This window comes from Centroberyx affinis, unplaced genomic scaffold (genome assembly GCF_046629955.1).
Source record: "Centroberyx affinis isolate AG114_WGS23_722 - 3 ecotype Tasmania unplaced genomic scaffold, CSIRO-AGI_Caff_v1 ptg002953l_1, whole genome shotgun sequence".
In the NCBI taxonomy this organism is placed as follows: domain Eukaryota; kingdom Metazoa; phylum Chordata; class Actinopteri; order Beryciformes; family Berycidae; genus Centroberyx; species Centroberyx affinis.
In genome coordinates, this window is record NW_027281068.1 from 1 (window position 1) to 64,924 (window position 64,924).

A 64,924-nucleotide genomic window follows, 5' to 3' on the forward strand; every position below is an offset into this window, starting at 1 on the left:
TTATGAAATGTTAACTTCTACATGTGTTAGCGTGGGTTCAGGGTTTTTACTCGGGGGTGGATTAACATTATTATATTGCTCACACAACAAACTTTAGGAGCAAACAAGGAGGAAATTACTTCATCCACTGACAATACAAGGAAACAGATCTTCCAACTCAGACGCATCAACAACAAATACAAAAGGAGCACATCTCAAGTAACTAATTTCACTTGTCGCCCAAGATTGTATCCTTCAGTGTTCTCATTTCGAGCTAACCTTATCACTGTCCCTCACCTGTGTGTCATTGTAGACATTGACCACGTCTACAGGCCGGTGGGTGTCACAGATGAAGAAGATGGAATCCTCATCTGGCTGCAACATCTCAAGGAGGTCGACATTGGCCCCACAGTTGACAAGAACAAAATAACGGAACTGCGAGAGAGCATGAAGCAAAATTATACATACATTTCACATGGGTAGTGTGGCAAACCTCAACAGCTCTGTCCTCTGTCCAAACTGTTACTAAGTCACGTACAGGCTCAGTTCTAGTCAGGTAAAGTTTCATTACCTGCTCTTTGTGCTCAAGAAAGGCAGTGCCAAGGTCCTGCCAGCCTGTAACTGGCACCAATGTATACTGGACCTGGTCACAGTGGAACAGCGCCTGGTAAAGAGTAAATAGATCATCAGGTGTTGTAGGCATTAATTCATCAGTTCATCACCAACCAATAATTAGAGCTTTTTAGCTTTTCACTGACCAATCATCCAACTACAGGAAGGATATAAGAACACTGGCCGTTAAAACCATTGTCACTTAAAAGGAAGTACATAAGAAAATCCACATACTAACCGGAGCTAAATGCTTTCAGTCTATGCCCACAAGAGCTTGCTGCTATCCAACGCTAACTAGCTTGGAAACGAATGTGAACAGAGGCGAAATGGGCTAACGTTAGCTAGTAGCTAACTGAATACTTTACCTGCAGTATCTTACAAGCGCAGAGAGCATCGATGTCTGATGCGACCAGGAGGGCAACTCTCTGAAATCAGTGTACGAGAGAAACGTATATAAAAAACACATATACATACCATAAAAATCGCGAATAAGCACCGAAAGCAGAACTAACAGTAGCTATTGGTTAAATCACATATACAGCCGTCCACGGTTAGGGTTAGCTAACGTTACAGCTAACAAACAACTTACCTGGTTGACAACAACTTCATAAAATTCCTTTCTTATGTCCGTGACAAACATTTTCCACAGTGTCGACGATATAGAATATATTTAAAAAGCCTTTACAAGACGAGTTAAAAGCCAAAATATCAAGTGACTTAAAGCGCGAGTTATTTCGCTCAACTGTGCCGCTGTCAGAGCCTTTTTGCTGCGGTAGTGTTCCTTGTTAGAAATGTGGCGCCAAATCCACACGTCACATCCAACCAATCCAGTGGAAGGTAGAGGCCCTGCGGAACGCGTCATACTTTGAAAGCCACGCCCATCATGTGCGAACCTGCCAAGAAAGCAATGTTTAACAGATCCCACACACTGTGGGATAGTAAAATAATTCAACATTTACCACTGTTTAATTGATGATGAAAAGATAAAGTTAAAGCTTAGTAACCGTTTACAGCACTGTCCTGTTCTTCCAATCCAGTGAAATGTAGTATGTAAAGGTATTGGTTGTAGCGTTAACAGGGTGTGCAAATAGTGAAATTATTGGTTACTGTCCTATTACTATTTGCTGCTGCAATTTCCCCAAAAGGATCATTTAAGTTTCATCTTATCTAAATGGGTGCCTGTTGTCTAAAGGATCTCAACTTAGTGGTTCATGACTTGAAAACATTTAGGAACCCCTGCTTTAATCAATCCATTTCCATGCACATTGCAGCATAGCCCACATCAGTACAAGGACTGCCGACTCAAAATACAGGCAAAGGATGGCGTGGATTTAAGGAGTTTATTTAGAAACATCATTTAGAGTCACCAAAAGATTCATCGAAAGCATCACAACATATACAATCAGCATACTGTGCCAGCAGGAGCAGCCGCTATCATCCTACAAGCCAAGGCAAATGTTCAGCATGACAAGAACAAAGCAACAGGCAAGTTTTAACATAATCCCTTGCCACTTTAGCAGATCTGAAGGAAAGCAGAGGATTAAGTAAAGACATTAATAACAACCCCATACACTGCCTTCAGATCTGAAAATCACAAAAACAATGGGAGAAATATGGGGGTTTTGCGTCCTGGTAGCTGGCAATGAAAGGGAGGAAGTGATGAGGGAATTAAGCAGTGGAACATGCAAGATGGTTTTATCTACAGTATGTACTCAGACAGCAGTGCAATACGGTGCAATAAGCATTTTATGCATGACAGATCTACCAGAAAACCCAATTTTCCCACAAATGTGATTCCATTCATGATCATGAAATACCATAATCACATTTAGGGTAAACACATGAATATTTAAAATTCAAGTAAACTCCTGCGTGCCCCAAAATTAAATATAAGTTACAGACTTCTACATTATCTTATAAATAAGATTTACAAAGTAAGTCAAGATAAAATACTATTGGTTAACGGCCTGTATAAAGTCAAATGTTTTTTGTTTCATTTTCATAGTTCACTTATCCCTGTTGTCCTATCAGTTGTAGATTCTACCCCTTTCCACCCAGAAAAAAAAAATCATATATTTTGTAACCAACAAACACCTCACCATTTAAATCTATAGAAAAAAATGCAAGTTATTTTTGAGGTAAAAAAGGCAACACATCACATTTGAGCATAAAGTAGTCCTAAACCTACTGAATCACATACACTGCAAAACAACCATGAGTAAAGATTCAGACCCAAGTTGTTTCTACAGCAGAATGTAAATGCTAAATAGCAGGTATACTGTTACACTGTTATATGCAGTATTTACGTCATTGTTTAACAGAGAGCCATAAAGAAATGTAGTAAACAAAGGCACAAATTAGTCTGTTCTTTCTGCCAAACCATTTGGTCCAAAACCACTGTGATTGCCTTTGCTTGATTCACAGCGATGAGCAAAGTGCTTTGACCCATCAGAACTTTGGCTGGTTTCACACAGAGACAAAAACATGACTAGGTTTGATTGTTTTCCAAGTCTACACCTGCAAAAACAATCAGATCTATGTCAAACAGGGTTAAAAATCAGTTTTTTTTGTTCCAGTGTAAAGCCAGCTTTCCAGTCATATCCCAAGGATAAAACAGAGAGAACAAAGACCACAAAAAAAAGTAAAAACCTAAATGTAACTGAACCACAGACTGCAGTGCTCATTGTGTTTCTGAAACTCAACAGCACAACAAAGCACACAAACACCAGCTGTGAGTGACAACTATCAGAAAAAAATAACAAACCACTGTATGTGCCAAGAGAAACGGTCTATTAAGGATAGAAAAGCTGACCAGCAGAAGCGCTGGGACGCTAGCACCAGGTACCTGGAGAGGTTAGGCCTCAAGTCGGTCCCACCCCACACAGGTTCAGCGGAAAGATCTGGTTCCATTGTAGCTCCTTCAACAATCAACCCTCCCCTAACCATTCACTGGTAACAGTTCACACCTCAAAAAGGGGCTGGACGGGCTGGGAGAAGGAGTCAGTTTGTGGTAACAGAACCAGAACTAAGCCTGAGACCACTGATGTAGAAATACACACATCTCATTATTCTGTTATAGTCATATTCATTAGTGTCGCTTGTCTATCACAAAGAACTAAAAATAAGTACAGCAGGCATTGCAAAGAACTGTGACAAGAGTTGAGCGAATCTGCTACATGTAGATGTTATATTGAGGACTGGGTATGACGTGTTTCCAGGTAACAATTTCGACATCTGTGAGTGGAAACACGGTGACATTCAGAATATGCTTTAGGAAGACAGAGAGATTTAAAGCAGTCAACACAGAGGCGGTCAAGGAAAACTGCAGAGACCAAAGATATGACTGAGCCACTTTGATTTCTCTACATTTAACTACAGTAGAAAGGGAAACCAAACGGAGTGTTGCTTCTGGATATGAACAGCTTACATCATTTCATCGTGAAATTCCCCAGTTTTTCTCTGGCTAAGTTAAATCAGATGTACTTTCCTTCACGTTTCTACCCTGGTTTTCGAAATGGTGTCTACAAAACAAAAAAAACACTGAGGTGGTGTATAAGGAACTGATGTACAACAGCTGAGGCAGAGACCTATGGGCAGTGAACTATTAGAGTAGTGCGTCGTTGACCTGGTCAGCTGTTGTGAGTATCTGAAGTTTTGTGTTCTATATGCACTGTACATAAGGTGTGAAAACCAGAATTAGGAGGATTACCAAAAAACCCATTATAAATCACACCAGCAAGGGAGCATTATCCAGTTAGAGCCATTCTACAGGGGCAGTATGTAGTTGGAGTTGGCCAGCTTGCGTTCCTGTGCAGCGGGTACAGTCTCTCTGTGGCGCAGAGGCCTGTGGCAGTCGGGGTCCTGGAGCGGAGGGTAGTGCTGTCTGTAACACAACCAGGCGAACACAAGGCCCAGTAGAGAACCCACCAACACATCTACATAGAGGGGAGGGAAAACAAAAACACACACACATAAATACACACATGAGGAGCTTCATTCCAAAATAAAAATCAGGGTTCCCACTGTGGACCTGATGTAAAATTCCATGACTTTTCCATAACAAAATCGACCTAAAAAAATAATTTCTTCCTGGTTTGTTATTGTTTTTCAGCTCAGAAAAGTTCAAAAAGTGTCTTTTTTGACATCTACTCTTTTTCACATCTACTCTTATATTGTGATACTATGATCGAAACGTCGCAATAAAGTATTATGCAAGTGTAGACAGTGTGCGGATTTACAAAATAGTTCATACTACTGCTTGAAGTTGAGTTGAAATTGAACAATCGTATTACTTTGTGAGGTGCATTGTTCAGTTCTAAGCCCACTTCATAATTCTGATTCAACTACACCATGCAGGCCATGAATTCAGTAGTCAGAAGGGCTTTGGCTCTCACCTTGCCAGTGGTGTTTGTAGTCACAGGTTCTGGAGAGGGCGATCATGGACGCAATGAGTAAAGGAGTGAGGAAGGCACACAGCCGCCACGCTCTGCCTTGGCCGCCTGTGTTGAAGCACCGCAGCTTTCCTCCTACGTACAGCGCTGTGAAACCCAACCCTGCAAACGCAACTGGGGCAAGGAGAACAGAGTGAGGGGACAGTTAGAGACAGAGGAAGGTCTATGTGGAGAGATAGCAGAAAGAGAAGACAACTGTAACAGGAAGAGAAGCATCAGAGACGGTGAGATGCTCTCACAGAGTGAGATGCTTTCTTGCTCATACAAAGAAATTGCCTGGAGGAAAAAATACACTTACATGCACCCATTTTGTATTACATGCCCCCCTTCCTACTCTTGATGTCTTTCCTCTGTGACTACTAATGAGGATGTATCAGCTACAGAGGAATAACTGCTGAAAAGAGGGTCTCTTACAGGATGAATGACCGCTGGGGAAGCTCTTCCTGCCCTCCATGACGACATCTGGGTCACCGCTGCAGTGCAGCTCCAGGTTCATCTGACCGTCTGGGAAACAGCGGTAGAAGAAGTCTGGTCGCGGCCTGAGGCAGGAACACACGCAGAGGACAAACGCTGCCTCATGAAACATCTATCCAGCATAAAACAGAGTATTATTGTCTGCAGCTTATAGAGATGACTTTGTTGTGTTTACCTGCCGACAACTAGCTTGATGGCGTTGGTGAAAACTCCATTCAGCACCAGAGTCAGAGTCACAGCTGTACAACAGAGAGAGACACAACTGAAAGAATCCTTCACTATTATTCTTTCCCTTCCTCGTTCTGTTAATGTCTCTCTCCCTTTCTTTGTCATAATGAATCACGAAAAGGACCGGTCAACTGCTAAATGCTTTGACGCAGCTGTCCGTTCCTTACCCAGCGAGGCTTCCTTTAGATCTCCTCTCTCCGACTTCTTCAGCAGGGTGAAAAGCAGGATTACCATCAGCGGGGTGAAACACGCCACACTCTATTGCAGAGAAGGGAAAACAAGAGAATATAACAAATCTAATCCACTACAATGGATTTAGGGAAAATGAATAATGGAAGTCTTTGTGCTTTCCTTTTTAAATACATTGTCAGGAAAGATACGAGGGGAGGGACTTCAGATCCTCTCCGGTGAGCAGCATTAGGGATGAGGTCAGGAGATGTAGGAGGGATGTTTAACTTTAACTCACAAGTATGCAGAAATACTACTTACAAACATAAGAGAGGTGGGTACGTGGTCCCTTTCCACACGATGGAATTTATACAACCACATCTCCTCCGCCTGGATTTCACGGTAGAATGGGGGAAGCTGTTCCGTCACACTGAGGGCAACAAACACACAAACAGAGCTGTGTAGGTATGTTTACATTTCCACCACAAAAAGATACTGCCTGCCTTGTACCAATATTCAAATCATAACACAGAGGCATTTGATTAAAAGGAAGACATACTCACAGGAACACAACCAAAAGCACCATTCGGACAGACACCTCTGAGAGTAAACCACGCAGGAGCCTCCTCTTCATTTTGTTTCTTGGAGTAGACTTCAGTCAACAGCCAACATGGTCAATCCACTTGCAACCTTGCCTTAACTGGGACAGAAGAGAAATGAGGGGTTGATGGGAAGTTGTTGACGGGCAGGAAAGTGTAAACTGTCATGAAGGAAATGGATGAAAGGTGTGAGAATTTGATGGATGGTAGTTCGTGTGAGGTCACCTGACTTGTAAAACCCGTTATTCTACCTAACTACATCCCACACCAGCTAGGCCAACATTACACCGCACCTGTGTTCACAGTGACATCTTTCTGCTAAGTGCTACAAATATTTAGAAACTGAGTCATTTTATTAGCGACAACTGCGTGCTTGTTAAGTAGTAGCCTGTACAGCCTGCCCCTGTCTGCCAACACACAGGACAAGACAACATGCTAACGTTAGCAGTCTTTGTTGATGAAGCAAACATCAGAGCAAGCTAAGCTAGCGCGAGTAGCATTAGCCAGCTAGCAACATCTGTCAAGCGAGCTAGACATCTGGCCCATTTCCGCATTCTCAAGTGGGAATCCCTCCGCCTCAGGCCCCACCGTTACTAACCTTAAACCAGGTCGTTTGTCCCTTTTTTCACATATTAACATCTGCTCTTAACGTGGATTAGGCCTTGACATCATCTACTTGTACCGTCCGTGGAAGTCGCGCGTTTGAGGACTCGCAAGAATCCGGGATGCCAGGATGCCAGGATGCCACGGAGATGAGCACGTGAAGCTGCCAACAACAGCAGCGCCACATCCGGTTCAGAATTTTCAAAATAAAGGTACGCATTTTAATGCAGTTAACAGTACCACCACGTAAAATGTATGGTCTTTTACAGGAAAAATGTGCTCTAAATGCTCACGAAAGGCACGAGCTTTCTGACTATTGGCCAGAGTACAGACACAAAATGTAAAGACATCAATATAAAATCACATTTGCACTCAGGGGGACACGAATAACAGAGCAAATTAAATTCAAGATGTTGACTTTTCCATGGAAAATATGTTGGACATCAGCCATAATTGCCATCCACCAAATTGAATTTCCTATCTACAAAGTCCATTCAAACCACCGTATAACAAACTAAGAGACAAATTTGGAGGAACACCCTTTTGAAGTGTAGCCTAATCTTCACACTTTTCTGATTTGTTAATAATGGAAATGTAATTATAGATTTTTTTTTACATTTTCTTACTCAATATCTATTAGTTACTCTTTTAATATTATTTTATTTTTTATTTGAAATAGAACATTTTGAGTTTAACTTATTGAGTATTTCCAAGTTTTAATTTGGAAAATCAATTACAGCTTGCAATACAAACCGGAAATATTACTCCGGACTATTTTGTCTGCCTTGACAGACTGGATGCAAGCAGCCACGTCACGCTGTAGAGTGCCATCTAGTGGTTAAAGGGCTACAGAGATACAACAGATTTTTCATTGGTTTGATTTTTAGTTTCAGTTAATATTCAGACAGGGTTTGCTAGCTTTAGTTTTCTAATTGATTGATTTATAGTATTAATAAATGTTTTCGGGTTTTTTTTGTCATTGATAAGGAAAAAATGTCCTGAGTCACTATATTTATATTTGTACTGTTAAAAAGGAATTGCACAAACACACAGCTGGAGAATTACTTCACAGTATGAATCCTATACACCTCCTTCATATAGTCATTTTTTTTCATTAAGTGTGATAGTCCACTTGTGACTACAGTGTATTGACAAACCTGTTTGTGTATCTTTAATTGCTGCTTCCTAACCTAACTGAAGTAAAATAGTAATAGTCAAATATTACTTTCAGTAGTTTTTAGTTTAGTTGCAGTTTTTTCATGCAGTTTCCATTTTATTTCAGTTTACTTAAATGTTTTATCATGCTTAGCTTCAGCTATAATATCTTTGGTTCATAAATAAAGTAAGTTAAAGTTAATAAGTTAAAGATTTGGTGTATAGAAAAGGCAGTGCAGCTATCACAATCATTTTAAGCGAGAACATCAATCTAATTATATCCTGTTCCTTCACCTAATCGTTTTAAATCAAGTGAGGGAGACCGTTTCACTGAGACAGAGTACAGCTTTATTAAAGTCAAACTTCAGGCATGTCTGAACTCTTCAAACTCAACTTTAGAATGAAAAAGGACAGAATCAATAGTCTCAAATAAAAAGACAGTCATGTACAAAAAGAGTGTTGTCCCAACAGTCACACACATTTAGAAGCAGAATTGTACAGGCAATAGCACGCCACACTAACATGATCCTATGCAAGTTCAATGCAAACTATTTACAAGTCTTCAACAATATGCAATAACACAGGTTGAACAGTAATCAACATGGTATTTTGTGTTCATCCACGTTTTAATTGAAGCAACACCAAGAGAGATAGATATGACCCCAGTTAGAATTACTGTAAGCAATTTTACTACATGTAAAAAGAGATGAGTGCTTATGAAACTGAATTTCTTTATTCCAACACTATTTCTCCCCTGACAGCATGTCAATCAAAAACATAATGACAGTCAGCAACATTGCACAAAAACCAAAAGACATCACAGTGAACTGAAACATACCCTTCAGACATAGGGCGATCCATTCTAAATTTATGTGTCAAAAGAAAATTTGCTAAATTCTGGACACGTATAAAAACAAAATCCTTCTCCTCAGGCTTGTAAGGGTCACTTAAAATGAGAACCAACATGCTGTCTTCTCAAAAATGTGGTCACTGCACAAGAATGAACCAACAAAACATAATATACATCAGATACTATATTAAGTAAATGAAATGATGTCACACACTGGGACACATACAGTAAATTAGGCATACATAATACTGCTGCTGTAACAGCTGAGAAGGGCAGAGGACAAAACGTGTGAATGTTACGTCAGACTGGCACAAAATGATTCATGTTCATGCGGTCTGGAGGTGCAAAAATAAAGGCTGTCCGGTAACAACGAATCTCTGTGCAATAGGGGGGAAAAAAGATAAAGATACAGAAATAAAACTAAACGATTGGCGTTAAAATTATAGACCCTCCATCTAATTAAAAAATGGATTAAACCAGTGTCTCCTGCATGAAGAGTCTCATGTTGGGATGGTGGAGTTTGAGTTTATGTGCCTCAGCGGCTGTGGGTTAGGAAATGCTTGGAGACCGGACTGAAGAACTGATTTCTGAAGCATGACAGAGATTGCAGCCATACACACAGACTCAAATCTGTCCCGTACAGTCTAATAATCACAGATGTATGAATGCTGTATAAAAATTACATGAATAAATAAAAAAATAATAAATGAATAATAAATGAATGAATGAATCAAATAATGAATGAACAAAGGAAATTCAAGTTTAGACCGTTAACACGCAGACCGTTTGAATATGTAAAAGTGCCTTAATTATGCACCCACCTGATAATGAGCTGTGTGAACTACAGCAAGTACTGGAATGGCCTAAATCCTACAACTATCTATTGAACGTCTACTGAACAAAATGCTGCTCACCTCGTCTCTGAATGTTAGAGTTTGGCAAATTTGAGAAGCAGTTATCTACTCGCATGAGAAAAATAAATCAGAATAGTCCATTTTAATCAAACAATTTTGTCGTTTTTCACAAATTCAACTACTGTATGCGCTGGGAGAGATCTTAAGTGAACTGAATGGGGGAGATTGGCACCGTTTCACCCTGTTGCAAGACAACTGACTTTTGACACCGATCAGCTTGGGAGTCTTTAAGGACAGAAAACACAAACAGTCATGTACCAGAGAAGAATCACAAGCATAGGCTCGGGCGTGACTGCAAATAAGCTTCCTCCTGTCAGGATTACTTGAGTCCAGGCTAAAACAGCATAAAACCGCCCCGAACAGAAACTTTACACTCCAGTATTGAACTGCTTTACACTGTTTTAACATCAATACAGTGAGTCACGGTACAGGTCGATGAGCAGCGGCTGTTACCAAATGTGGAATCATTACACCAATGTGAAAACAATATGAATGCAATGAATAGATACAGATAAATTATGTAAAGCTCTCCATATTGTTTTTTTTCCCCCATAGTCTATTTCACTTAAACCTTGGTGGAGAGGGAGACAACTTACTGCACTGGTGTTTAAAACGGAAATCGACTGGTATAAAATATGGTGTAATAAATACAAAAAATTGGATTTCACAGATGGGCGATTAAAAACACTGTACATAAGTTTGCAACATTATTTGTACATTATACTGGACTGCTGTATAACATAACGTCTCCTGCTTGATATAAAACCCAGCCTTGGAAGATGCTCTCGAGGTCGTTCACTACGGTGAGGATGAAGAACAACAGCCAAGGCAGACAACGGACTGACTCCATCGTACCTTGGATGACACTGAGGGTGTTTGTCTAGCTATACGGTGGAAGAGGCTGAGCAGCCGGCGGCCCGGCGTTCCCATCTGTGCCAAAAACAGCATTTAGGACGCTTCCCACCAGAACCGGGCCGAGCGCTATGTCGCAATGTTTTGATTTCTGACCGAGAGAAAAAGTTACAACACAGTTTAAAGTTCAACATTACTACAGAAGAAGAGGTATCCATTTTTAAACATGTACACTTGTCATATGTTCTTTTTATATACATTTCTGTATATGTATGACCTACCTAAATTGTGTAGCGATAAGCCGTGTGAAAGTGCTTCAGAAAAGTTTGGCAAAACAAATGGAAAACAAAGCATTAGCGGTCACAGTACACAACGTTACAGAAATGGACTGCGTCTGGGCAGTAGATATTACAGCCAGAGTCAAAGCGAGGTGATCCCTTAAGGCCGATTAACAATACTTTAGACAGCACCAGTGATCACAAGCTGGGCCCCTCCATCTAGAATACTACTCTAGTACACTGTAACAGTAACTGATAGGCGAACATGTGGAACAGAACTTATCGGACCATTGAAAGAAAAACAAAAAAATTTAAAAAATCAAAAAGTATTTGTCCTCTTGTTAAAAAAAGTAAATGCATTTAGCATTTCCTTCTTGCAGGAGAGGCAAGGCTGTGACTGCTGCTGGCGCTGCACCGCTCTGTCCCTCCTGTTCTTTAGTACTTTACAATATTATGAGCCAATTATGTACACAATGGCGAGTGAGACTGGCAATATGAAAATCACAAGTACTTCTGTAATGTCATACCATTACACTATATACCATTATATTTCACCTTAATAGGACTATTTTCACAAGGAGTTCTGCGTAATGCTTAACACCTAAACAAACAAACATAATACACCACTCACCGAGATGAAGTGAGAGAATCTGTCTGTAAACATTAACAAACATAGATACTGTATATAATTATATTCATCATCTATACTCATAAGTATATTAAAACCATGTCTAAGGAAGGTTGGAATGTAGTGTGGTCCTGAAAATTGCACAAAATCGGTCATTTCCCCCTCCTTTCTCAAAGAAGAGATAAATAGAATGATAGATCACATCTGGAGTGATGATCGCTGTGGAAGAGTGTAAAGGTTGGCTCTGCGTGGCCACCGCTCCGTGAAGCCATCTGTGTGTGAGACGCAAACGGGCTCCGAGCAACCACAACTCACAGCAGGTAAACAAGGAGAAGAGCAGCGTGGTGGAGAGCTTCGGCTCTACATCTCTCTCTCTCTCTCTTTCCCCACCTCCCTCATTGAGTTCTTCAAAGTGCCGGTAACTGACATACGTGACAACACTTAAAATTCCACAGCTGTAAAAATGAAAAAAAAAAAAAACACAATGAGGTGGCGGTCTGGGTCCTCCGCTGGGCTCAGACCAAGTGTTAGTGGTGGTGTTTTTTCATGGCAAGAGAGGAGGAAAATAGCGCACCGCGATGCCTGGTCGCCTCCACCTGCCGACACTCCAGACCAACGTCCAATCCCTCTGCTCACACCACGGCGGCGACGAGGCGTTCACCTGCGTGTCTCAGCTCTGAATGAGTGGCTGTAGCGCTGGTCAAAAAGCGCCGTGTTCCCTTTCATAGTGCACTGCTCGGATCAGAGGTGGGTCGGGTGGGGAGCTCGGTGAGGCCGCGGCCGACAGGAGCGCACTGTACAGGGAGCGAGGTATCGAGGGAGCTGCAGCGTCACTCCGCGGCCGGCTGGCCAGGCTCCGCCTCGGGCTCCTCCTTCACCCTGACGGGGCTCAGACCGGGGCTGCGCGGCTGGGTGGGGTCGGAGTTGGAGCCCAGGGGACTGAGGGGGTTGTGGTTGGAGCAGCAGGGGCGGCCCTCCAGGGACGAGGGGGTGAGAGCGCCCGCCTCGTGATCCCGGCAGAAGGAGCGAGGGCAGAAGTCGCAGAGAGACGAGGCCGGGCCGCCGCACACGCTGCAGTCATGCCACGGACACTCCCAACGACCTGCGGACACACAGAGAGAGGTTGTTATGGAGATACAGTGACCAGCAGTGGGTAGAGGATGTGCTATCGACTCAAAGTTTCACACAACCGAGCTCGTTTTGCCATTACCGTATGGGGGCTTGGTGAGGTTGAGACACAGCAAGTGGTACGCTTTGGGACAGTCCTTCCTGTCACACATCACCAGCTCCCCTCCCTCTCCGCAGCAGAAACAGAAGTACTCATGTGTGTGTTTGCCCTCCGGCCGCAGCTTCCGCTTTTTAGGCTTCAGCTTAGCGTTCCTGGCCTTCTCCTCTTTTTCCATCACCACCGCACTCTGGAAGAAACAATCAGAATAAAAATTGTAGTGACTGAACTGAGGACATGCTCGCACCGACCGCTGCTACAGTCAGCACCGCTGTCTGACTGAAAGTAGCATTGGAATCACGATGATGAGGAAGAGGGAAAATTGCCCCACCGTTGGCTGCACCCCTAGGAATCCGGAGCAGTTGTCCGCTCCGCAGTGGCAAGACGTTCTCCTGTTGCCCACACAGTGCAGGTTGTAGTTGAACGTCAGCTCTGTGCCTGAAGGAAACACCAGGGACAGCATTCACATCAAAAGGACCGTCTCACTTGAGTGTGGGCGTGTGCATGTAATATACTGTCTGTGTATGCGTGCGTATACGTAAGATGGAGATATAATATATGACAGATTATACTGTATGTGTATGCTTGTGTGTGTGTTTTTAAACGTGAGCTCACCAGCCTCAATGTCACAGAGGGTGAAGAGTCCGATGCGAACGTCTCCGTTTACCGTCCATTTCTGGGTCTCACAGTTGGGGCTGCAGCTGTGGTTCATAAAGCGAGAGGAGTTTCCTTTGGGCCCGGCATCTATCACGCGATCCTAGGTAGGAAAAGACGGACCTTTAGACAGCAGGTCTCTACAAGACGGAGTGGTTTTCCCCTGAACAGGTGCTTCGATGTTCATCCGTTTCAGTGGCGTTACCTTAGTGAGGGTGAGCATGTAGAAGTTGGTCACGTGATTCTCGTGGGCGCGTTTGATCCGCTGCTGGCACTCCTCTGAGTCTATCACCTCTCCCACATACTCTGTCACAAAGTCACCCTGTAGAAAACATTACAGTTTTACATCACATTTTAAGCATTTTGCAGACACTCTTCAAAATCCAATCTGACTTACAATGAATGATCAGTGTCTTGCTCCAGGACACTGCAACAGGACACATGGCTGCTGCAGGGATTGAACTTGTGACCTTTTGATATGGGACAGTCTTCTCTAATCATGAGGCCATGCTGATGCCCCACAATTTCACCAGGCAAACAAATAGTAAATATGCTAAAAAATGTCCAGTATTTGGCTAGTGGCTGGCGGTGATTTCCCACCCTGCATACAACCACCTAGCAAAATCCATGGGGAAGAATTATGCAACTAATTTGGTCTTCCCATAAAACTGCTAAATTATAATTGATGGCTCTGATGACCACCATTCTAAATGACATTCAGTCTCTTTCACACGTGCTGGAGCCCTGAAATTAACATTTCCCTGATGACACCTGGATACTTTGAATTTTCCTCTCATTTTCAGTTTCTGCATCTGAACTTCAGTTAGCTAAAAACGGTTTGTTCTGATGCTTGACTTAGAAAACATATATTGTGAGTGACACGCAGATTGCCATTTGATTTGTCATTCCTGACAGTGGTCCAAAGGCCTCAAGATGTTGGTGCAATTCATTTGCATTTAATTGCATCTTGAGTCCAAACACGACCAGTACAAAACCTTGAAAGAATTCTTGACCACATACCGTGCAGCAAGAACAGCTGGTCAAAAATTCTGATGTGATGCCTTCCTCCTTGACTATATACACAACAGCTATATGTGAACAACAGAAACTCAACAGTTTGATTTTATTGTTAAAAATCATAGACTATCTAAGTCTGCCACCTGCTCTACCCTGCAAGTGCTGTTCTCCACGACCCTGTGCTGCATGCTGATGCTGCCTCTAGCACACTCGATCAAATTTTAAAACAAGAGTGATGCGTGGAAAAAGAACCCCAACAAGCCCAGTAAATTGTATATTACAGGACGGTGCTTCCGCAGTACGGCAAATGGTGGGCTTGAATGTAATGGTCTGTTTCTGAGACATTCTAAAGTTGATTTTGACATCGAAATTGAACTTTTGAATGTCCAGTTTTCACATAGATCTATTATGTAGATACTCAGGGGGAACAACCTGTTTCTGACCAGCCGCTCAGTTTACAGTCAAGATTTTCTTCAAGATTTTGCATTGGTCACATTCAAGATGCAACTAAACACAAATGAATGACAATGACATTTTGAGACACTGAGAGGTGATGTATTAGACGTGGGAATTCCAGCTGAGCCCGACGCTCACCTTCCTCAGAGCCTGGTTGGTCCTGAGGCCCCAGCCACGCCCGTCCGTCTTTATCACCTCTGTCTCTGCATACAGCCGCTTGGAGAAACACTGGTTCTCACAGCTGTCTCCTGCAGGACACACCTGCCAACGACAACATACAGGTAAGCAGTTAAGACCCTTTCACCGCTTTTATTATTCAACAAATCATTTTAACACACATTGAGGAACATGTATGCGGACCTGTGGATGACACTCGTACTGCAGCATGCGGTTGAGACACTGGGAGTCGAGGTTGCAAGGATGCTCATCAGTTGGTTTGCAGTTGCATCGTGGGATTTCTGACAGGTCAGCGACATGCACCTGCACTTTCCCCACTGGCTTGTTGGACTGGCAAGGAATCACAACACCCACACAAGTAAAAACACTGGAGACTTTGCAGTATAACATCTTACTGAATACAACTACGATGTTTACAAACATGATAAATTTGTTGTGTGGTTTGTTATCGAGTGTGACGTTGAATTACCTTGATGAATTTGTAGGGTGGAGGTTTGCGTGAGTTGCGTTCCTGCTCTAGGGCCTCCCTGCTCTCCCTCTGAGCCTTGAGCTCCTGGAACCGCCGGGCTGCTTCCTCCAGTGCTGAAATACATAAACAGTCTCTTAAAAACACATGGTCCCAACTGTTTTCTAGGCATAAATCATAACAGATTTGTCCTGAAATATGAGAGAACTTTGTATACTCATTTATAACTCTGGTTCCATATGTGACAACTACCTTTCTTGAAGGTTTTGTTGATGTTGATCTGACCCGTCACAAAGTTCTTGTCGTTCTCCACGTAGGGGAACACGCGGCCCTGGTTGATCCAGTAGTAGTCATGGGAACCAAAGAAGAAGACAGGGAAGTCACCAATATCGTGGCGAAGGCTCTGGATGTTTGATGGCACCAAGCGAGGGTTGCAGATCTCCGCTGGCCACCACCTGCAGGATAACAGGACAGGGACATTGTAGAAAGAGAAGAGGGAGAAGAGCAGCGCCTGCTCTCCTCCCCCAGCCTGGAGGCTGTTTGTCTTGCTGCTCGTCTTGTGCTTTTCGCTATGTTTGTCCTATATCATTTTGTTGATATAGGATCAACTGATTGTTGATCAGTTAGATCTAGTTAGGCTCATTTTCTGTACAGTCCTCTGGGACATGCTTGTGATAAAGGGCTATGCAAATAAACAAACTTGAACTTGAGCAGAGAGAGGACAGTGGGGATAGAGGAAGAGTGTGGGAAGGACAAAGCACAAGACATGCAACCCAAACTGATTATAGCCTAAGGCAACAGTTGCACAGCTATGAGCAGTGGTCTATGCTTCCCTGCTTACCTGTAGTTGCCCAGTTTGACCCAGACAATTTGTTTGTAGTGAGGTTTCTTCCCAGCCCTGCAATCACTACAGGACCACGCCCCCTCCGGCATCTCCATCTCCAGACACTCCGGGTGGAATGAAGCTGGGCATGAGTCGCAGCACAGCAACTTGCCTCCTACAAGTGTATGGATGTATGCAAGTGTGTGCGTGTATTGTGGGAAATGGGTATACAAAGAGAGGAGCAATATATGATTAGACGATGCACCTTAAAACCTGGCCATACTCTGAATCTCTTTTGCAGACAAGCCTGAGATATATGTCTAAATACAATGTTGGAGCTGCAAAGCAAAATGTGTAGGCAACAATCAAAGCGTCAAGTCAGGGATTCCCAACCTTGGGGTTGGAATATCCAGTGTGATATGAACATATGGACCTTGTAAAAAAAAATCTTGATCTACAGTAATATTACTGCAATAACAGCTTATCATTATTCTTTTGGCTTGCAGGGAGGCTCCTGTGACCGCCATGCAGCATGACCAGGCCTGAAAATGGTTGGAAACCGCTGCATGGCGTTGTCAGGTCAGTTCTAACTTCTACTGTTATGGCGTGTCTGACAATCAGATTCAGAGTACTGTACCAAGAACTGTCTACAGTCAATACATGCAGTAGCGCAGGAATGAACCAGCCAGCAAGTTAACCATGAATCACCGGGTTAAATTCAAAATAACAACATATTAGCAAAAAGCTGGCATGCAGTCCTGCCAGTAAAGCACATTTTTCCCATCACACATACCGCATCCTGCACAGACCAGCTTGCATGGAATCTTTTTTCTTTTTTTTTTTTTTTTTTTTAAATATCGCAATTTGCCAAACATTTAAACAGTTTAATTTCACAATCCTAGGATTTGGGGACTCCATCTCTGAAGTCTGAAATTCTTTGCCGTTTACTAGTGTCAAGTCCTGATTGAGAGAATATTCCATCCAAGGCAGGTCACAGCTCAAGAAATGGAGGTGAGCCAAAAAAATTCATCTGATAATTTCAGTCAAAAATAAAACTTAGTTGCAGTCAGCATAGAAGAGGTGAGGTTGGACAAGGCTTTCAAATCAAAACAAGCCCAGAGTGCTGAAGCAGAGAAGCAGAGTGCCTCCAGCAGCAATAAGCCCCACATACCACAGACAGAACCTAAACTAACCCAGGGAATCCACTTTCAATAAATACACATCGTATCACTATTACAGCCTACGTCGCCAATTAAATTTTCCCAACAGAGAAAACAACAGATTTAGTCACTTTAGCCAAGATAGCTTTTGATTTATCTGTTATTATCAGATAAATCAAAAGTTTAAGGACTGATAATGGAGTGATAACGTATTAACAGATATTCACCTGGGCTGATTGATTCACAACCATGTAGGAGCAGTTTAATCTCAGTATATTATCTGCAGAAGTTAGGTGTTAGGGAACTTGGCTGAGGTTATTTTGTGCCACTCTGCATTAAAATTAACTGCAGTTAATTAACTTAGCATCTCAAGGCTTTGAAATGAAAGATGCATTTAAAAAAAAAAAGGAAATTAAATAAGAATGGGAGCAGGCACAAACACAAACACATACCAGTGGGACAAGGGAGAAAGAGAAAAACTGTTCAGTTACCTTTCCCAACATTCTTTTTGGTAGCTGACGAAGGAGAGGGAATCATAGGTAATTTCAACTCAGCACGATTTGACTCAGTCAGAAGGTAGTGGGACTTATAGGCATATGAACTTAATATGGTGTCAGTAAGGTCCTGCACTAACAGCCCTACACAAGACACACAGGAAGAGACGGGAGTGAGCCGCAATCAAACTAGAGTATCCAAATTCCACAAAAGAGAGAGCACACATACACACACACACACATATTGTTAGAGCACGAGAGAAACAAGTAAAACAAAAAAAGCTTGTCCCAACACACACAGTGGCCTATACAATGCACTTGACTTACTGTTAAAAAAAAAAAAGGCAAAGGTCCAAAATCAATTGTTTTTCATGACTTGGATCCTGTTCAGGATAACTTGAAACAGAGTAAATCCTGTGTGTATTCTCACAAGTCGTCATCCAGACAGATGGGATCTTTTGTAAGTGGAGTGCAGTGTAACAGCCCAGATCATTCATAACATTAGTATTATGATGGAAAACAAACATTACATTTCACAGCACTGCTATTCATGAACAAAAATGCCCAACATGAAACATGTAACACTATAGATAAAATATCTATACAAAAGTACATGATGTTTCAGTTTTCACTTATGTAATGTTACTGCAGCTGTGATTGTATTAACAAATTCTATGAAGGTCTTTTCAAGAAGCAAAAGGTTACAGAGCTCAAGAAAAAACACTGATGGAGGGCGACCAGGTCCTGTTGAAGCTCCAGTGTGGATTGCAAGTAAGAAGAACTGATTGAGGAGTTAAGTCACAAGTCTGAAATCAGTCAGAAACCAGTGGAGGCAACATCACAAAGTTTGGTGAAATCAGAAAACGCTTGCTCAGGGTCATACACACTGCTGAATCACCCCTGTGGGAGAGCAACGGCGTTAGTGCGCGACTCCCCGGGGAAGCCGGTGTACGGTGTGAACGCTTACCTCTGGCACAGAGGAAGCACCATCCCACGTTGATGGGGGAGGAGAGGAGGCCGTTCCTCTTGGCGCTGCCGTGGCTGCTGCAGATCATGATGTGATGGGTGAGGACGACGCTGCCCGCCGCCACGCAGCTGTCTCCTGTGTGGTAGGCCACCGGACAGCGGATACAGCGCATCAAACGCCCTGAGGAGGAAGGGAGGGAGATGTAGAAAAGGGACGGTGATGAGCTAACATTTGATGACAGTTTTACCAAACTTACAGCTCCTATCTCGCTACACTCAGTGGCCACTTTATAAAAAGCTACACCTCCCAGATGACACAGAACAGATCGCTCCTTCAGACGGTGAGTCACGTGGCTGTGGCTCAGCACAGTAAAGCATGCAGACAGGGTTGACAGGTTCAGTTACTGTTCAATTACGTATTAGAATGGGAAAGACGCATGATCAAAGTGGCTTTGAATGTGCTATGATCGCTGGTGCTGTACACGCCGTTTCCACCATTTCAGAAGTTTTCACGCACTACAGTGTGTTGAGTTTACAGAGAATGGTGTGATAAACAAAAAAGATCCAGTCAGCAGCAGTCCTGTGGGTGAAAACACCTTGTTGAGGAGAGAGGTCAGAGGAGAATGGCCACACTTGCTCAAATTAACGAGCAGGCCACCAGCATGCAAATTCTGTAACAGCTCAGTAGAACAGTGATGTGCAGAAAGGCATCTCGCAACACACAACGTGAAGTCGAACAGATGGGCTACAGCAGCAGAAGACCATGCTGGGCTCCACTCCTGTCAGCTCAGAACAAGAAGATGAAGCTAAAGTGGGCATGTGATAACCAAAACTGGCCTGAAGAGTGGAAAAGCATCGCTCGGTCTCACAAATTCTGGTTCCTGCTACAACATGCTTATGGCAGGGTCAGAATTCAGTGTTAACAGCGTGAATCCATCCATCCTGCCTGGTGTCAGCGGTACAGGCTGCTGCTGCTGCTGGTGTTGCGGTGTGAGGAATGTTTTCTAGGTGCAAATTAGGCCCCTTAGTAATAACTGAGCATTGTTTGAATGCCACAGCATACCTAAGCACTGTTGCTGACCAGATGCATCTCTTCATGGCCACAGCCTCCCCTTTTTCAAATGGATACTTCCAGCAGGATAATGCTCCATCATCTCAAGATGGTTCCAGGAACATGACAATTACTTTAGTTTACTCCAGTGGCCTGCGCAGTCTGCAGCTCTCTCCCCAATAGAGATGAGGTGGAACAGGATGTTCACAGCATGACTGCGCTGCCGAAAATGCCTGCTGCTATCAAGTCAGCACAGACCAGGATCCCTGACCAGGTGCACCTGATGAAGTAGCCACTGAGTGTGTATCCTCACTCTCCTTCACAATCTAATTGCTCTCAAACAAGCTGTTATATCCGTGTTCTTAGCTCTTATTTTATTTTATTTATTTTCCTTGCACTTCTCTCACACATTCAGGAAGTATGGCCTTGATCCTTACACTCCTTAGTATTGCCTGTAATTATATTGATCTCGGAATTTGACCTTATTCTACTGTTGCACTTATTCTGGTTAAGAGCCTCAGCTAGAAGCCTAAAATGTAATGGAAAATGCAACTAAGAACAAATATGTTTTTCTTTCCCACCACGCTGATGTAGCAACTTCACATTACAAATTCAAAGAGGAAAATGAGAGAGATTTAAAAGGCAGAGTGGGACCTGCCTACCTTTACTGGCGCGCTGCAGGTCTCTTTCCAGGCAGCAGGTAGAGCAGCTGTGCTGCGGGCAGCAGAAGCCTCCGCCCGGACTGCTGCTGGTGCCTGGGAGTTTACGGACACACTCCTCATGGTAGTAACAGCCACATCCAACCACAGAGCAGCACGTCACCTCGCGCCCCACTGTTTTACAGCTAAAACAAGAATGATTGCCTGGGAAGAGAAAGAAAGTGAGGGAGAGAGTGTGAAAATAAAGAGCGAAACGCAAGGCAGATGAGGCACAGTGGAGTTCTAGCTGTAAAGTGTTGAATTGTGAACCGTATGATGTTGTACTCAGGCGGCCTCACCGTTTCTACATTCCAGGCAGGTGAACTTGCCATCAGGTAGGGATGACAGACCTAGACACTCCAAGTGAAACTGTCTGTTGCAGTCTCCTTCACACACCACCAAACCCTCTCCGTACACTTCACAGATCTACACACACACACACACACACACACACACACACAGACAGTTAAAACATAATATGACACAATACCTGTACGCTTTTAGAGAAAGAGAGTATAACAAAGATGAATGATGTGGTGCCGACCTGGCATACAGTGTCTCTCTTGGCAGTGTTGCTGCCCTGCCGGGAGAGACTGGAGTCCACAGACTGAGTGTCTGATGCATCTGCATCTGCTGCTGCCGGGCTATCAAGGCTCTTCCCAAACAAACCCTGTCAGATAGAGAGAGACATGGTGTGTTGGTGTGTTTTGGTGTGTGTGAGTGCGTGAAAATGTGATGACTTAAGTTTATTGAGATCTATCATATCGTTTGAGGGGGTCTTTCAGCAAAACACAGAATACCAAACAGTGACCAGAACAAAGACTAACACACAACATAATTTCATTCTATCTGCATATACACAAATAAGTAGTCCAATCAAGTAAATCGTTACATCATTTCAGTGTGTATGCATATCATTAAGTAATACAAATATCAGGCAACATAATAAAAAAAGAAAAAAAAAAGAAATGGGAATTAGTCATAAATCAAGTGAGGATCATGAAAAGTGTGAGCAGTCAGTTTTAAGGTAAGAAAATAGTATATTCTTAAACAAGCTCAGTGTTATTGATCGTAAAGAGTCTGGTGACTTATTCCAATCAGAAGCAGCCTTAAAAACAAATGCTCTTGCTGTGTGTGTGTGTGTGTGTGTGTGTGTGTGTGTGTGTGTGTGTGTGTGTGTATGTGTGTGTGTGTGTGTGTGTGTGTGTGTGTTTGTGTGTTTTCCAAGCCAACCTGGGGGTCGTTGAGGCCTCTCGAGTCAGAATCGGATGTGTCTCTATACTGAGATGAAGCCATCTCCACGTCTGTAGAAGCCCGGCTTCGCTTCTTCAGGGGCTTGCAGGCGTCTGAGATCTCACTGGCTCCTGAGGATCACACAAAAGGATGATAAAAGAATAAATTATTCACCTTTTAGAAATATGAGGTGACACCAGAGTTTACAGTAGTCGTGAAAGATTAACAGTCTACCTTTTTGTGAGCCCGTCCTCAATGTGGTCTCAGGAGCCATCTCAGCCTGAGATAAGGTGAAACATAGAAGTTTGGTTTTAGTAGTAGTAGTAATTTTGATTCAGGTGGTAGCAGGTTAGTTTGAGGACATTTAGGACTTAAAGGTGGAGGATTGGTACCTGTTCCTTTTTGGTTTTCTTCTTCGGGACGGGATCACTGCCTCTCTCAGACTCAGACCTGCTCCTGACTGACCGCCGCTGCTGCTTCCTCTCCTGAGAACCTGAAACACACAACACACATGAAACGTGTGACTACGTAACATCACTCTACTCATCACTCTACTCATCAAACATTCAGCAAGAAAACCTGCAGCATGTCTGTGTGTTCCCATACCTTGTGGACTACTGTGGGGGGAGCCAGGAGAGGAGGCCTGCTGCGTTCCTCCCTCCTCACTCCTTCGACTAGCGGGGGAACCTCTCCTCTCCTCCCCGTCTTCCTCCGCCTCATCCCCGTCTTCCTCTTCCTCTGGGCTGGGTTCAGGTTTAGCTCCACAGTCCTGCTAAAAACATCAACAATTGAGTATCAGCTTACAGAATGATGACACTGCAACGTCTGACAAGTTGCTGTCTGCCTGGCTTACACCAACCTCTAGTGAACAGTATCCCAGGTCGGGCTGCCTGACCTCTCCCTCCACTCTCTCCTCCCTTTCTTCCTCTTTTTCTTTCTTGGGAGAGGCAGCTGCTTTCTTCTGCAGGAGCGGCCAGTCGCACTTGGTGATCTCCACGTTCAGCTTCTTCATGGTGATGGAGAGAGGCAGCAGCTTCCGCGCCGCTGCCGTTTTCCAGGCCCTCATCGGTGGCGGAGATTCCTGCCGTGCCCCTGCCTCGGAAACGGCATTCTGGGTAGGGGAGCCGGTCTGACTGGGGTTCCCCCTCTGGGTCTTCTCTCCATTTGAACCCTGGGAGTTGGCGGAGTCGTTGGTATTTGAGACGCTGCACTGCCTGCGAGGCAGCTGTCTGCGTGGCTGCTGCTCTCTCTCTGGTGACGTAACTCCTCCGTCTTCCTTCTTGCTGGTTGAGCTGCTGGAGCGCTGGCTACGTTTTTCGGCTCTGGGGGCGGCAGCCTTCTTGGTGGGTGGGGGCTCGTTAGGGTCCGGGTCGACGTAGATGAAGGTGTAGTTGTCGATACGTTCCTGCCGCGTCATCACGAAGGCGTCCTCGGCGTGGCCCACACCCACCTCCCACTGAGTACGCTCCCTCTGGGGGATGGGCTTCATAAGCTGAGGGAGAAAGTGCCAAACATACACAAGACTCAGGTGGTGAACTTTACTTCTAGTCACATTCTAAACAGATTCTACAAATATGTCATTCCTCCACCTGTTATACATGTGTTACTTTAAAATGTAACCTTTTCTCAGCATTTGAAAAAAATGATTGGGAATGAATGATGAGTCTGAGTTAATGATTTCCCCCCAAAATGAAGCATTCAGAATAAAACTCAACATATGAGTTTACATACTAATCTACCAGATTTTGCAAGCCACATCTGGCCTTGTACATACTTTGTGTCTTTCTGCAGGGTTTGTGGTCTTGCGCAGCGTCTCGGCCTGCAGCTCCTCAAACTGGTGCTCCCCTTGGTAGAGGACTATCCTCTTCTCATGGATCCATGCTCGCTCAGCCACACTGCCAAAGAACTGGACATGATACTCCCTGTGACCTGCATGGCAGAAGAGAGAGTCAGGCAAACAAGCTGTACATACATGGTGTTTAACATTTTATTTGGATGCTCAGTGTTGATACTATCAGGTGAAAAAAAAGTAGATGTTCAACAAAGTGTAAATTGCCTATTTGCAACATCTCTAGACTATGTAACTCTAACCCTGAACTTAGTCTTAGCCTAACCCCAACTTTAAGATTAACCCTAACCCAGTCACTGAATATCTATAGTCTACTTTTCACACTATTGTATAACCTGAAACTCATTAGACACATCATAGTCACATGATAGGAAGTTGAATGTCTGCATTGGACTATAAATAAAGTGTGACAGGTGTTTATGTCCTAGCAGTTATACAAAGGAAGGAAATATGCAGTTTCAAGGTGAGTGTGTTAGTTGTGATTTTGTGTAATTTTGATCAACTTCTGACACACTGATGCATGTCCATATATACAAGGTGATAGGTGTTTTGTGATGGTTGGTGTGTGTGTGTGTGTGTGTGTGTGTGTGTGTGTGTGTGTGTGTGTGTATGTGGTGTATGTGTAGCCTTACCTCTGGTGTTGATGCGTGTGTGGACCTTCATCTGCGGGTCGGACGACACCATGCAGGGCCACCAGGGGTAGGTGCCCACCTTGGACCACACCAGATCCCCTATCACAAACTCCTTACAGAAGCCCGTCTCTTGGATCACTGAGGGGTGATGGACCTTCGGAACCTAAGGGTGAACACGAACACATCGCCAATATTCTTTAACAATCCGGCAAATAAATAATTGCTACATATGTATGTTTAAATCAAACTACTCTTGCCTTTGGCGTCTTTGGCTCAGCTTTGATGACAGTCTTCTGAGGCTTCTCTGTCTGAGTCACAGGTTGTTCTCTGGGCGGAGACTGGACATGGGCGTCCTCCGTCTGGCCCGTGGTTCCTGCCTGTGTTTGGCTCTGGTCCAAACCCCGCTCCTGGACCTGCACCTGCAGCCTAGCACTCTTTTTCCTCTTCTCCTTCTTCCTCTCATGTCTGCGCTGCATCTGTGTGGCCTGGTTCTTCTGGGACTCCTGCTGAAGTGTAAAAAAAGGAGAACTGTGACGGCGAAACATCGCTTAACTACATTACATTATTTACTGAATTTGCCTTATTCACGAGTGTGTCTCTGGGTATCTCGCTTGGACATGCACGCACTACCTGCAACTCCTGCAGCAAATCTCCACACAAAGCAGACTCAAACAGCTCTTTGCCATTCTGATACGTCTTTATGATCTTCAGCTTGATCTCCGGAGAGCTGGTTTTCTTTAGCACCCCGCCGGGGGTGGCGGACGGGGTGTGGGGGGGCTGAGAAGACGGGGTACTGTCCAGCAGGGAGGGGGGAGGGCTGGAGGAGGGCAGGAGTAGCGGGGGAGGAGGGGGCAGCGTGTGGGTCATGATGTGAGGCGTCTGGGGCAGGTGGTGCTGGGAGGGCAGTGGCGGCGGGCTCTGAGGGTGCGGGTGCGGGTGAGGCTGTATGTGAGGCGGGTTGGAGTGGTAGTGGTGCGCGTGGTGGTGGTGGTGGTGGGGGTGGTGGTGGAGGTGCGGGTGGTGCGAGGGCAGCGGCGGAGACACGGGCGACAGCGGTCTCTCCTGGAGACCCGGGCCTCTCAACACCGTTCCCTCCCCCGGCATGAGGCCGTGTTCTCCGTAGCCCCGTATCGCCCCGTAGCCGTTAGCCGAGCCGTTGGGGAACTGCGAGTACATGGAGAACTTGGCCTGCGGCTCGTACATGCCCAGACCCGGGGGGTAACCGTTGGCGACCTGGGGCATGTCCTCCGAGGCCGAGGGGGGGTAAGAAAACTCTGCTTCCAGGGCAGCATCGTAGGAGGGGCCTCCATCCTCACCCGGATCACTACCGGTGTCGTAGGTGCCCTCCTGTCGGATGTTGGCTGAGTCAATGAGCTGAGGGGGTTGCTGAATTGTATTTCCCATGATCCCTTGCATGAAAGAGAAGGAGAAATCCATTGTTGTGCTCCTGCATCCTTAACTGTCTTTTTCTCTGACTGGACCTGTTGAAAGAGAGATATACAATTGACCGAGAAGACAGCAGACTCGGATCATAAATGTAAAACTGAATCAACACCTACACATTCCTTCTTCAAAATCAAGACAGGCTAACAGCCCAAACAGTTTGTTTGATAATCATTTCACTCATCCTGTATTAAGTTTTAACAAAAATATGGCAGGTAACACAATCCTTTCAATAAATACATATCACATTTATTCTCCTCAGCACATAGTAAACAAACATTACAATGATACAACAGTTAGCCTACTCATGCTCCCATAACTGTCTGAAGGGAAGATGCTGGCTGACAAGTGGGCTTACAAAGTCCTACGGCTTTCAAAAACAAAACAAATCCTCAGCCAACATCAACATCATTTAGCTTATAATTACTGTCAGGGCACAAAACAAATTCCAAACAGCTTATAGTTGTGACTGGGAAGTTTTGCCAGAAAGACGGACTTCTCTTTACTGGCCATCAATCCACAATATAATGCATTTTTTCAGGGTTTAGTTTTTGTGTTCTTGCCTTTGGTGTTTTTAATACCATCCTTCACAAACACATGGTATAGCCTACATAGGCCTGCTATCAACAAAACAAAGCAGTTATCTGTGGCTGATTTGCCCTTTAGTGATCTTTCAATACGTGACTGTTTGAATTCCTGTGAAGATTAATCACATTAAAAGGGGAAATGAAATCACGCTTGAGCCTGTACGGTCACAGTGTAAATACTAATCCACTGATTGCGATTTAATTTGAGAACAGATCCAGGCTGCCCGCCACACGATGAATAACGGGGATGTAAACATCCATAAGGTGTCACCTCGCGTGCGCTACCTGCATGCATTTGGGACATTTCTGCTTCTCTCCGGTGTTACACACACAGATACACTGTTAAAATTGTGTCGTTACATTTGAAAATGACTGCGCAGACAAAATGTTTCACTGAATGATCTTACACTGCGATGTTACTGGTAGCTAGCCTAAAGCTACCTGGCATAAACGGGGTTGTCTTGTAAAATATACACCATTTTTTCCTTTATAAACACGTATGTAATGGCGATATGGTGTTCGTCTATTCTTGCACATGACGAAACGCTTCAAGTATTGTTTCCCATTTATATGCATAAGACATGAAACACAAGATGAAAGGGGGGCTAACGTTAGCTATGCTACATTGTTGCCAATATGGCTGCCTTTTGCCCCTTTAAATCAAATTGTCTGGCGTGATTATACCTCCATCACTGGTTTGGAGAAGAAAATGCTTAAAAAATAAGCTACGGCTAAGCGTCCGTGCACGGGGATAAATGCATCAACACAATGGCAAACACGCGTATCGTTAGAGAGAAAGCAAAGCGGAGCACAGTTTAGATGCCGAGTCGAGAAATGCAGTGAAATAAAATGTCAATACCTTCAGCGTGTCCCATTCTAAACACATACACCAGGTAGCAGCGTTTCCTTGTATAATCTATATAAAAATGTAAAATAAAAAAAAATCCTGGAATATTGATAAAGCGCAGGCCTCTCCGTTTTAACGCAGTTGTGATCAGAGGGGGTTTACGGTGTCTGATCGCTACCCAATCCCATTGCTCGGCTCTTCCTGAATCAAGGGACTATGGCAATTCGTGAAACCTTGCTAGAGAGATATGTTCAACTCTCGCCCCCTACGTTGCCTTTTTAATATCTCTAGCTCCCTCTTCCTCTGGCTAACAAAAGCACCCTGCTTTGGGCCTTGTCGGTCTCCGCTCAGCGCCAAATCACAAGCTGCCGATTGGAGGGGTCATCAGGCGCACACCGGGATGTGTAGTTTAGCTCAGATATCACATGAAGTGTAATAAAGATAGAATTAAGGGGGGAATTAATCAAAATGATCAAATGCAGCAGCCCAAAATAAAAGTCACGGCAGATTTCGGAGCTATACTAAAATGAAAGAGGAAATGTAGCCTATGTGTCACATTTCCTTTGAGAAGGATGATGTGCAGAAATCAGCAGAGAGGAGGTTATTGGTGCAAATGTTATTGTTATGTGTCATGTGATTGTAGGATGGAGGTTTTTAATATTATGAATAAAGTGCATAAAATAACTGTTTTGAAACATTTTAACCTAAACACAACGCGATGCAGATGCAGTACGTTTGCAGTGGGGGCTCTGATTGGCTTTTATACTCGACGTAACCCTCCTCGCCTGATCTGTGCCTGAGAGGAGAAAAAATAAAAGAGCTCTCACTCTGCCCGTACTGCCTGGTACCGCAAACGTTGCAGATCACAGTGTGCTCTTGATGTAAATAGCTTTCAGGCAATGTGAACACACCTGATTAGCACAATAGATATGTTACATATATTTAACTGTGAAGCACTTTGTACTTTGCATAAGAAAACTGCTATAGAAATAGAGTGTATTATTTTGATTTTTATTATGAGGGTGTGTGTGCCTAGAAGTGGCTCGCTATGTTAATATTAACATTAATTGCTTTGCTAAGTTAGCTCGCTGGTGCATTAGCTGCTAGCTCAAAAAGCCCAAAATCAACTTCTCAAACTACAGTTCAAAGTGCTTTTGGGCTATATGGCTAAGGACAATATCTTTTACCATCTGTCACAGTAACCTGAATTTGTAAACAAATCTACATTATCAGAGTAATCACTTTTGTGTAATGTATGTTGCTGTACCCAAGACTTTTATTTTTTTCAGTTGTCAGATAGCTCCAGCCATGGTTGCTAGGAGATTTCTGGCACAAAACGCAGTGCCTCAGCTGGTGTTAATGGGAAAGTGCAGAACCTGGCCTATTGTTGCAGATGTCTTCCACTAAAAAGATTTAAGATGATTTCAACCAGGTTACATAACCACAGTACAACATACCACCTCTGAGCGAGTACAGCAGGAGAGCGCATGCGTCAGGGTTAACGCCCACCTATGCAGAGCGGAAGGTGAGCCAGTTTTTGACTACTGAGTGATTCATCTTTTTAAACACAGGCGATCTTTGTCTGTACGCACACAACATTCACGCATGTACACTGCGACCTTTGCAGCTGCGATAGCTGCACCGAGTGGACGGACAGAAAGAGGAACACGACGTTTCTCGAAGCGATTTAACATTATAAACCCATCGTAAATGGGTTTATTATCACGTCAGTCGTTATTTTCGTCGCGCCCCTCAAAGTCGACCGGTTGTTGTGAATGGATTATATTGTTCTTGTCTCACCGAGAAGCCTTACAACGCCCTGTCAGCAGCCATAGCTTGGTCATTGACGCTGGAGGTAAGCTCGTCATCAACAGACTGCCATTTTCAGCTGCTAGCCAGCAGCAACAGCAAGCTAACTCACCGGCTAGGCTAAGCTAGCGGAGGTTGCCAGCTCACTTGTTAGCATGCTAAAGTTAACTTTAAATCGACAGCACATGCAATCTGTCTCCGTCGACTAGTTACCAACGTTACCCGAGGAAGTATTTCAACGGTTCGTTTTAAGATAGATATTTCCGACGACATTTTCGACGGTTTGTTCGAAGATGTTTGAGTGTAGCGTGTATGTTGTAGTAGAAAATAGTCAACATTCTGCGGATTTCTTCCACGAGTGTATGTTTAATTAACAATATCTCATAGCCTGCTTCTGTTGAAGGAGTATGAGTCTACAGTGCTATCTTAATTTTGTCATTCAAAGCTAGCCACAAAGCTAAACGTGATGACGTTTATCGCCGACTGACGTTTGTCTGTTAAGTTAAGTAACCCTTATGAACATGTGATTTGGCTGGAGACAGGTGGGAATGGAAACAAGGCAGACTTGTGATATGGTGTTGATGACAGAGCAATTTGTCTTTGTGCTGCTTTTTGGATCTGTTTTTCCAGACTGCCTGGACCAAACGGCTGAAATGTATTCTGTGTTTGTGTTTATTAACAGGATACCTTAATCTGTCCCTGCAATGGCAGTGTTTAGTCCCCAGGTGCTCCTTGCAGTCACAAGATCAAGGTAAGTCTAGCTGCGCTTGCCCGGAATTTAGGAAGTTAAACAAGACCCCTTGTCAGTACACAGAGGGTTGCATCCCATAGGGTTAACAAAATAATGAATTGATTACTAAAACTCCTCACAAAGTCCACTGATAATAGTAAGGCTACATGTTGTTACAGTGAGGTATCTGATGTATTGAAGGAGGGCCAAAAGCACAAGCTGTCTCTGTTAACATAGCGACTTCAGTGAAGCCTATATAGCTGCATGACTCCAGTTACATACACATACTCCCACCTAGTGACGTAAGATCTGATATTTGACTAAAGACAGCGATTGGTAAGGAGTAGACTATTACATAACTGACACTGGATGAGCACTCTAAAGTGGGTGTATGGGAACTGGGACATACATGTAGTTGAAGAACATATTAACCCTTCCAAGCTGCTGAGTGGAGAAGCTTGCATGTACAATATGTGAATAGGTGGTGTGAAGTGGCCAGTTACCAAAACAGTGGTTACTGTGTTAGCCAGGATGCAGGTGAACAAATTACAAAAAAAGAGTTTATGCACAGCACACCTTGAGCATGACATATCAAACCCCTAAAAAGAAGACAACAGATTCACCCCATGGGGGGCTCTCAGAATCACAGCACTGAAAGGTCAAAAACAATACCTCAGGGCTGCGACCGGGTGGTGCCAGGTTTCAGACATGGTAATTCTCAGAAATATTACATAATTAGCATTAATATATCTGATATTGAATTTCATGGGTAATAGTTTGTGAACAGGTATTGGTAAACCTAAAAAATGGTCCTGCCAATAATAACTTTACTGGCCAAATTAATCAATATACATTTTTTTACAGAGATGTCATCTTATCCATTTTCAGTGCCATTTTATGTACAGAATCAGGTACTCTGAGTAGATTTAAAGTTTTAATGTAAAACTTGTTTCACTTGCTCATACAATACAAGTTTTCTATCTTGGTCTTCATTTTTTCATTTTAGCAGCCTGCTATATTTATTTATTTTATTTGTTAGGATCCCCATTAGTTTTGCCCTAAAGCGCAGCTAGTCTTCCTGGGGTCCACATTTAAAAACATACATTAAACATTACAATTAACACAAATAGCAAACACCAAACATCAACATAACACTTATATAAAAAAACAAAAACAAAACATTAATATGTATAAATAAAACTTACACTGATGACTCTCTCAAAGTTACCAGGAAAAAACTACAAATCCGCATATGCATAGTATCCTACAAATATTATATTCCTAAGTGTTTCCTTATTTGCTTTTTAAACATTGATTTCTGTGTTAATTTAGATTCATTTAAATGTAAACCCTGGGCAGTAGTTCTTTGTAACAACTTTGACTTGCACCATATTATGACATAACTAATACATTTTTCTTTTTGCTGTCAACAGGGGATCATATTTGTTGTCCAAGAGGCACAGCTGCTCCTCTCTGTCATCCAAAGCCTATCTCCACATAGACCCGCCCCGTGTCTTATCTTCATTGTACCCACTCAGGCACTCCCGCTCTACCTATACCCACTGTTACCGGGGCCATGCCTCCTGCCGCGCTCACAGCTCTACCTTACTAGCCAGGTCACTACACAGCTCAAGTGTTTGGCTCCAGGACACAAAGCAGGAGAACACCAAGGCTGTGCCCGTCCCTGCCCAGGATGGCCCTCCTGGGGCAAAGAAAGACCCTGCTGCCCCTCCGCCCCCACCCCAACCCCCATCAACTCCCACTCCAGCGTCCGCCGCTGCCACAGCAGCAGCTGTCCCTCCGGCCCTGGAGAGGGCAGTCGTGAGAAAGTCTCTGTATCAGAGGATTGTGGACGAGTTGAAGCACTACTACAATGGCTTCCGGCTGCTAGGCATCGACACCACGATTGCAGGAAGGATGGTGTGGAGGCTGCTACATGGACAAGTGCTCACACGCAGGGAGAGGAGAAGGGTAAGAAGACTGGAGCGTGTAGGTTACGGTATAGGATGAGTTTTATTTACATTCAGGCTAATTTGATTAATTCTCATCTGTGAGAATGCAGCCCCAGGCACAAGCATCTTTATAAGTTATGCTACAGTTACAAATTCATGGAGTGTAAAAAACACTGAGCTGTATTTGCCTTCTTTGTTCTTTTTTTGCCTCTGCCTTCTCTCTTGTCATTTATTGCCCTCTGGTCACAGAAGGTGTCAGTCTGGTTTTTTAACAGTCGTCTGGTCTCTTCTCATTGTCATTGCAAAAGACTTAAGAAGTTGTCACGCTGGTTGCTCTGCTCTGAGGTTGTTATCAGTAAATCACTGACACATTTTATGCCTGAAGGCATGTTTTGGAACATTTTTACACATCTACCATGTCAATGGGGAATGTACACCAGGGGTGTTGTGTTTCAGAGATAGATAGTATATAGAGAAGGGCTAGTGGTTAGAGAGGTTAAGCTGTAATGTGTAGGTCACAAGTTTGATCCATGCAACTTGTGATGTGTCGTCAGCCATGTGTCCAGTCAAAATGAGCTGTAAATATGAGTGGAAAATGAATGTAGACTCTGAGTAAGATTCTAGAGATGTGAGCCTACGCTGTGTTGTTGTTTACTGGCCTATAGGTCTCCTGGTTTAGCACAATACTTGAGATGTCTCAGTAAGTCAGTGGGTTAAGGCCTAGGCTATACCATGTACTTGTACCCTTGTTCGCTTATCTGTGTAGGTTGTTATTGCCCTTGACAGGAAATATGCCTTGTCTCTCAACCATTCACAATTAAATTAAGCAAATATAAACAATCCTTGAATAGTTCATGATTTAGTTATGATGCTAATGTAGAGCTGGTCAATGCTAAAATTAGTTGTGAAGCACATTCAGTTCTGAAGTTGGTCAGGACAATTTGCTCCATGTTGTTGAGGATTGTGGTAAGATTATTATACTTTAATATATAGCATATGTGGTGTGGTTCTGTGTGGCACTTAAACATCTTCAATGATCATCAAAATAATATTTTTTACTGCAGTATAGTTACAAACAATTGTACTAAGTAGCACATTCTGCCCATAATTTTATTGGATCAATAGTTGGCACCAGGAGTACCAGGAGCCAGTTATGAAACGACGGTGCAGTGATCACGGCGATCATCTGATCGCCGTGATCATCTGAGCTGGTCTTGGTTGTGTTCAGAAAGCATGAAATACGCGGAAAAATGTGCAAAAAACAAAACGTAAATGCCCACTTGAATTTGCCCTGCTGAGATATCTTAAGGCTTTTTATGTAGGGACGAAAAACTCAGTGCCAATCTAGAAGCCGTTCCTTATATTATGAGCTCTACCTGGAGAGAACTAGGCAAATCAGCTAGGCTTTCTGTCCATTTATGGAGACTAGACACCTATAGGTCATGGCATGAAGTAAGCTCCATTCACTAATGAAAGGATACATGTCTTGCTGACTGACTGGTGCACGCATTGAGCGAGCAAGACATGCACGCACCGTGACCCAAGCTGTGTGCATGCCATGGTAGAACTATATGTGGGCTATTTTAGAAGGGAACTGGCACAGCTGCAGCGCACGTGTAGTGGCTCTAATATGCAAACACACTTCCAAAGACTTGGGCACTCACAAGGGTGATGGGATTTCCCAAAAGTTGGCAGATACTGTAACTTTACTGACTTTACCAACCCATGATGCCAACAACATTATGTGACATGTTGGACATGTTTTTACTATTTTTTAAAATTTCCGTCTTTCTCATTTCAGCTGATGAGGACCTGTGCTGACTTGTTCCGTCTAGTGCCCTTCATGGTGTTCATCATCGTTCCTTTCATGGAGTTCCTTCTTCCAGTCTTCCTCAAGCTCTTCCCAGAGATGTTGCCCTCCACCTTCGAGACAGAGTCCAAAAAGGCATGTGTATATATACAGTACATACACACACACTGCCGCCAGAAACTTGAACGACCTCATGACTGGGTTTATCCTCTCGCTTATGTAACTTGTCAGATATGGCTGTGGCAGCTGCACTAAGCAGTTCAGACCATGGCTGATGTAAGCAGCTGACTTAAACTGATATAGGCAATTTACAGTGACAGCTTTATCAAAATGTACACACGGTTTCAAAATCCGTAACCCACATTCACGAGAGCAGGACCCTGACTTGTAAATGTCCCCATATTGATCTAATTCGTCTATTGTTGCTGTTATCATAATACACCATGATATGACATTCCATTGTGTGGCTTTTCAAACCTCCTGTAGAGGAGAAGCAGCAGGTTTCTGTATTGGGCCCAGTAGCCCTGTCAACTCCAATGTTCCCTGGTTGCTCTGGAGCATGGTTGAGTGATTCACAGATATGCCCTTGTGCTCCTGGACAACGGACAGGCGTCTGGCCTCTCAGAGCCTGGCATAACACAAGAAGAAAAAGGAACTAGTGTTTTGTTGGTAGACCAGAACAGCTCTACAATATCATAATTGGGTTGTAGTTGCCAGAGATCTCAAAAGACTATATCATCCAATTATGTTGCCTTCAGTACAATAATATTGATGATAAATGATTTTGCTTTTGTAATACCCAAAGTATTGTGATTCAGTATAACATGATTTTACTTTACAGTAAAATAATTACATGGTATCCCTAATCATGCCAAAACTGAGAGACCAGGCAGTAATTAGACCATACTTCTCACTAATCACATCTAACTGAAGCTGTTTTCAAGTACTTTTGAAACTAACCAGCCTCTGTCCCTGCAGGAGGAGAAGCAAAAGAAGGGTCTGGCTGCGAAGCTGGAACTGGCCAAGTTTCTCCAGGAGACTATTGCTGAGATGGCCCGCAGGAATAAGGCTAAGGTTCAGACAGAGGATGAGACACAGCGCTTCTCCACATATGTTCAGAAGGTAACCCATAGCAAAGGCAGCACTCTAGATGTTGCGTTGTATTGCTACAGTGTGTTCAGGATTGATCAGTCGATCACCAGTGTTTCTTGATTCTATCTTGGCACTGGTTACCACCTCGCATCGTTGTTCTCTGAGGAAAATGAATTGCTTTCACTGATCAGCTGTTGAGCTCATTCAGTCTGGTATTACAAGTCAAAGGTCACATGTCCCAGATACTGCAGAGACACAACACTAAGCAAGTTAGCACAACTGAAGTTGAAACCTAAATAAAGTATTCTCAAATTTAGACTGTGTAATGGTATTTTGTTTTGCTAAACTAGATCAAACTTTCTCTTCCGCTTGTTTTTTAGGTGCGGCACACAGGAGAGCAGCCCACCACAAAGGACATTGTTAGGTTCGCTAAGCTGTTTGAGGATGAGCTGACACTGGAGCACCTGGAGCGCCCCCAGCTGGTGGCTCTGTGTAAGCTACTGGAGCTGCAGCCCATTGGCACCAACAACTTGCTGCGTTTTCAGCTGATGATGCAGCTCAGGACCATCAAGGCAGACGACGAGGTGAGGGGGGGGGGGGGGGGGGGTAATTTGCAGTCATTATGGGAAGGGCAGAGAGAAAGGAGGGGTAGAACAAGAGGAAGATGATGATGAAATGAGGAAGTTCAAAGGGTGGAGACCTGCTGTTAAGACATTTTAGCTTATGCTGCACTAAAAATTACCCTATCCATTGACACATTTTTATGTTAGAATAAAGTTTGGAGCCAATCTCTCTTCATGTGTATCTCTCATCATGTGTTTGTGCGACAGTTTCTGACTCTTTCCTCTCTATTTCTATACAGATGATAGCAACCGAGGGTGTGGCGGCTATGAGTGTGTCTGAGCTGCAGGCAGCTTGTCGTAGTCGAGGGATGAGATCTCTGGGTCTCACCACCGACCAGCTACGCCAGCAGATGCAGCAGGTGAGACATTTCAAGCTTTGATTGGGTGACAGAAACTAACTCCTGATTTCTATAATGCATGATTAATTGGGTGAACCATTAGGCTAGGCCAAATTAATTTGTAGTTTAACGTGTATTGCCTGAAAGATTGTCTTGTCAGCTGTAGGGCAACAGTTATTATTATATTGTTAATTTAGTGTAAACCACAGAGATTGTGATAAAGTGATACATGCAGAGTCTCATCATCAGTTTTATATTATCAAACATGGCAGTATCTGCGTGAAAGAAAAGATAAACCTTTTATTTTAAAAGTGTTCTGGTAATTCTATAAGTTTGTTCTGTGAACCAATACAAAATGTGTGTAGGTATGCATTTTTTAGGTTTGACTGTTCATGGGCATCTGTACCAGTTTGGAATAGACTGAATTCAAATTCAATTTGGAGTGGCCTTGGTGAAAAATGTGTTTAGAAAAAATAGGAAACATCTGATCTCTTATCAATGACACCCACTAATCAATGTCCTTCTCCCCCATCTAGTGGCTGGACCTGCACCTAAAGGAGAATGTTCCTCCATCCCTGCTGCTGCTCTCCAGGGCCATGTACCTGACTGACCTCAAACCCAAACCCCCTGTCATCCCACCGGTACCCAAACTAGAGGTTAGTCCACATTCAACATACAACCACAGTCAGCCTGTACAGGCTAGTTAAACCTTACAAGCGTAAATGTGCCATTTAGAGAATCGGAGCGCAGTGCATGAAAGTCCAGTTTTAAGTTCAGTTGGTATGCAGGTCACTGATGTACAATATGTTCTGCCCAGCTTGGTCTCTGAGCTCTCTGTGGAATGCACAAGATGTTTCATAACTAGTTTTATTATTCTTGGCTCTGCCAAAGGATTTTTTTATGCCTTGGAACAATGTGACACCAATAATAAAGACTTGTATAGACACCTATAGAAATATTAAACAGGTAATCTCAGATAGCCAACCATACTGTATAGACTCTCTTTTGTGGGGTGAGTTCTCCTTTTCAGATGTTTGTTGTCGTTTTTGCAGAAAGCCACTCCTCCTCCAGTGGAGAATGCAGAAGCAACCACAGCCACAGTCTCTACTGACATGCTGGCAGACCCTGCCCTGGTCATCAAAGACAGACCGGTCAGTACACTCCTAACACACAGCAAGACCAGATGAACTGTATCGATGCTGAAGCGGAAATTTGGTCATTGCAGAAGCTAAGCATAGTTTGTAGATAGCAATACAATAGATACACGATATTGAAGAATAAAGATACAACTACCTTATCATGCTAAAACAAAGTTTCTATGCTTGGAAGAATTTTTGGTATGTTGACAGTAAGGTTGGACAATAGTGTGCATCCGAATGTCAACCAATCATCATCACATATATGGGCGATTTTGATGTATGCATTCATTCATTCGCAGCATTCTTATATCTGTCTTTCTATCCATCTGTCTGTCCAAGGTGGAGGAGATACGAGACAAGGCTCCTGTGATGTCAGACAAACCTCTGTCTCCTGCTGAAGTCCTTCAGGTGAGCACCCATAGTTCCCTGGGCCTGTGTGCATCCACACAAACCAGTATGAGATTTGATGCTAGGCAGGGCTTCATAATCCAGTTAGTTCCTCTTGGCTTTGATCTTTCTGGCATGACATGCTCATCTCTCACACCAGGACACAGCTACTATCCTGGAAACCAGCCGATTAGGTGTCAGACAGGATACAGTGTTCAAACGATGGTTTAAGAGAAAGAAGTTAGGGAGATTGAGTTGGTGAAGCTATAAATGAAGGCCGGTTAGAAGATCAGAGTAGCCCACACAGATGCAGGTAGCTACTGGCAAAATAAGACAGTTAAAGATCGATCATCAATTTAATGTATGTGAGGTGTAAAAATAGCCAATAGCTATTGATATTTTATAGCTTTTTTTCCAGTGTCATGCACTCTAGGCAGCCAGCCCACATGGGCTTACAATACACATCCATGTTTGCTGCAATATGTCCATAAAAATATTTCTAAACAAACTCGGGTATCAAACAATGGATATTGCTCTTTTTCCCAGACTTTACAGATAAAACACACCACATAGAACCCACCTTTTCTGAAGCATGTCAAGTCTTATAAATTAATCAAATCAAATAAATGAAATTTTATGAAGAACAATGAAACATGAAGTGAATTTCATTTTCACTTTCTCCCAAAACACATAACAGACACATTCTGTCCTCGTCTGATAGATGTGGATACTCTAGCTAAACTTTGCTCTGTGACCTCTTCCCCAGGCTAAGGCAGCGACAGATGTGTCCCAAAAGAGCAAGATGAGTGCCAACGGTGTGTAAAGAGGTGTGGGAGGCTCCTGGCTGGACTGAAGGGGAGACGGGCTTAGCCATGGCACAACGCCGTGTCCACAGAGGAAGTAGGGAAGGCAGGGGAGTAGTGGTCAGATGTCAGGCCGTTAGTGATCTACATTGCAGTAGCCATCAACCATTTGGAATCTATCCCTCCTCCCCACCACCTTAAAATCCCTTGTCCCTTCTTCTGACCAGAGGGATGGGAAGTCATTGGCCCCATTCAACATTGTTCCCTGGCAGCACCGCTGGCATGTGGATGAGAGCAGGTACATTGCTCTCTACTGATCCAGATCCTGTTCCCCTCCTGCCCCTCTCTCTGTTAACACCCGGCGAAGGTATGCTGCTAGTTTGAGTAAAGGAACACACCTCTGCTTCATCTCAGCAGCCTCTCTTTACTCTTCCCTCTGCTTTCAAATTTGTGTTCCGTTCACTCCGTTCACTATAACTCTCCAGTTCAACGGGACAAAGTATCAACCTGAACTTTCACTGGACTGGCAGACCACTGATGGTGTGATCAATTAATTTTATATCCTGGAAGAGACGGCCCAGCCTGCCATTACACAACCTGCTTAATTGTCTGCTGGATGGTGTCTCCCTATGGTCTAGACCTCCTCCTCCTCCTCCTCCTCCTCCTCCTCCTCTTGTATATTTGTAAATATCCTGTATATTTTTCTCATTGTCTGACATCACTGCAGCAGCAGCTTTGTACAGTTTGCTATGCAACTGCCTAATTTCTCTTAAACAAAAAGTTTGAACTTTTCCCTCTTAGCAATTTTATTTGGTTTTGTTTGTGTAACATTTAACTCCAGTTCAGAGTGTAGCAGAAGTCATCTGATGAGATGAAGATGTCTTTTTTCAACTTTGTTGAACTTTTTGGTTCAGCAGCTGTCTCAACTTTTGGTTCTCTCTCGGCAATTTTACCATTCTGAACCCCGGAGAGAGATGCCAACATCAACAGATGGCATATTCTGAACCTTTGGCATTTCACATCAACCACAGGTTCAGGGAAAATCCCAGACTCTCATCTTGTCAGCTGATGACTAGCTGATTTGGACGCGCCGAGACTGAATGAGGTGGCATTGTGTGGGTGCTTGCGGCTGTAAATAGCAAATGAAGACTGGTATATTATTATTCTGGTTGTAAGAGAGAGCTCACTCCTTAACTCCAGGAGAGACTGTAGCGATGTGCACAGTCTGCCTCCACTGATAAACAACTGAATGGACGATCTGTAAAATTAGCCTATCTTATTCTACTGGAATATACAGTGTACGTATTGTGTTTTAAGGCTATGTGGCTACTTACTTCTTAATTCATATTTGAATGAAAAGATACTTGACAGCATTGGCTGCTATTGGATATTATCCATGCAAATTGTTAAAACTATTTGTGAATATGTTGTTAGAAGCATCAAATACATTAATATTGGAGTAGCATTGAAATGTTGAAACCACAAATGAGATAATTACACAGGAAAGTTTAACATTTTATTTTTTGTAATGTGGTTCTAAAAGAGGTAAAATATATGGTGTTATGACTGTGATATGCCCAGCTATCCTACTTCATCAAGCTTTCATAATTATTATGACCTCGATGGTCGCTATTTGAAGGTTTACCACGTAAAAGTGTACTGTATACACATCTGTATGCATATGGTTGTGTGTGTGTGTAAGACAATGCCTTAGCCTCTGGGAGAAATGTTTAGCATTAAGTCTGGAGAGTTTATAAACCCCCTACATACAGCTGAGATTGTTGGTGTAACTGATCTCACTTGGCAACTCATCTCTCACCCTCTGGATGAAATGGAAGATGTCGTCTCCTCTCACCATTCTTCCTCATAGCTCATTACCCATAGGCACTTGCTGGAAATAGATGCCATAAATGAATGGGTATTTTTTTAAACAAAATGATAACTAATGAGATTTATTGTTCTTGGTTTTGCATATGTTCCTATGGTTAAAAGGCGTTGGGCTTGAGGTTTGCATTTTTCATCAGATTATATTGATTTGCTGTCCTACCGTGTCATTTTGTACTTGGTTTGATAGTTCACTTCAGAGTGTGTGTCCAAGACGCCCAGTCGCACCTAGTTACCTTTTCTCCTTTGTGGAATGTCTCCTTTTCTCCTCCCCACTCGATCCCAAAGTCAAGAATCCTTTCTCGTCTCATCATCACTGATACTGGGGAAAAGGTCTGTGTTCATGATGGGAAGGAGCTCAAGAAAGGAAAAGATGTGAGAATCGGGAGTAGTTGCATTTATGAAGCCTGACTTATGTTCTGCTGCCATATTTAACCTTATCCCCAGATTTCACTTGAAGCTCTGTGTAGATGTGATTTGATCTAAGCAACATATATGACAGTTTTCTTTGGAAAGAATCAGAAAGTTGGTGTTTTGAGCAAGAGCTCAGCGCTTAATTCACAACAGCCCTTGTCACTCAGTTGTTGAGAAAGGCATCAGTAGTGTGTGTGTGCTGCTCTCCAGACGTTGAGTTGATATTGGTCGACGGTGTTTTCATCCCCATACATTTCATCACTGGTACTGTGTATTGCATGATTAAATGATAGTACAGTAATGAAGCAATGGGAATGATTGGACTGGGCTCCTATTTCTGCCATTACACTTGGACTTAAGCGTGTGCCAGACTGAAAGATGTTTGTAAATTGTCCTCACAACTACTGGATAAGACTAGTAGTGGTTGACATTTCTGAATTACCTGTCCTTGCCCATCGCTGTGATTCAAGATACCAAAATACGCCATAGTTCATTCATCAACAGATATTCCATCTTCTCCTAAATATCCCTCATTTCATCTCTCAGCAAAGAAGAGCATTTGTTTCCTTTAATTCATTCATTCATTCAGCATCATTGCACCCAAGTGTGCACTAACAGTTCCATACTGTTGTATTGATCACTGTGCCTGCTAACTGCAAACTGGTCATACTTCTATTACAGACACTCTGGTGTTTAAACGCCACTGTGATCTGTGACTCCACTCACACTGGAGGTCAAGTGAGTGCTTCATCTGTAGGCCTGTCCTGTCTTTCAGTCCAAAACAGCGTTTACTGTCCTGTTACTCATTTCCCTGCATTACAATTGTGCATCATTTACCATGTCAAATGAGTGTTTGGGTGATGAAAGACCAGAGTTCACATGATTAAATTCATGAAACCCTTTACACTTGTGTCCTGTCTCTCTCTGTCAACAATACGTAAGCAATAGTAGTGAAAACCAGTTTATTCGTTTCCAATGAACAAGCAGTAACGTAAAAAGTTATCAGTGAGTGAGATTATAGTGAATGAGAACAGTAACTATTATGATGGTTAAAGTGGGAATCTGTGCAATTCTTTTTATTTTGGCTACATCTTTGGTGATAAGTGGCCATTGCTGTAGTGATTTTTCCTGGGAAAGACCTACCTGACACTTGTTTTAAACAGCAAATGTAACATAATGAACTGAATATAGGTTGAATTACTATTGTGTTATATCAATTGGTCATAGTGAGTAGTATAACATCTGTGTTTATATGGGAATGTCAGATTATTACTTTAAGGAAAACACCATGACCATTAACAGAGTTGAATTTATTCTTTAGTGGTTGCGGGTCAAAACAATCTTCTTGGGTGGTTTGTGATATGGCTAGTCTGTCATCGATTTTGTTTTATGTGAACAGTCAGGACGCATTTACTTATGTTCCTCCATATAGAAGGGCAGGGTGTTTTCATATCGATTTCACTGTATGACTCATCACACATCACGTTTTTTGTTATGATGATGTTATCAGGCTTTTCATGGCCAGCAGATGGCGACATCTGTGTTCAAGAGTGTATTAGTGCAGTGAGCTCTGTCACAGCCCAGGGGTTTGTCCATCAAAGCTCTCTGGTTTTCTACAATTTCCACACAACTATGAAGCAGCTTGTGAACGACCTACAGCTGTTGAGTTTGTTTTCTAGGAAGTAGTTTAAAATTAAACTTGGTCACATGCTTTGTTCTGAAACACATCATTATCATTAGATATCATTCTACAATCTGCTTTTATTAAAAATGAAACAGCACAAGTACAAAACTGCTGTAGGCCTAATATATGGTCGATTTTTGAAAATGCAATAACTTAACATTTAACCAATATCAAACAATCAAATTTTAACTATGTCTTCTTTGATCGTGTATCTTCTTCATTAAACATCTGTGACATTGCCCTAAGCAAAGGGGGGGGGGGGGGGGGGAATAGCATTTCTCATATGTGTGTAGCCTAGTCTGCCCATTTACCTATTCTGTTTAATTGTAGGGGATTAGTGATGACTAAATGCTGGTCTAAGGAGGTCACAATCCTTATGTGATATATGTTTTCGGATAATTGTTTGTTTATGTGTTTTGTGTGGACCCCACGAAGTTGCTACTGCAGTATCGACTAATGGGAATCCCAATAAACTGCTGGAAATAGAGGAACATTTGGATCCCTATAATATGGCCCCTTTAAATCGGTCCAGTTTATAGACCACCACATTTCCCGTGTTTCACATGGAAAGATGACGTCATCAGAAGGTGGGTCATTATCTGGGAATAGTGTCATGGAAACTCCGCCCACATCTGTTTCATTTTAGACCTTTAAATTCCCCCCCGTGCCACAGTGTAACGGACTGATCTGAAGACAGGGCGGTGGTGAACTGACAATATTTAAGGTAAGGAGATTTAAATTTTTGGAAATGACTTTGGATCCGTCTCGTGACGTTTTGTGGAGCAGGTGTTTTCTAAAATAGACTGAGATGAGTGCATTGTACGGGCCAAATGCGAAATTGCGTCACCAACCCTATAATAAAATCCTGTTTGAATGTATGAATGTGTCTCACTACCGGCGCTGCGGTCTATTGACTGCTCTGCCTCCAGTGCATAAATAGGCCAACATGCTACCTTTGCTTGTGAAATTAGGCGATGATGTGAATACAGACTAAACATGACATTTAAGGACCGTGTGTTATTTCCCTTTAGATGGTCATGGACGCTGAAAGAAAGAGAGCAAGACACGGATTGACCGTGGTTTAGAAGTAACGTTAATCATAAACGAGAAAGAAAATACTTTACGTTTGGTCAGCTGCAGTCAGCCATATAGTGTGCGCCTGTAGTGAATAGCGCCATTTTGAAACTAAGGTCCTGCTTTCGACCTACTGCTGTGTGGTGAACAAAGTGGGCAAGGCTGTGTGGTGCAAAAACAGTTATAGGCTGTCATGTTAATTTGGTGAACACGATTGAACGGTATGGCTTATTCCACACACAAGACATAAAACATGTAATACAATAGCAATAACAGCTAGTTTGCTTAAACAGGCCCAGCTGTCCTACTCTTGAAAACAGGTGGTGGCTGCGTTTGTTTAGTCCTTTAAAGCTGTAATGAACTGTGTGAATATATATTCTGACATGATCCTTGGAATTTTCCACTTTGACCACTGTTGAAATCATTGAAAGCCACAGTTGTGGTGTAGCCTAATTAGTTAAGTAGGAATTAACAGTAAAACAGAATAAAAACAGTTTCAGTTCCTGAATGGAAACTATTTACCCCCCTTCAAAAAACAAACAAAAAAAACAAAAAACAAAAAACATCAATTCATGGTTTTGAGTGATGTTTTTCTTTTATGAAAAAATACTCTTTTGAGGGGAAAATAATATGAAGTAACTATTATTATCTCATCTTTTCCCCCATCTTTTATTTCCTTGTTTCCTCTCTGCAGTGCAGATATGAAGCTGACTTCATTAGCCTTGCTGTGTCTGTCCCTCCTCTTGGTTCACACCCATTTCTCCCTGGCCAAGCGAGGAGGCAGCTTTGGGAAATCTAGCTTTGGCTTTGGGAAAACCTCCAGTCGTGGTGGCAGCTCCACGTCCAACCGGGGCAGCACCAGCACAAACACAGGCCGCAAAACCAATCAGGGCTCCAGCCCTCAGGGTGGATACCCCAACCAGGCAGGCTACCCCCAGCAGCCAGGCAGAGCAGGGCAACCCAACCAAGGGGGTTATCCTAACCAAGGGGGTTATCCCAATCAAGGGGGTTATCCTAACCAAGGGGGTTATCCTAATCAAGGGGGTTATCCCAATCAAGGGGGTTATCCTAACCAAGGGGGTTACCCGCAGGGTGGCTACTACCCCCAGCAGCCAGGACGAGGAGGCTACCCCAACCAGTACCCAGCTGGTGGCTACCCTGCTGGAGGGTATCCAGCCGGAGGTTACCCAGCACGGGGCTACCCATATGGAGGTGGTGGAGCTGCAGGATACCCTGGAGGCTATGGTTATGGTGGTTACGGAGGTGGATACATGAACCAAAACCCCAACAACCGAATCCTGAGCCCTCACTATGGGGGCAGCTATGGATACGGGGGCTATGGGGCTGCAGGTGGCTCTCCGTTTGCCCACTCTGTTCACGGAATGGGCATGGGACCCTCTGTTAAGTCCAAAGGGTTTGGGCGCAGTGCGGTAATGGCAGCAGGAGCTGGGGCGGTGGCAGGCATGGCACTGGGCTACGGGCTGGGGAGGTTCCCTCGCCCCCACTTCCCCTTCCACAACCCGCAGGAGGAGTACTACTACAACCACTACATGTACAAGAGATACGGCACCAAGTCCACTGATCAGAACGACTACAGCAGAGACTACACCTTCAACCCGCCCCCGATAACTTTCGATAAGCACATGGAAAGTTGCATGAAGAGAACAGACCTGCTGCCTGTTGAGAATCGACGGGGGAAGAATGAACCTGTCACCACCACCACTACTACTACCACAACCACGACTACTGTTGTCACCTCAGCCCCAGACAACAGCACCGGCAACAACAAAACAGAGAGTAACAGCACCGCAACCGAGATGTCCTTGACCCCTGCAACTGCAACTCCCAGCCCTCCAAAGCAGCCTGAAGCCAACCCGCAGCCCCCAGCTTCACAGGACGGTGGCAGCGATGATGATGATGAAACAGTCAGCATTGTGGAGATCGGCTACCCGGCGCTGATCAAGCAGATGAAGGCCAGGCGGTGTGTGGAGCTGTACATGGTGTACTCTGAAAAACAGATGCAGGATAAGAGGTCTGCGGGACCCAGCGGAGGAGTGCAGGGACTGGGGATGGGCTTCTGGGAGCTCCTGACCGTGGTCACTGGGACCGTACTGATGCTACTGAACAGCAACATACTAATGCTGCACTGAGGCGTTCGCTAGAAGTGTTGAAGGAATAGATAGAGATCGAATTGGAAGACGGAGAATGTGTGAAAGCAAGTCATAAACAGATGGAGAGTGATGATTAAGCAGGGTTGGGGTGTGTGTGTGTGTGTGTGTGTGAGGGGAGTGGGGGGTGGGGGGGGGGCAGTGATTATTCAGTGTGTACGGTAAAGACGGAGAGAGGAACAGATGGTGTGTGTTTGCCCTCTGAAGCTTCAGGACTCTCCCTATCGTGTGTGTATTTTTGTTTTTTTGTTTTTTTCAATGTTTTCTCTATATGTAGACATTGCATCCTTATGCATGTGCATGACTGGCACCACCTAGCTGGCATACATACTGCATCGCTGAACTGTATGTTCAAAGTAAGAAAGGGAAAGGTTAGATTATAGAGACACCCTGTTACAACAATTGCACTGCCCATTTCCTCTTCTGGAAGAGAAAGGGTCCATTAACTGCACTGTAATGGTGCAAGATTTTTGACGGGTGTGAGGAAATTGAACCATTAAAGTCCATTAAACTGGCTGTCTGCTCAAAGGAGGCAACATGATCCTCCCGGGTCTGGTATAATTGTCTGACTCTGTCTCGATCTAAACAGTGATGGATGTTATGGAAACACTGACTATCTCTGCAGCCATAGAAATTTAGTAGCACTGTCTGTCACTGAATAATACCTCAATGGTTGTGATGATTATGATGGAAGCCTTTTTCCATTATGAGTTATTCATGATAGGATAGTTAAGTGTTTGTTTTTTTGTTTGTTTATTTTGAGTGTCTTGTGTGTTTCAAAAAAAATCTTCAGAATTTATTTTTTTATTTCGCGGATTCAGTTTGTGTGAACGGGCTTTCTGTCCCAGAGGAGAAAGCAACTGAGAGGATTAGCTTGCACCTGTGGGGCTGAGATTCTCAGCCATGGTGATGATCTGTGTAAATAAACTGCTCTATTATAATGGAGATGAAATAGAAGTGTGGCGTACAGTAGGGTATAGGAGGGGCGTTGGTGTTGGAGGACCGTATGACTCAAGGACAGTCAAGAAGTGGAAGAACAGTGAATAATGATCCAATATTATCAATTAACAGTGGATCTAATTAATTTCTTAAACAAACTCGTACTCTGGCTTGAACTTGTAGTCTGCTAGTATTCTAATATTACTAACATTACCGCTTTCAGACTGAAAGGCTATACACGCTGAGCATAATTGTCTATTTATAATGCAACATATCTACACCTTTTTACCATAGCTTCAAGTGGATAACTGGACTGTTATTTAATCAGTGTATGGTCCAAAGAAAAAACACTGTTTGAGGTTGATTAATCTGTTTTTTATTGGGATAATCTGATGAGATTTAGTGGTATTGGGGGGAAAAAAAACACGCACACAAGAACACAAGAAGTGCACAAGAAAGGAAACGCCAAAAGTATGCACATCATTGTCCTAACACTCCTTAAACTATTAATTTTGGAATCACTGCAAGCAAAATGCACTTTTACTTGTGTAGTTCTCAATCTCCAATGGATATATTATTTATGAATATTAATATTCATGCTGCAGTTTTATGTGTGTTGGATGATATTTCTAAAACTATTCTATGTATCCTCTCCTTGCGTTGCACAGTATGTTGTATATCTTGTGAGTTTTGTATGTGTTCCCCTCCCTCCTTGCCCTGTTGAGTGTTTTGCCTCTCTCTCCCCTCTCTGGGGCAGTGATTGTAGCCTGTAAGTGCTCTTATGTAAGGCTCCTGATGTACCAATGTTGAACCGACCTGGATGCATATCGACCATCTCCAAAGCTATTGAATGTTATCTCGAATCATTAGCTGAGTTTACGGTTGGTGGGGTTGGATGTCAAGATTTGAACACTTTTCAAAGACTTTTCTAATCGTGGAAATAGTCCTCTTTATATAAACCAACTTAATGTGATGTTGTGTGTTTCTACATTGTCTCTCGCTTTGATTGTATGTCAGAATGCATATACAGTATATCCCTTGTAAAGACCTGAATGCCTTTTTTTTTTTTTTACCATGGTACATTCAGCAACATTTCGTCTATCCATTTCCCTTTTTGTTTGCTCATGCTGGAGATTTACAAAATCAGTCCTCTAACTTCCAATCCTCTTTTCTCCCCACACAATCATCATTGATTATTCAGGGTGAATTTTCTGACTGATGGATGTGTCGGCTACTCTGATCACATTTACAGTGTTGCTGGAGGCTCTACTGAATACTGGTTGTTGACTTGCACTTTTCCCTTACCTACGCTTGTCTTGTCTAATAAACTTCTCAACCATACTAATGTGCTTTTCTGGATTTTATTGTTATATCAGGGGTTTGGTGCAAAAGGGGCATAAGTGTCATTTTGGATGGAAATTAGTATTATATTTTGTTGGGAAGCTCTCATTGAGCTCAATCTAATGGTCAAAAGAACACATTTGTACCATAAACAAAGTTAAAATAAAGGGGAAAATGCAAAAGACTCAAGTGAAAATCTTACAATGAATTTATATAGATAGCACTTAAAACTGCACTTAAAAGTTGTTGTTTTTTTTGTTTTTTTTAATAAAATATACATTTTATGAATCTTAATCTTTGGAAAAGCATGAATGGTCCCCAGGTTGTGTTTTGAATGGAAATAATACAATCATGTTAAGTTTTGTTTATGTCCTGCTATAAAATGAGGAAAAAGTCAATTATGTCCTTTTGTTCTGAACCTTCTATATATGCCTACTTCTACTAGCTGTCTAATATAACACCATTGCTAAAATGGTGTTATATTGCAATTTCAGAATAAACCATGATCATTAGTGATTTTATTTACACAGATGAAGAACTACAGCTCTGGGTTCATTGGAAATTAATATTGCCGCAAAATAGTTTGTTTTTGGGTTGAGCTGGGTCTTCAGAGGATGCTTTTATACATCATATATTGCTCTTGGGATCGAACTTAGAACTTAGAGGCAGCAGTCAGCATCTCAGAATAGTCAGGACTCGAAACGTTAGTCTTGCAATAAAGTCTGTTGCCTTTAATCCGTGTGCTCCAGTATACTTTGGACCATATCTCTCAAGTCCCTCCTAATAGTCAGCATCCTGCTTGTTAAAATGCCTAGCTTTCTTTTCCCTCAATATTGCGGTGACTAGCTGCTGAAGGTTATATTGCTCCACCCTTTGTTTCCCCTTTGAAAAGGCCAGTCTGTGGTGGCAACATGTCTTATTTATGAAGGACTACATGTGACACCTCAGGGCTGCTGCTGTACGGCAGCTCTGCTCGGTGTTTCAAGGTTGACCTGCTGGATGTGAAAGGTAGAAAAGCGGTGAGAGGCCGAGAGCATCGTTAACATACAGCCTGAAGCTCAGATTTCAAGATAACTAATACTATATCTAATCAATGACCTGATCATCATAGCCTTTGCTCTCTTAACAAATATGAATGCTGATGTGATTGGCTATCTCATTATTGTCACCTGCAAACAAAACATCGTCTTTAATCGGCTCTTGGCCTTTGAGACCGTTGGTGAACCTCACACCTGTTCTAGCAGCAGACAAGAACACAAGCTATTACAGATCACCTGACAGGCTGAGTCATGCAGCCTCCCTCCTCATCCCCTCAGGTCTCCATCTGCTCATTAAAGCCTTGTGCAGCAGCCAGACCGAACCAAAATCACAAGGCGCACCCTGCCTATGAGATACAACGATTTAATTATACACACAAAATGTGTTGATGGGAATGAAATAACTGCACCTTCTTTTCCCTCACCTTCTTGCCTGTTCTGAGAGGGTTTCATAATGCTTCAGCTTGTGGCCTTTAGGTCTTTTACATTTCTGGTGGAGCAGGCCGCCCACACAGCTATATTCCCCCAGTTAGATAAATGCCATGTGTCTTAATCAACAGTCATATGTCGAGCTGTACTGAAAGGTATAATTCTGACTGACAACCTGTAGTGTCACAGATGTCTTAACAATCTAAAATCTGCCTGTGTTTACTTAAAATCTGGAGTCATGCATTATTGTTTTTAGCAGGTAAAATCTGAATGGTCACCTCAATTCAGAGAATAAAATTCAAGACAGCAATTTTTCTTCTAATTGTTTTTTATATTTATATAACAACATTGTACAAGGAAGCACATTTATTTATTCATGAAACAAGAGTCCAACTTAAAAAGTCTCCAAACAAACACTGTATTTGGTTATAAGCATCATATTGAGCATAATGTCCTATTCCTAATATACAGTAGAGACAGAATGTGTAATGGAAAATGGTAGAGAGGAAAGTGGTTGAAATATACAGACAGAATGGCATTATCATATAAAATGTATAGCTGCTCTTAAACTGTAGTCCTGACATAGGCTACTTTTTTGACATAGACTTAACTTGATAACACACCACATTCAGTCCTTATCTTGTTGAGGATGTGTGTGTGTGTGCCAGAAAGCTTCTCATATCATCAGATTCATCACCATCACTATAGCAACATCATTATTATCACCTTCATCATTATCATCATCATCAAAACAAGCGCGAAAATATATATGTGTATATATATATATATATATATATATATATATATATATATTTAACCACGACTACAAATACACGAGAATGTCAAAAGGAAAGTGAAATGGGAATTGGGGATATAGGTATTCCTCAAGTCAACTCATTGTAGCTCAGAACAGGAAGTGTCTTTACTCTGCTACATCTGTACACCTGAGGACTGGATGATGACGTCACGCCGACACACTGTACAGGTGAGACGGGTCAAATTCCTCTCCCTTCTCTCGCGGATCTCATCCTGTCAATCTTGTGGTGTTGAGGAAGCAATTTGGTCATGGCATCTCATCATCCGAGGGTCACATTGTTTGGTCACATATAATAATTTTATATCAAAATAGTTATTCTCAGTCACGGGTTATTATTAGCCGGGGTGGGTTAGGTTCTGTTCGGGATGCCATCTCCCTGCAGCTCTACATGACTGCCACCCAGTGGCCCATCAGGAGAGACATCAGGGAGCCGATGATGACTATGATGCTGTTGTAGATGGGCCCGCTGGATGCTGCGGTGTAGTACTCCATATCTCCAGACCCCTCGGACTCATAGGCAGGCCTGGATCCGTAGCCGCCACCGTACCGCGGGTAGCCATACCCACCTCCATACCCCCCATATCCTCCATATCCTCCAAAGCCGCCTCCGTATCCTCCATACCCGCCTCCGAACCCATGCCCGTACCCGGGGCGGCTCAGTGCAGACCCCACCATGGCCCCTCCTATGGCGCCCGCTGCAGCTGCCCCAGCTACTTTCCCTGCGCTGGCGCCGCCGGTCTGGACCGGTGCGGGTCTATAGGCCCCCCCGCCGCCGCCCCAGCCCCGGCTGTAGCCTCCTCCCCCACCGCGACCGAACCCACCGCGGCCGAAGCCTCCGCCACGCCGGGCGTCAGAGCCGGGCAGCAGGGCGGCGAGGAGCAGCAGGCACAGGGCCGCCGGGAGGAGGAGCCTCTGCTGGACTGGCATCATGCTTCACTGCAACGATAAGATAAAGACAATCATGAGGAACTGCTCCATGATTGACTGTGTAATTGGAGACGTATCTGCTGTCTGTCTGACTACCAGAAACAGAAGAGACACAAGTGATTTATTGCAGACTGCTTACATGCTGAGTTCATGTTTAAAGCCTGTGATAGCTTCCAGCCTCGAACTAATAGATCATCTGAGTCATATTAATTCATTCACTCAATTTATCAGTTGATTCGTGTCTGCTCTGTTCAAGTCTTGGAGGCACATGCTCTCACACACACACACACACACACACACACACACACACACACACACAGAGGGAGGGATGTTCTCATTGTGGCTTTAGTCCTGTGTGGCTGATTATGTGGTATTTTTACTTTGCCGTTACGTTAAGAGCAGAACATGGCTCCTAATCCATCTTTGAGAGACGCTTCTTACACAAGAACCATCACTGCTACAATACAAATTGACCCTGCAGCCGACACGGGATCAGATAGCTTTCATAATCTCTAATGCCCGTAATGAGGATTTTGTAGGTTTATTCTGGTTCTGGATCTGTGAACGCGACATTCTGCATGAATTATCACAGTGCCATTGAATATCCAGCCCTTGATGTGCATAGAGAAACTGTTTTCTCTAAAACAATCTATCTGCAAGGGAGAATAAATAATAAAGTGTCTAATGAGTCATTGTTATAGGCAAGCTGCTTAATAAAGAGGGACTTGGGCAAAAACAACAAACAACAAAAAATGTATCTGCCTTTGAAGGGGGAAACTATCAAAAAGTTTGTTGTGATGCATTTTTTTTTTAAACAATACTCTGCCTTTTCTTTAGATGGCTGACAATTAATCACTCTTTGTTCTAATAGACAATTACAAAATGTGAGGACTTATGAACTGCACCACCAGTGAGCAGCATGACATCATTTGTACCACCGTCAACAAACTGTAATCTGTGTCCTCTTGAGCTATAATTACACTGGGTCATGTAGAGAATAATCCCATGACACTTCTCTTGGATTACAGCTACAGGAGTTAAGACCCATTCAGAAAAAAACAAGAGGAATTCCATCATCAAATCAATGTAATTTGAAACATTGTGAAAGGCCTGCCTACCAGCACAGCATTGTTATTTATCTGCATTCTCATATTTTCTATGAATAGCCTCCAATTTGCTCTGCAGTAGATGTATAAAATGACATTTAATCAAAGCAAGAGAGATATGCTTACAGTTACAAAACTGAGGCAAAAAAGAAATAACTTTTCTACATTTCAAACATCACAGAAACAACAATAATAAATCTTTTTGAGAATACTATATCTATAACATTGAGAAGTAACACACTGATAAAACCTCATCTTAATTGTAAAACAATGTTCTTACTCCTCTTAGAGTAAATCAGCTCACCTGTTGACTGGCTGGTTGAGGAAAAAACAAGTGAAATAGTAGAGTGATTCAGATGATGTTATTTACTCCACTGGGCTTCAGTCTCAAACGGAGAGTGTGTGAGCGGCGCTGAGTCCTCTGACTGTCTGAGAAAGTATGTTTCAGGTCAGTCTCTTGTCCTCCAGACAATCTCCTTCAGGTAGAGTGGATCACTCTGTCTCACACCTTGTCATTGGCTGAGCCATGTCAGCAGTGATGGTCATCTTTAAGCCCCTACCACCAACATGAGATGCAAATACCTGTGTGTGTGTGTGTGTGTGTGTTTGTCTAAACTATTAAACCGCTGAACCACCGAAAAATCGGAATACTTAAAAGTTACCCCAAAGTTTTCAGTGACTTTGACTTATGGCAAAGTGCAATATCCATCTGTTGAAGCAAGTTGTGGTATTATATCATTTCAAATTACACAAGAAGATTTAAGCGTTATTATACAACATTTCAGGCTCTTTACCCAATGACCTACATGAGCGGGAAAGAGATTACAGCTATGTACATTTTCTCTCAAGATAACTTTTTATTAAATTACAATCATTGTAAAAAACAAAAAAAACAACTACATTTTCCAAATAGTGGCATGTGTGTTCGTAACATCTGAGAGACTAAGCTTCATTCAAACCGTATTATTTTGTGAAAGAAACAAATACAAAACGGTCAAAAGCAGGCAAGTGTTATTAGGGCCGTTAAAAATGTCTCTCTCTCTGTCTTTCTCTCTCTCTCCCTCACACACACACACACACACACACACACAGACTCTCTGTTTGTTACACATGACTTTGTAAACACTCATCATCGCTGTGCCATTTGTCAACACAGCGCACTGTGTACTGTACGGTGAGAATATCATCAAAGATGTCAGAACTATTGGACAGATACACACAGCTGTACACACACAGACAAAAGCAGACATATGCAAAGCGCTGTACATGTAGAGGCAAACTGTACTGCTTCTGAAATGCTTGCTCGCACACTTACACATAACACTCTCATCAGCATTATTCACAGTCTGGTGGGATGTCCCTCTTTGTGTGTGCTTCATTCTTTGTTGGATTCAAAGGAAAAATCCACCCTTGGATATTCTAACACTGTTATATATCATCAATCTGTGATGTTCAGTGCATTCCAGCATTATTTTGTGATGAAGTGTTTACTTTCCCTCAACCTGCCTCCTCTGCTTCTACTTCAGTTAGTGATTTCCTACATTTCCTTTCCACTACTCAAATCACCACGTCTTGTGGCTGCATTGCATTCTGGTCTATTGAGGCTACTGTCAGTGGAGAAATTGGTGTCTCTGCCTCTTTTGTGCTGGATTTCTCCTTGTATGATTGTTAAATGTTTGGTGCAAAATGCTGAGTCTAGAAAGAAGCCCTTGGTCTTTGATTCTGAGGGACTGGGGACCTAGAAATGCAAGGTACATAACCAAATTTTTTTTTTTTTAACAGTGTTTAAGTGTTTCAAGGGTGGATTTTTTCTTTAGCTTCAATCATAAGTTGTCTTTAACATTCAATCTGAATGCCTACAGAAAAGCTGTGGGCACAGAGACAGTTGTCACTATCTGGCCGAAAAAAGGAACGGATGGTAACAACATACACACGGATCTTCTGTCCACACAGCCTTCCACAATCCCTGCAGTGAACTTCTAGTTTGCAATAAAATGGAGAGGGTCAATTCAGTTCCTCCAATTGCATGAATCAACAAATTTTCAAACAGTAAGATACATAAAGATGGCAGCCTCCTGGTTTGAAGTCACACTTACAATAAGCAGACAATGTTATGTCATTAAGGTAGTTCAGTTCAGAAAATCTGGGGACCCAGTGCACTATGGGACAGGGTGACATCACTCTGGGAGGCCACCACCTTCATGCTCCTGGTCCATTCTTGGATTTGATATCGACCCAAACTGTGTCACTCTGGCGTGGCTCTAGCTACTTCCCTGATACAATCCATAATATTCTTTACACAGAAACAGCTTCAAAATATTTTATCATAGTTCTTGCCTCGGTGCTTGGTCAAACCTTTGTAACAGGCACTTTACAAAGACTTTACATATTATATTGTGCTTTAAAAGGATAGAGTATCAGCTTGCAATCAGGAAGGTAGACAAGACATACAATTTTAGGCTTGTTTTAGAGGTAATGTACTGCAACAGGGTAAGGATTACTCAGGAGTAAGAGCAATGAGGTGAGAAACTGAAAGAATGTGTCTGTGTCTGTGTTTGTACTGTATGAGAAAGAGAACTAGTTAATTTTTAGTAGATGGGTCTGGGTCATGGCGCCGTACGAGTCTGTATGAATGAGAGTCTGAATGAATTTCATCTTAGTCGTCATGGTAAGATTATTGCTGAGATGGTCGTGCACACAACAGTAATGTTACAGTATTGTCTGCAGGTTGATAATTTGGCTGGTTGGATCGGACACAGGGGATGGACGATGGGTCATATGGTAAAGATGGCAAAAGACCCATATGGATACGGGAATTCAGAGGAAATCACTGGAATGCATACATTGCTTCCTTGTCAGGTGATTCTTGGTCAGTCTCATTTGAAGTTTGGTCACAGTCTGGCAGAAAACGTGGTGCTCTGGGTAAGATTTTCATAGTTGGTCTCCAAGAGCAGATCACATACAGGTTCCTTCTGGAACACACCGGAGCTGCCTCTCAATTATACACCGCAGGGAATTATACCTATAGATACATGTGGACAAATGGAGAGAAAGAAAGATCAAATCAATGTGTGAGCAGAGATGAATTTAATAATAATGTGTTACTTTATCGATGCCATTTTTTCCAGGCTCAGACCTATTCTCAATCTTAAACTTGTTGACGAGAACTTGCAGCCGTGTTCACGCATGGCAAAACAACAGCTGATGTTGTGAGGTAGATGATATATTAACTTCTTGAATGTGTTGCATCCTGGTGTAAACAGATAAGGGAGTGTATTTAGTAGCTGTGGTACCTTCTTTTGAGTTTCTGCACCTCTCGGTCCTCCTCTTCCTTCAGCTTGGTGATGAAACTCTGCAGGACAGGCATCTCAAACTTGATGTACTGCGCCACCTGGTGGGAGGGAGGGGAAACATCATGACAAAGCACAAAAGAGACAGGCTGATGTGGGGTAAATGGGGGCATACTGGAGACTTATGTACAAGCACAGGGAGAAGGCTCTTTTAAGGCTGTACATTGTCAAAAGAAAGGAGGCAGGAAGGGTCATTTAGAGCCCGACGCCATATCTCCATATCCATATCTCTGGATCTCAAGCCATTTTCTCCCTCTTCCTCAAACCAATGGATAATGAAACTGGTCTTTAGTTGGTATAAATCTCTGTGATCTTACATCATACGTGACTTCTTCTCCCAGGTCCTGTTCCATGAGGAAAACCTTGCAGACCTGCTCACATGGACCCTGTATCACCCTCAGCACCAGAGGATAGTCACTGCGCTTCAGCTTCACACGCTCTGAAACATTAACATATCCACACACATATCCCCACACACACACACACACACACATTGGTTAACAGTGCAAACACACAAAATAGTATACACAGCAACTGCTTACAACTGGTGTGGCTCCCATAACCTCTCGTAACCGCCTTACTGCAATTAAGAATGTGTTTGTTATTAAGAATGTGTTTGTTATTGGCCTGCCTGGAGAAATAAAGAACAAATAAAACATTGCACACACTGACTAACTCTACAAAGAATGCACACTCACCTCCACTTGTATGTACAAGGTAGAGGGCAAAATCATCAGGACTGTTCTCAATTTTGAACTTGTTGAGGAGAACTCGCAGCACCTGAGGTGTCGTCATGCAGCTGTTGATCCGAACATTAGTCACAGAGCCAAAAGCAGGAGTGAATACTGCTGTCTGAGAGATTAGAAAAAAACATTCAGAAAATTCAAAAATCATTTCAGTTTCATATACAACATATATGACATATTTGTGTGCATGTGTGTGTGTGTGTGTATATGTTTGTGTGCGCATATGCATGAGCATGTGTCAATGTGTTGCAGGGTATCTGCAGGTTTTCAGGTAATTTAGGACTTTTTAAGACCTTTTTCATGCTACCTGGAGTTGAATTTAAGACCGATTTAAAAACTAAAATAAAAAACAATAATGGCAAAACGAGCCCATTTCTGTTTGAACGTAACTAATGACAGTTCTGAAAATATAAAAAGGGCAGCATAAGAAAAACATCAGAAAATTAATTGTAAAGGGATAGGAGTCCAATTGTGTGTACTAAAGCAGATATGATGATGTTTTGCATATTGTACTAACCCTGTTCCGTATTAATCTAAGGGTGGACATGCAGTGCAAAGAAACTTTAGGGGCCTTCAATTTAGCTAATTTATTTTACGACTTCTTCAGACTTTTTGAAGACCTGCTAACACCGTGGGGGGGCATCACCTTATGGTTGTAGAAGTGTCCGTTAATGGAGAAGCGATGGCGTCGTATCCTCCTCTGGTCGCTCGGTGACCGCCGCTGGCCCCGCCTTAAAACCCCGGCATCACTCTTCGTCCTGAGGAGCTGAGCGGAGCTCTCATAGTCCTCTGTCCATTCAACATAAAGGATGGAAAAGAAGTTTACTGCTGCTACTTCTCAAGAACAAATGATGCAAAAGAAGCAAACAATGGAAAATATTTTGAAGAGTTCATTTCCAAAATGCTTTATATATATATGGGGGGAAAAAAAACATTACCTGAAGTTCATTATTCAGTGTCTTTAAAATACAGAGGATCCAGGCTGCAAAAGTGCTATAAGTCTTTCAGCCAAGGACTTAAATTATCCCCTATTCTTCAAAGAGCACCATAATTTGTTTTAATTTTTGTGCTTGCAATCATTTTGTGAAAGTAGGTGTCACACTTTTCAAATAGTGGATATCAAATTTTGGAATGAAACTCTTCAGCATTTACAGCATGAAAAGTAAACATGACCTGTACAGATTAGGAAAGAAAATGACTAATGAATAGGCTCAGACAGGATGAGGCAAATATGAGAGGGAGGTGTGGCGCTCACTCCCACCTTCGTTTAGATACGCTTATCCAGAACGCACAGCTTTTTTGGGTGAGAGTCCACAGTCTTTCTTTTAGAGACAGCCTGATTTGATTTTATTGACCTAATGCAACCTTTTTTCTTGGCAACTGATAAGATTGCACAAACTAGACATGTCTTGCAGTTATTTTGCAGTTGTTTCTGTTATGTACACATGCAGTGTGACCTTGTCTGATGCTGCTTACTGGTTACCTTCTGTAGATAAAATCACTCACCTTCTGCATTGTCTTCATTCACAGCATCGTCCTCTGGTTGGCTTTCAGGTGCTGTCACTTCCACTGTGGGCGGGCTCTGCTGTGCTGGCTGCTGACCCTCTGTGCTATTGGGGGAACTTGCAAGACAAAACATGCAAGAACAAAGGAATAAGAGAAGGGAGAGGCACAGTGGCAGGGGACAGTACAGCAAATGCAAGCTGACAAAGCTGTAAAGGATACAGCGTATTCTATTATCAAGATTAATGACATTTCTGATAAGTGAAAAAATGCATAAACTGCATTATTTCTAAGACAAAGATGAGTGTGATGAGTATTAGCAAGGCATGCACTAACAGATGCAAGCAGCTTTGAATGTAGGTCATCTTAGCCCAGACAGGTCAGAGAATCCCTGAATCAGTCAAATGCCAACTGCATGCCCTTGAGGCCTATTAGTCTGGGAACAAGAATAGCTTCATCTGATGGGATAAATGAATGGGATTATAGAGCTGATGCGCCACGCCTATTGACACAGATATAATCAATGATACCTCGGGACAAAATCCCAAACTAAGCCAAAAGTGCAGGCTTAAAGGTTCACTTTTATTGGGGGGCTGGTTACAAATGGTGTTTAATCAAAAGATTTAGCAAACTGCAGATCTCAAGTTTCTTAATGTAAACATACGTAAACAAACAGTGAATGTGCTAATTTATGAAACTGGAGATCACCACTGCTGACCATTCTTTACCTTGGCTTTAGAATAATTTCTCATCAGACAAACTAGACCTAATATCTGTACCCATTGACCCACTGTGTACCTCTCTACCATTTCCGGTCAGTGAGGTGTAACTGGATCTGTCTGGACCTTACCCTTGACTGTCCAGGGCACAACCAGAGTGCCAGGATGTAGAAGAGGGAGGCGGCCGGATTCGCTCGTGGTCATCCTGCATCTGAAGCCTGATTGGCCGCCGCAGGCCCCAGGAGATATTGAGCAAGCCCTCAACGATCAGCTCCCCCTCTTCCTGTTAGGGGAAAAGAGCTGGGATCAATACACACACACACACACACACACATGCAAATATACACAATGGGCAGTTATTACCCCTTTGGGCCATGGCAAATTATGGGAAGAGACAGAGTTGGGTAGGGTATATTAAACTGCAAATGACTGAGAGCAAAAGTAAAAAGGAAGATGTGAGGGAAGTAAATGAAAGGCAGACAGACAAAAGAGAGGTTTTCAAACAACAGTAAATAGCAATGGACTGACTCAAACACCAACACACACACATACGCAGATACACACACACACGTAAATACTCACTTCTCTGTGCCGTAGCTGCAGATTCTGTCCTTCATAGTAGAGGTTGTATGTCTTAAGATGTGAAAGGACGGTTGCCCTGGAGACAGAGATGTCGAGTTACTGAGCAGATCCGACAGAGGAGGAGTACTGCTTCTTATCCCTACTTCTCACACTGCTTTTTTTTTTTAAACACACATAGCAAAGGTTTATAGAGGCCAAAGTCAGGCTTTCTGATGTGTGCAGCATTTAATGTTTTAAACTTACTGCACCTAAAATCATAGTGGCCCTCATTCATCAAGCTATTGTGGAAAAGAGCACAGAATCTACTGTGGAAATGATCCTGAGGCGCCACAGCTGATTCATGAAACATTGTCACGGCACAAAAATGAATGCAAATTCGTAGACAAAAAGATAAATAGATAAATCAGACGCAGCTGTTGATTGAGCACTGTGTGCAAACAATTGACTATTTCCATATGGCACACCTAAAATGATGTGCGTTTGGTGACTCTTGGCCTACAAAAAGGAAGGCTTGGTGCAGCATTATGTCCTCTAGTAGCGTGAGATCTATAATGGTTACCAGGCTTCACCATAAGCATCGGTCTATATACAGTAAAGTGCACAGCGTCCAATCATCCAATTATGCTCTGTGCCTCCATAAAGAGCCGGTGCGTCTTCCGAGACTTTAGGTAGGTTATTTATTAATAATTTTGATGCGAAAATCCACAATAAGCATTGAATATTACATTTCAAAAAACGTAAATGTGGTGAGAAAAAATATTATGCCATTATTCTTTGTCACAGAGCATGAGGAAATTCTTCAGTATTCTGTAATTCCAATAGTTTTACATGCGCAACGCAAATATATATTTCTTTGATTGATACTGAGATGGAATTGATGAATACCAACTTTTGAGGTGAACTGAGCATACACCCACTTTAAGATCAGATTTGATTGTATGATAGCTTGATGAATGAGGGCCACTGAGTGTGAGTGTTCATGTATGTATGCATGTATCTACAGAAAGAGGTGTGTGTGTGTGTATGTGTAGATGTGTGAATGTGTGTCCATGTGAGAGAGAAAGTGCGGTGAGTAATCCTTACTTGCTGATGAACTTGTTCTCTCCAATCTGAACCCCGTCTTGTGTGTCATCCATTCTCAGTCAGCATGAGAGGGGCTGAAAGACAAAGGAGCAACAGAGAAAGTGATGAGTTTTAGTTTTTGTTCGAACTCAATCCCATGACTCCTCATGACCAAGCAAGTACACAGCCTGAGGCAGGCATCACCACAGAGACGCAGACAAGAGGAGGGCAGCCTGGAGAGGAGGAAAGTGATTGGAGGAGGAGGAGGAAGGTGGAGAGCAGCCTCAGGCGGTAAACAATAATCACAAGTCACATCTACTTTACTGTCAACTATTCATGAGAAGAGACAGATCAACTGATGGACTTGTACAAGAAAATACAAGAAGATCAACTGGTCGCTTGACAGCTCACCCATCTCTGTCTCTCCCTCTATTCCTTCCCTCTACTACTCCCTCTATCCCTCTGAACAATCTGGAACATTTGGTGTGTGATGGAGTGAGACAGCTGCTCTCCACACTCTCTTCCCCTTCTTGCCTATATTTCCTCTTTCCTGGCGCCCTTTAACACGTACACACACATGCAGATGTTTTAAATGGCATTCTGCCATCACACTTGAGACTTTTCCTTCCTTCCTAGCTGAAGGAGTGTGTGTGTGTGTGTGTGTGTGTGTCTTTGTGTATCCACAGAGGGGGCAGGACAGAAGCCTCCGGAAGGAGAGGAACAGGTGCAGGGCACATGGGCCACCCGCCGGGCCAAATCATTTCAGCTGCTTAAACATTTATCTGTGAGCTTGCTATGGCAGCACACATTACATGCACATATACACACACAGTCTCTCTCGTTGTTGCTCTCCACTCTCTCTCACACACACAAACACACAGCGGACATTTCTAAAACTCTGTTGATTCCCTCTTAACACTTCTTCAAAAGCAGTGTTGCGCTTTACTTTCCATATTGCTCACTCATAACACAATCAATGCCTCTACAAGACAGCAACTAAGGGAAAGGTATTATTAAGAGCCAGGGAAAAATACTGAATGAGCATGATGTAAATGTGTGTGTGTGTGTGTGTTACAAGACTATAAGAAGGCTTACCGTACTGAAGACTGTGAGATCTTGGTCGGCCACCAGAGAGGGAGCAGCAGATGTGGAGACGGCGAAAGAAAGGGTAGATGGAGAAGGAGAGACAGAGGCAGGTAGACTTTGTTAGTATCCTCAGGGGTCCCAAGGCGTCTATCCCAAAATGACTATAGGGCCTTTCCGTATGAGTAGGAGAGGTAACAGACTGGGAAGAGCAGGGGCGTTTGAGGGAAGTGCTCCCCTTCCGTTAATCACTTCCTCCTTTACTGAGCCAGTCACACAGGAAACTGACGTGAGCCTTTGCATAGCCTGACACTTCCTCAATTCAAACGGCACAGATGAATGATCATGCACACACAAACAAAGTCTACACACATGGGCACAGGCAGAAAAACAGAAAGACACGCACATGGACTGTCTCCCCTCTCTCCCAGTCTCTATCACAGTACAAACATCTCAGATCAAACACATATAATGTGTGCTTTATTCCAAAGAGTGTACTGTAAACATGATATCAAAAACCTCTGACAAGAGCCGCATGGCAGCCTTAAACACACAGCGCTGAAAACCTAAGGCTGTCAATCTCTGACATGAATGTGTTCTGTTATTGTGAGTGAATGAAATATTAAACACCAATCAGCCCAGCCGCTGTCAAGGTCTATCAATATTTCAGCACCTATATTAGACCCTGTCAACCGCTCAAACACTCACTATTGACCCACACAATGGAAAGCATTAGTCTTTAATACCATGGTCTTGGTCAAGGGCAGTGGTGCTGACAGACTCATTATTGGTTTATGCTAGTGGTCTGAGACCGGCGTGTGGCCTGCTGTCAAACCAAGACAATGTTGTTATTGTCTGGCAAGTCACAAGAACAGCTCAAATTCAAAGGCAAACTAAATCGTCATCTGATAACAAAATGTATCATCCTCTCATTTACCTCAGTGCCCTGACATCAAGATAAAGAGATAAATATCACATTGGGCACATTTCCTTTAAAGTTGCTGCAATACTGCCGCTAAATGTTGTAATAAATGGGTCCCATGTTCTGTGGTTGCACCTCAGTATAATTGCTGTCGGACGAAAACCACGCACCTCCAAAATGCCAACTTTTCAGGAAGTGAGAAAAACAGCCTTGTGTTTAGCTTGGTGACAATGCGTTTCTTTGACGTTATCCAATGGGTTCGGAAAGGGTGTCATACTAAGCCTAAAAGAGTTTTCTCTCAACCCAGAGTAGCATGTAATCCTTCAACTGAAGTGAAAACATGAAAATCAGCCAAAATAGTTAGAGTTATGATGTTTTCACATGCTCAACAGTTCAGCTTAATGCACTCCATCTTTAATGCCTGCATTTATTATTTGATTCCATTTACATTACCCACTCAAGTAAACACGTAAAAATGACCCTGAGGTCTAACTTAACGGCTCCAAACCAGGAGAGGCTGTAACCCCTCAGGACCTGGTCTGTTACACATTCAGGCGTAAGACATCTCTCTGGGCTTTTGGTCTGAAGCTAACTACAGCATGCAAACACAGCCAGTCTGACCCACGGCTGACCCAGTCCAGAACATGTCTGAGAGCAGGCCGCTGTTCATCGTTCTGGACAGGACTCCAAATATAGATCTCGTTGTTCCCCCGAATTCCCCAGTCTCATCATAACAACAACACCAGCCACAATCCACAGCCTCCACATCTTTTCCCTTTTGTCACTCTCCTCTGCTTGTGTGCTTCATGCCAGACTTAACTCCATTTCTTACTTTCTGACCAATTTTTTGATTATGAAACTCTTCCCCCTGTGCCGTCTGTTTTCCCCATTCAGATCTCTCCCTCAGTTGCCTTTGCTTTCCCTCGTGAAAGACTGGAACCCATCCACCACGCTATTAAAACTCATGACCACAACTTCCTGACTCCCTCTCCTCCCCCCTCTGTCTTTCCCCATTGACACACATGCACGCTTGTTTTCTGCCCTCTTGCCCTGCGCCTCTGAACCTCTGTCAACTTCTTTGGTTGAAATGATGAATAGGTCCAAAACCTTCGTTGCTTTCAACCCCACCACCCCTTCTTCAGCCTCCACATTACTAATGCTCTGCCTCACTATTGTCACCATTGTCATAGCAACACCAAAAACATCTGAGGGTTCCAGAAACTAGCTCAGGAACACTGTGCCAAAAATAGTGCGTGTGTGTTTTCTCCTGCTCCGCATTAGACATATTGGGTTTGTCAGAAGAAAAAAAAAACGTGCCTGGCTTCACCTTCAGTGTAAATCTGGCTTCCTCCTCCTTCCCCGGGGCATGCTGAAACTGAATCTTGCCCCTAATATCTTATTAATGATTAAAAGTACTGGCCAAAACATTAAAAATTCTCTCACGACTTTAGGAGTGGAAACATGCCCCTCTGTTTGGCAGAGGGTCAGTCCCAAAGCACTGCCTCTGTCCAGCCAGCCTTGTGTGTGTGTGTATGTGTGTATGTGTGTGTGTCTTACTAAGAATCCTAAGTATCTACTGCTTGTTATGTAACCTGTTCAAACACTATTTTGTTAATACATAGCTATGCACACTCCTTCATACAGAGCAAGGTGATAAGAACCCAGGATTTCCACATTTGCTAGATATGATTTAGACTGGACTGCCATGGAAACTGCCACAGAGAAGGCTATTTTGGGGATTATATGTGAATAAAATGCACCAAATATGTCTGATATGTGAAATGTCTAGTCTCTATAGGTGTCGGCTGTGTTTTAATACAAGAATGCATGGTATTGTATTATTTTTTATGCTGTCAAAGGTCCATCTTCACACCAGTTTTTTTCTATCGTGCAAACAATCACGCTATCAAACTACACCCAGATCATATCGCCAGATTCCCATGAATATCAGCCTACTTACGACGCCGCTCCTGCCGAGTTTGAAGATCTTCTCTCTCACCACGAAACCATAGGCTGCTCTCCTCCTCCTCCTTTCTCCCGCACACACACACAGAAACATACAGTATACACACACGTTTCGACTGAACTGCCCGTTAACGGTGCTGCTCCTCGGCCAACACGCTCCCTCTCCTCCCGTCGGAAACAATCATCGGTGCGCGTGCAGGAGGAGCTGGTGTGTGCGGTGCGCGCAGGAGGAGGAGGAGAGCCCCATCTGTTGTAGCGGAGCTCGCGGCGTTGGACCCGGGAGCCAATCAACGGGCGACCCTGACGCCCCTTTGTTCGCGCTGTCTGACGGCGTGCTGGAGATGAATAAACCGGGGGAACCGTGGGGGGAACCCGAAAACAATGGGAGCCCCAAACTCACAGACACAATACAACACAGACCTATGTATGGTATTCACTGGAAACCGGCCGCGAATGTCGTAGCTAGCTGCCGGTGCCCGATAAGCACGGACAGGCTGCTAATAAACCGTCCCAAGTCAAACTCTGTCGACCGCCTACCGTTTAAAGGTTTAACACCCTAACAAAAAAAAAGAAAAAAAGAAAAAAAAGAAATCACATCCTGAAAGATAACATGAAACACTCATGATCCCCGTGGGGAAAATTGCGCAGCTGCAGCATCAGCGAGAATTAGTAGGACACAGGAGAGGAAAATAGGACAGAAACAGGAAAAATTGCGTGTGAATAAAAATATGGCAAACATAAACATACGCAGCTGAGAATTTCAAGACGGGCACATGTTAAGCAGAATGTGCAAATTAAAATATGGCAGAAAGATGCATGTAAAGTAGCAACTTATGTGTGTCTGTGGTAGCCTAGGCTACTCAATAGCCTATTCAGTTTATAGTGACCTTATTCTTTATACTTTTTTTTTAATCTTCTGT

The 64,924-nt window shown here is 43.2% G+C and overlaps 6 protein-coding genes across 9 annotated transcripts; 2 read left to right on the forward strand and 4 right to left on the reverse strand.

The window, feature by feature from the left end:
• Positions 1–276: 276 nt before the first annotated feature.
• Positions 277–1,308, reverse strand: LOC139658715 (cell division control protein 45 homolog; the record flags this gene model as incomplete). Its single annotated transcript, XM_071536869.1, has 4 exons — positions 1,181–1,308; positions 957–1,016; positions 551–643; positions 277–414 (listed from the first exon to the last, which is right to left on the reverse strand). Coding segments are annotated over exons 1-4 (342 nt in total), but the record flags the coding sequence as incomplete, so codon positions are not given.
• A 615-nt stretch (positions 1,309–1,923) lies between these two features.
• On the reverse strand, positions 1,924–7,241 carry plpp5 (phospholipid phosphatase 5). The gene is made up of 8 exons (XM_071536866.1): positions 7,110–7,241; positions 6,476–6,612; positions 6,234–6,342; positions 5,912–6,002; positions 5,692–5,755; positions 5,457–5,581; positions 4,986–5,156; positions 1,924–4,526 (listed from the first exon to the last, which is right to left on the reverse strand). Exons 2-8 carry the CDS (start codon positions 6,544–6,546, stop codon positions 4,357–4,359), a joined length of 801 nt encoding a protein of 266 aa, XP_071392967.1. The 5' UTR covers positions 6,547–6,612; positions 7,110–7,241; the 3' UTR covers positions 1,924–4,356.
• Positions 7,242–12,621: 5,380 nt separating this feature from the next.
• nsd3 (nuclear receptor binding SET domain protein 3) lies at positions 12,622–26,129 on the reverse strand. Its single transcript, XM_071536867.1, has 24 exons — positions 25,323–26,129; positions 24,950–25,198; positions 24,693–24,855; positions 23,986–24,140; positions 23,071–23,703; positions 22,818–22,980; positions 22,604–22,704; positions 22,446–22,491; positions 22,212–22,342; positions 21,523–21,648; positions 21,278–21,404; positions 20,943–21,143; positions 19,231–19,410; positions 18,261–18,407; positions 16,628–16,784; positions 16,039–16,241; positions 15,790–15,902; positions 15,504–15,650; positions 15,282–15,404; positions 13,876–13,992; positions 13,632–13,773; positions 13,348–13,454; positions 13,002–13,206; positions 12,622–12,893 (listed from the first exon to the last, which is right to left on the reverse strand). Exons 1-24 carry the CDS (start codon positions 26,127–26,129, stop codon positions 12,622–12,624), a joined length of 4,815 nt encoding a protein of 1,604 aa, XP_071392968.1.
• A 3,081-nt stretch (positions 26,130–29,210) lies between these two features.
• letm2 (leucine zipper-EF-hand containing transmembrane protein 2) lies at positions 29,211–41,454 on the forward strand. The gene is made up of 11 exons (XM_071536877.1): positions 29,211–29,424; positions 30,061–30,129; positions 31,542–32,079; positions 33,862–34,005; positions 34,849–34,992; positions 35,343–35,546; positions 35,825–35,944; positions 36,460–36,579; positions 36,976–37,074; positions 37,402–37,470; positions 38,216–41,454. Exons 2-11 carry the CDS (start codon positions 30,083–30,085, stop codon positions 38,270–38,272), a joined length of 1,542 nt encoding a protein of 513 aa, XP_071392978.1. The 5' UTR covers positions 29,211–29,424; positions 30,061–30,082; the 3' UTR covers positions 38,273–41,454.
• Positions 41,455–42,905: 1,451 nt separating this feature from the next.
• Positions 42,906–45,556, forward strand: LOC139658726 (uncharacterized). Of its 2 annotated transcripts, none has more exons than XM_071536878.1 (2): positions 42,906–42,958; positions 44,003–45,556. In XM_071536878.1, the coding sequence occupies exon 2, from the start codon at positions 44,010–44,012 to the stop codon at positions 45,456–45,458; it is 1,449 nt and encodes a 482-aa protein (XP_071392979.1). In that variant the 5' UTR covers positions 42,906–42,958; positions 44,003–44,009; the 3' UTR covers positions 45,459–45,556. The 2 variants fall into 2 exon arrangements, with proteins under 2 accessions (XP_071392979.1, XP_071392980.1); XM_071536879.1 differs by having other exon boundaries at positions 42,913–42,958; positions 44,008–45,556.
• A 7,349-nt stretch (positions 45,557–52,905) lies between these two features.
• On the reverse strand, positions 52,906–64,120 carry rassf2b (Ras association domain family member 2b). 3 transcript variants are annotated; one of them, XM_071536862.1, is made up of 11 exons: positions 64,000–64,120; positions 61,130–61,149; positions 60,056–60,129; positions 58,973–59,048; positions 58,522–58,673; positions 57,675–57,790; positions 56,815–56,957; positions 56,121–56,274; positions 55,740–55,861; positions 55,366–55,463; positions 52,906–55,094 (listed from the first exon to the last, which is right to left on the reverse strand). In XM_071536862.1, the coding sequence occupies exons 3-11, from the start codon at positions 60,106–60,108 to the stop codon at positions 55,028–55,030; spliced, it is 981 nt and encodes a 326-aa protein (XP_071392963.1). In that variant the 5' UTR covers positions 60,109–60,129; positions 61,130–61,149; positions 64,000–64,120; the 3' UTR covers positions 52,906–55,027. The 3 variants fall into 3 exon arrangements, with proteins under 3 accessions (XP_071392963.1, XP_071392964.1, XP_071392965.1); XM_071536863.1 differs by lacking the exon at positions 64,000–64,120 and having other exon boundaries at positions 61,135–61,364; XM_071536864.1 differs by lacking the exon at positions 64,000–64,120 and having other exon boundaries at positions 57,675–57,778; positions 61,130–61,364.
• Between the last annotated feature and the right edge of the window lie 804 nt (positions 64,121–64,924).

Excerpts from the sequence above, each read along its gene's own strand:
- LOC139658726 (XM_071536878.1), top strand. The coding sequence starts at position 44,010 with ATGAAGCTGACTTCATTAGCCTTGCTGTGTCTGTCCCTCCTCTTGGTT.
- plpp5 (XM_071536866.1), bottom strand. The coding sequence starts at position 6,546 with ATGAAGAGGAGGCTCCTGCGTGGTTTACTCTCAGAGGTGTCTGTCCGA. Across the intron at positions 6,343-6,475 it reads GTGCTTTTGGTTGTGTTCCT|TGTGACGGAACAGCTTCCCC; the intron begins GTGAGTATGTCT and ends TGTTGCCCTCAG. Across the intron at positions 4,527-4,985 it reads CTACAAACACCACTGGCAAG|ATGTGTTGGTGGGTTCTCTA; the intron begins GTGAGAGCCAAA and ends CCCTCTATGTAG.
- rassf2b (XM_071536862.1), bottom strand. The coding sequence starts at position 60,108 with ATGGATGACACACAAGACGGGGTTCAGATTGGAGAGAACAAGTTCATC. Across the intron at positions 56,958-57,674 it reads GAATGAAGACAATGCAGAAG|AGGACTATGAGAGCTCCGCT; the intron begins GTGAGTGATTTT and ends TTGAATGGACAG. Across the intron at positions 55,464-55,739 it reads GAGAAGAAGTCACGTATGAT|GTGGCGCAGTACATCAAGTT; the intron begins GTAAGATCACAG and ends CCCTCCCACCAG.
- letm2 (XM_071536877.1), top strand. The coding sequence starts at position 30,083 with ATGGCAGTGTTTAGTCCCCAGGTGCTCCTTGCAGTCACAAGATCAAG. Across the intron at positions 32,080-33,861 it reads CACGCAGGGAGAGGAGAAGG|CTGATGAGGACCTGTGCTGA; the intron begins GTAAGAAGACTG and ends TTCTCATTTCAG. Across the intron at positions 34,006-34,848 it reads TCGAGACAGAGTCCAAAAAG|GAGGAGAAGCAAAAGAAGGG; the intron begins GCATGTGTATAT and ends CTGTCCCTGCAG.
- nsd3 (XM_071536867.1), bottom strand. The coding sequence starts at position 26,129 with ATGGATTTCTCCTTCTCTTTCATGCAAGGGATCATGGGAAATACAATT. Across the intron at positions 16,785-18,260 it reads CAAAAAGAATGTTGGGAAAG|GAGGCAAGTTGCTGTGCTGC; the intron begins GTAACTGAACAG and ends ATACACTTGTAG. Across the intron at positions 15,405-15,503 it reads AGTACGAGTGTCATCCACAG|GTGTGTCCTGCAGGAGACAG; the intron begins GTCCGCATACAT and ends TGTCGTTGGCAG.